The following is a 67096-nucleotide window of genomic DNA, read 5'->3' as shown; positions in this document are numbered from 1 at the left end:
TTCTTGCAATGTTCAAGTTATTACAACACAAATTTGATGTGAATTGCCTCCAGTCTTGCTTGTCTATTTATTCTTTCTGATGTATAGATGCAGTCTAATGCAATCTCATTACTTTTAACTCCTGGCAGTTAAAAACTACTCTTTACAAAAAGGTTGACATACTGTTGTGAATTATTGGATCTTATGTAGTGAAGAATAAATCTGTGTAACTGGTTATTAATGTACTTTGTTGTCATCTATCTTGTAATTAGCTAGATGAGCACCTTTTTGCCTAATATTGATATCAGTTGTATATGTAATGGGGCTATTATGTGAGTTTATATTATTTTTACTTGAATGAATTAATGCAATTGTTGCAAAATTGAAGCATTTGTGACTGCCTCAAATCGGGGATGCATGATAGAAAAAATTCTTCTATTTTGAAACTTCACTTTCATCATGTGTACATTACACGAATTTCCAACTTGAATCTTGATCTATATATGCTCTTTGTTCTCAAAATGCAGCGGAAAATGATGAACAAGATGAGAAGGATGGCCTGGTGGAGGTCAACTATGAGATTGATATCCATTCTAATCGCTTCCCTTGTTTACGGTCCATTATTTTTTTCTCAATAATCATACTCCGCACAGTCATTAGTATCTTCAACATTACATTGCTCTTTGTGTGTGTTCGAATCTATTTTGTCATCGTACAATTTGAAGAGGAGACCAACAATTTCTCGCAAACCCTCCAGCTATTAATATGTAAATTTGAGATGAAATGCCTCCATTTTTGGGATGTGTAGATGCAGTCCCTTGAAATCTAATAGCTTTAACTACTACCTTCAAAATCCTTTCTTGGCCAAAAGCTGAAATATCGTCGTGAGTTATTTGATCTTTATGTCGAAAAGTCAGGTCAACTATTTTGTTGTCACAAAGTGGATGAACTAACAAGTTATAACCTAATTTTTTTGTCCCTTATCTTATTTCTAAAAATTATTTAATATAAGTGAAAGAGGGTTTTCAATTTGACTATAGTGGTAGGGGAGCAACTTCTGCTTTCATCTTGACCTCACAGTTCACATCCCTCTCTCACTCAACTACATGCAACTAGTGATCTCTTCCTTCATTACCATGATCTCTCTCTGCCCCATAACCGGGGCTAGAGGCAGGGGAGTATCGTTGCCTCTTGTGCCAATTCTGAGATGAATTTCTTCTTCCTTCAAAAGTTGACACCAATCCTAAACGCCACCGGTTCTACAACAACTTTGGTCCTGTCTCTCCCTGGGTCTCCTCCATGGCCCCTAACAATTTAGGAGAGATTCAACATTTGTGAACGTGGAGCTCTCTTCCCTGAAGTTTCAGGTTACAGGTTCTGTGTCAAGACAAAGAAACAGAGGAAGAAGATAAAAAGTTTCATTCCATGGGTCTTTTCCTCTTTTAAGACCGTGGCTATAGGTTTGAGGCTTGTAAACTTTAAATTTTGGATCCCTCTCAGCCTCATCTTCATACAACCAGTCCCTTTATTCTGGTGATATCTCTTCCCTTGAAACCTTGAATTGAGTTCATGAATGGCTACGAAATAGATTGAAGGTGGGTATAAGGTTAGATTGTTTTACTATTATGCCCCTACATGCATGACTTGGGAGGGAATTTTACAATTTCACATGCTTTTAAAATTCATATTTGAATTTACAGAGTAAATCCTTAAAGATTCTTAACTGTACAATAACAGTATGGGCAAATAAAAGCGATTACAAAGTAATTGACTAACTCTTAAGGTGTCCAACTAGAATGATTTGATTCCCACTTAATTTCCACAACAAATGGCCTTTAGGCGGTCGACCGGCCTCATCTCGTGGCTGACCCTGGCTAGTCGAGGTCCAAAAAGGCAAAAACACACCCGAGAAGCTTGCTTCTGCGAGTTGTGGTCCACCACATGATCTTCCTCGTGGGCCTAAATGCCTTGATTCTTTTAAGGTTTTCGGCATTTCTTCAAGCTGTTGACTTGGCTTTCCTATACTGATATGTTAAATCATTTTTGACTTGTCCAATTATTAGGTTTAGTCATTTTATATGAATTGGCACGGTCCACGGAAGCCTGCTTTTGCGAGCTGTGGTCGACCATGTGATCTTCCTCGTGGGCCTAAATGGTTAAATGCCTTCATGTTTTTTTAATTATTGATTTAGGGGACTCTTGGACCGGCTTGACCAACTGGTGCATTACCTTGGATTAACTTAAACCCAATTGCATATCCAGATGGAAATGAATCAAATTTAAATATGGTTTTATTCTGGATTTTATTTTGGTAGATCTTTAGGATTTTATTATTTATTTTATTAGGATAATTATATAAGGAGATCTTTTAATTTGGGTTAGGTAAGATTCATAGGATGAGTTTTAGTAAGTTTTAAATTCTCTTTTTTTTTTTAGTTAAGAACCCTAGAATAGTTATCTCCTTGTTTAAGTCTTATATTTTCTTATTTATATGCTTGTAACCAATATATTGACCAGAGAATAGAATGAATTGAGTTTGTGGCTGTGTGCGTGTGTACTCTCCTTTCCCCCCCCTCTTTTTCTCACGGTTTCTTTTATTTCTCCCTTGCTAATCTGATTTCTTCCAAGATTCCCTCTCCTTCTTTTTTATTCGGATTGGGCTCCTCTCCTTGGAGGGTATCGCCTAATGAGTGCCCAATGAGGCATCCAATAGCTTGGCTGTGCCACATCCTAGCACATGCCCAATCAATCATTGGTATGTGTGCGGCACAAACCGGCCTTTAGATGCCTCATTGGGGGATGTCCTCCACGGAGAGGAGCCGAAACGTTTTGGTTCCCCATTAGCTTTTTTTTTTTTGGGGCATTTCTTCAAGTGGGTGACTTCTATACTAACATGTCAAGACATGTTAAACCATTTTTGACTTGTCCAACTATTAGGTCTAGCCAATTTTACATGAATTGGCAAGTCTTGTCAAGTACCAATCTTGAACAGACTACAACCTTTTGTCCCAATTGGACGGATTAATCACTAAGGCTCTGTATGATAATGCTTCTATTTTTTTATAGTGTTTTTGGGTCCGACACATTTTTCTGTGTTTCTGTGTTTTTTGAGCGTTTCTGGGTCCTAAAATGCTGTATGGTAACCCTGAAAAAAAAAAACGTTTCTAAAATTTAGAAGAAACAGAAATCTATATAGATTGTACTTAACAGAATCATTTCTGATGTTTACCAAAAATTACGTAATTACCACCTACACCATGACTTTTATACTTATGACCAATCATTGTAATTCCAACACCAGTTTTGCTTCTATGATATACTTCCACATACAAAGAAATCAGGATGATAGTAAGAGAGAGAGAGAGAGAGAGAGAGAAAGAGAGAAGAATTTATGAATTTTGATTAAAACAGAATTGTTTCATCAAACTCCATTTATAAACATTAAACCTACAAAATCTCATTCTTTTCCCTATACAAATTACAAGAGGAAAACAAAAACGGAAAACTCTACAAATGATGATGATTAACCATTGCAGGGCAGACAGAAATGGCCAATCAGCTATCACAAAAGGGCTATCTAAGCCCTCAAAGCCACCTGATGGGACCATGTAAGGTTCCTCTTCCCTGGTCAAGACCCTTTATCTTCACATTTCTGGTGGTTGGAGACAATTTTTATTAATTTTCACATTTCTTCTTGGCAGAGTACTGCCATAGTACACATGGTTGTGTGAGATGATTTCTGAGACTTTTCTGCCTACTACTTGCACTTTCAAATGTAAAAGTAAGAATCATTCTGCATAAAAAACTTAGAACAAATTGTTCTTAAAAACATGGATCTCATTAGAGAAAGATGAAATCTTCTGAGCATCATTATTTTCACATTTCTTCTTGCCAGAATACTGCCGTTGTTCACATGTTTGTGTGTGTGTGTGACCTGGACTGTACAAGTCCCTCCCTCATGAAAGAATTTCACTAATTCCACCCACATAGACTGGTCTTGATTAAAAAGATATAACTTCGAGTCTCTAATTTATGAGAAAACCGCAAGAAACCATTTGATTTCCTTACTATCGTCTCCTGACCAGTCCATGCGGGAAACTGCAAGGTCGAGGCAGTAGCGGCCTCCATGCTTTCAATACTGCAGAAAGCTAAAGTTGCTTCCTTTTATGAGAGAACAGTTACAGATTTCTCGCATATACCGAACAAAAAAAATCCGAACCGATCGAAAATCTTCCCCGTAATGGGGTGGTTAATCGAATGGCCCAACAAACAAAACGTCAAATGCTTTTAACAGCATCCTCATTATTTCCAAATTGTCACATCTCCACAAGCCAAGCCAATGCCTTTGCCTTTGCACAATCCTTCCCATGCTTACTTGGTTGATTGCAAATTCAGCCTTTGAACATCAACTAATTGGTACAGATCCCCTCGTTTCTGCTTTACTAGTGGAAGGCTTGTTCTTCTGGTCTCAATTAGCTAATAATCATCTCTGCAACGACAATTGCCTCATCATGCTCAGTAGAAGAAACTCAAACACGATAGCAGAGAAAGAGGGTGTGGGCGAGAGGTCAGAAGCCCAAAACCTGCGAGAGCGAGGGTAAGAGAGAAGATGGAGAGGGCGAGGGTGAGAGCAAGTTGAGAAGATGGAGAGGGCGAAGGAGAGAGAGAAGAAGGAGAGGGGGAGGGCGATGGTCGTCGTTCGTGCGCAGAAAATGTGTAGAATGAGAGTGTTTTCAAGATTAACTTATGTTTAGATGATAGTTTACAATTTTACCCTTGTTAACTTAAGTGAAACTCATGTTTCTCCGACTTTTTAAAGAAATGCTTCTCCCAAATGAAAAACACCAATTTGATGTTTCTCAAATGTGTGCTAAAAGTGTGTCAAGTATCCGGTTCGTTTCAAAAAACACATAAAAACAGTCCGGACATACCATTCAAATTTTAACGTATTTCTGTTTCAAAAAAATGAAAAAACATTAGAATCACTAAAAAAGAACGTTACCATATAGAGCCTTAGTGTCTAAGGCCTCATAGATTGTGGGAACCTTACAACTTAGGATCACAAAATTGCATCATGCGAGAAATAAATCCTATGTCTAAAACCTAAATGATTACTCTTCAAGTCTTGATTCCATTTAAGCTTAGTGAACAATGTTTGATACTTGGGTTTCACTTGTCACTTGAGCTCTTGTAGTTGATCTCCAAAATGTTGAATTTTCCATTTTTGATTGCTCTCGTATTTTTGCCAATGAAGCTCTTAGCTTAGTGATCTATTTGGTTTGCTTGGCTTGTGGATGCTTGATGACTTGATGCTTGAGGGAGGAATTAACTGGATTGATTGATGCTTACTCATCATCTTGACCCAACAATAGTACATATTAAAAGATAAAACAATTTTCATATTCATCACACATATGTTAATAATCACCAAAATAAAGTTTAGTATGCAACATGCAATATTCCAACACCCATTGCCATCCCTTAAATTAATGGCTCAGCAGTAGACCTGCTGCAGATGATAAAAATAACCCCCTCCTCCCCCAAAGACACAAGTTGCTCATTTTACAAAACCAATAGAATCTCTGCATTTGAAGCTTACCGATTTATCTTTACATTAGTACCCTATTGGAAATCGTCCTTTTACCTCTAGCATTATTCTCTAATTTGGCATTAATGATAATTTAGGATCAATTTGGATTGTGAGTCTACGTCCTTGCAGCCAGGAATTGGTTTGGTTCCACATTAAACCAGATGATTAGGACAAAGACCACCAGAACGATTAAATTCCTTTAAAGCAACTATTCCATCATTTTAATATGTTTTTTTGATTAAAATCTGGGTATGCTTATATGATATAACACAAGTAGAGCAAATCCCAGCTGTGTTTGGGACTCTAGTGATCCAAAAATAGTGTAGGACATTTGAAAAGTGGTTTTGCTTTCATACTAAAAAAAATAAGAAGGTGGGTCTCTTAATACATAAGTTCTGATAAATGATTTTTAATTCATAAATCAAGCACTAATCTTTTTGGGAGTAAAATAGGTGATAATTGATAATTGTAACAGTGTATAATTGCTAGATGGGATCAAAAGGTTAAACTGGCTGATTCAACCAGGTCAGCAGAGTAGTGAATCTATTCTAATCCCCTCCCCCCCCCGGCCCAACACACAAAAAAAGGTGGTAGAGTACTTGGGTTTAGGCTTGACCTGCTGAATCTTATGGTGAATGTACACAGTAAATTTATGCTACTTCTCATTAACTAGGGTAAATTTAACATGGAAGCTGTAAGACAAATGTTCTTGAACAATGGAGAAGGGTACACCCCCACCCCCCAAACACACACCAAAAAGGATGTAGAGTACCTGGGTTTATGCTTGACCTGGTGAATCTTATAGTGAATGTACACAGTGAATTTATGCTACTTTCTCATTAACTGGGGTAAATTTAACATGAAAGCTGTAAGACAAATGTTCTTGAACAACTTCCCCCCCCCCCCCCAAAACAACCCCAAACCAAAAAAAATGTTTCATTTAATGGTTAGAGTCAGGCACTCAGCACTGGAAAATTTTTAGGTAGGATATATCCCTTGCCAATCCATTCAATACAAGGTAACTCCTATGTCTGCTTATTGTTTTCTGTACACACCTATGGCAAGATATATAACTCACAAAGACTATGGGCATTCTAGCTCTCCCAATTGATAGGGATTAATGAGATAAGATCACTTGCTGGGGGCTAAGCAGCATAGGTTAAAATCTTGGAACTCTTGGGATTCTCAGCATGTGGTCGTAGGATTGTGATCAGTAGAAGAGCCAATTTGCATGATAGATTTCATTGAAAAATAAATAAATAATAATAATGAATAAAAAATTGCATGGTAGATGGATGGATGATTGGGTTGGAACCCTGGATTGTTTTCATTGCTCTGAAAGTTCATACTTTCATAATGTACCTTATTTTATATTTGGAATGAAGAGGAAAGAGTTGGAACGGAGAATCCACATGCTATGTATCTGTTCCAGGGGTCGCTTATTCTTAAGCAAACTGAAATGTTGGTATTTCACTCCACAATAGAATAAACTAGATAAAAAATAAGCAAAAATTTCAAAAAATCAGGATAACTTATATATTACATGGTAAATGAATGTATGTATATTCAGTTATTTACTATATAGCTTAAGAAATTAAAATTCCTAAACATATAATACAAATTTGTTCACATCATAATCATCATTTCAAATTTTGCTCTGCTGAAATGGACTGAATTTGATGAAATTTGGAGAAGTTGAATTAAATTATGACTATTGAGGAGAAAACGTAAACGATGAAACAGCTGTTTCTAGAACCCAAGAGTTTCTTCTTTTTTTTCCGCTTCATATCCACAGACTTGGGTTCACATAACTGCTTTGGTATCCAAAGGGGGAGGAAAAAGAAGGAATGCATTCAAGTTTCTTCTCTACCGTAAATGAAATATTATTTCGTTGAAAGAGAGTACAAAGACATAGCAAATTAAGTGCTTAATGTACAAAAGTGGAACATGGAAGAAGTGTTACCCCCCGCAGGATTTGATGATTATACTCATGTACCACAGTGAGTGGCATCAGATTTTGCTTCGAGCTTTACCGTACAATGAATGCCGACCTTCAGCAACAATTTCTCCAGTTGCTTTGTTTTTCAGTTGAACAATTGTTCCAAAATAGCCTCCCTTATGCCCCAAAGCCTTAGAGGTAACCTCCAATTCATCCTGCAAGAGTTGCCAACCAAAAATATTGGAGTTAAAATGAAGACTAAAGTAAAAAAATGTAAGGTTAGTCTAGTCATGAAAACACAATAAAGATCAAAAGTAGTTTAACTGTGTAGGGATTAATATCATGCCACTAAAAGAAAAAAAAGAAAAAAAGGGAAAAAATATAACTGAATACTTTTTGACCCTTCTCAAACCCCATATTTGATTTTGGATTCTCTCTCTTTTTTTTTTGAATGAATAGCAGAATTAATTAAGGCAAAGAATGAGCTGCTAATGCAGAGATATGTAAATCAAAAGTACAACGAAATCTTAGAGATAGAACAGCGAAAATCACATATTACAACAACAAATGGCAAATACAGAACTAAACTATGCTCACGATTTTTCGATAGTTAAACAAGTAGAACTAGTGCTGTAGCGATTTGCTAGTACAGTAGAACTGGCAACCCCTTTGTTGCTACAATTCTTAGACCCAAGCATATCATAACCTTTAAGCTCCGTCTGATCAGATGGAGAATATTGAATAGTAAAAGAAAAGAGAATTTTCTAACTAAATTCCTCAGATTTTGAGGAAAAAGTAGTAGATGGAAAAGTTGACTTCTCAACTACTATTTGAAGTGTAACCATTTTCCATTATTGTATGGGTCTTTCCTTCTTAAAATATTCGAATGAACTTCACAACATTTCCCACTAAATCAGGCAGAACCTTAGGTTGTTACTGGAAATGCATTCAATCAAGGGTATTTCTAAGTAAACCCCAAAACAAGCACTGCAGAACAGTCTATACCCTCTGCAACACAGCATATGATGATTACTCCAGCAGGTCTAAGCAGGAGGAAAAGAAAAAGACATTAGACAGCTTTTTTAGTGAACACAAGCCCAACCATAACTACAAGCTTCCCAGGAGCGAAGTAACATGAATGTTATGAAATATGCTTTTTCCCACATGCAGTTGGAACTTGGAAGGCCAGTTGTATCCTTGCACACTGTGCTGTAAAGGTATGCTCTCCCCAATGCAATGCTATACAGTGGATGGGCTATCACCTCCAAAAATACACTGTTGCTAACTTGAGAACTTTTGAATGATAGGATACATCATTCACATTGATAGAAGGAGCCAATGTACAAATAAGATTTTTAAGCCTCTTCTTTGTGCATTCTCTAATGAGGTCATTTTGAAACCATTAGATTTTCCTGTAAATCATACTATTCTTGTAAAGGAGGATGTGTATCATTGTACATACACATCTCAGTTGATTGATCTTGTATTAGGTTATAATAGATTATACACAGGATACCATTACACCCCCCCCTCCCACCCCCAAAAAAAAATAAAAAAAAATAAAAAAAAATCAGAGTTCAAATGGTTCACCAGACTACAGCTGTGGATTGCAAGTAACTGAATATGATAAATGCCAACAGAAACAAGGAGAGGCAATCTTACATCAGCCCTGGCAGCTGAGAGGTAAGCAATCGACATGTCCACTGATACTTCAATTGGAAGACCTTCAATATGAATCGCAGCTGCTCCAACCTCATCCACTAAACCCGCAATAGCACCTGAGGACAAATTTCCACTTGCATCCTGATTGATTGAAAGTAGTCAAAAGGCAAATTCAACAAAATTATAGTGCAAGATTACATTTTTCGATTACATCAATTTACTAATCTTTTCATTTTGACTGTAAGAAACTCTGATGGGAATCAAAGTAAGAGAAGGCGCTCTTTGGATCTTCCAAGAGATCTAGCGATCAGGACCAAATTGCATGAAGTGAAGAAGTGATCTTGGAGAGGGGTAAGCTTGAGGGTTTGCTTACAGTGAGGCGTGGGGGAACCTTGAAGGTACAAGCAACGAAACCAGGCTCCACTCGATCGACACGAATACCCCCGAGGGCGAAGGCCTCGTAGAAGCTCGGACCGGAATTTGCTTGTCGAGGGTGAATTGTGAGTTGCGATACAGCCTCCGATTCCTCTTTCGTCAACCCAAAAGCCTCCCTTGTCTTCTCCATCGAACTCTTCGTCAAGCTTTCGATTCCCATTTCACCAAACTCACCGTTTCTTCCTATTTTGGCTAATTCGATACTTAATTACCCACACCCACCCTCTGCTGGTTCTGTTGCTGTTTCGTACATGTACAGATGGAATGGAAACGGGAAAACTGCGTAGCACGTGTCAGTTAAAAATTACGGTGATCGGTATTCTTCATACGGCCAGTACGGTGCAGTACTGCATCGTGCGGCGCAGCAGAGGCCATGTGGCACAGCGGATCCCACATGGTGCATATGGCCTCTACAGCAGTTGCACGATGCAGTACTGCACCATACAATAACTGCATAGGATAAAAATTCTTCTTCATAAGGAAAGTTACATCCCTTTCCCTGTACTTTGCCCTAATTACAGATTCTTCCATGTAAATTTTCTTAATTAGACTCAAACCCCTTCTGGCTGACTATGTTAGCCTGATGTTAGTATTACGAGATATCTCCTCCACCTAAGCATATTTATTCTTTCCATGTATTTAGATTGCATTAGATGTTCTTTCTTTATACGTAAACTCCACAGTAGGAAACTTTCTTGTATTTATATCATTCCCATTCATATGCAATACAAGATCCAAGATTATTCTCTTGATTTTCCTATTAACATGTATCAGCCTTACCGTAACTTGCCCTGTGGTTATGGGCGAGCTTCTTTCTTCCACCGCCTTGGTGGTCATTCCGGTGACTTCTCCATTTTTTCTCCATTCATCCGACCAACCAAGCACTCCACTCGTTACTGTTCTTCTTGATGGGGATAACTTTCTCACCTGGCACCGTACAATAACTGCATAGGATAAAAATTCTTCTTCATAAGGAAAGTTACATCTCTTTCCCTGTACTTTGCCCTAATTATAGATTCTTCCATGTAAATTTTCTTAATTAGACTCAAACCCCTTCTGGCTGACTATGTTAGCCTGATGTTAGTATTACGAGATATCTCCTCCACCTAAGCATATTTATTCTTTCCATGTATTTAGATTGCATTAGATGTTCTTTCTTTATACGTAAACTCCACAGTAGTAAACTTTCTTGTATTTATATCATTCCCATTCATATGCAATACAAGATCCAAGATTATTCTCCTGATTTTCCTATTAACATGTATCAGCCTTACCGTAACTTGCCCTGTGGTTATGGGCGAGCTTCTTTCTTTCACCGCCTCGGTGGTCATTCCGGTGACTTCTCCATTTTTTCTCCATTCATCCGACCAACCAAGCACTCCACTCGTTACTGTTCTTCTTGATGGGGATAACTTTCTCACCTGGCACCGCTCCATGTTAACGGCGCTCGAAGCTAAAAACAAGCTCTCTTTTATCGATGGCTCTCTCACAAAGCCAGCCACTGATTCTACAAACCTTCCCCATTGGATTCGATGCAATAGCATGGTCCGGTCTTGGCTTGTACATTCCACCCTCTCCTCCATTGCTCACAGCATTCTCTGGCTTGATAATGCTCTTGTTGTATAGAATGATCTCCATGAATGCTTTTCCCCCAAGAATGCACCTAGAATATTTGAGATTCGCCGGGCTCTGTCGACTCATGTTCAAGGCATTGATTCCATCTCTACCTACTACACCATCATCAAAGGCTATCGAGACGAGCTCCTATCTTATCGTGATTTACCTGCTTGCACTTGTGGCATGTTGACTTCTCTTCGTACCTTGCTGGAAACCGATTCTCTAATGAATTTCTTGCAAGGCCTCAATGACTCATACGCCACTGTCTTATGGATCCTCTTCCTACTGTGACTAAGGACTATTCCTTGTTGCTTCAAGAGGAGCGTCAATGTTCCCTCCAGGCTGCTCGTCCTTCCTCTATGCTGGATCAGGCTACCATGGCTGTTGGTCGATTATCCATTGATGCTTCTCGTGTCGCCTCCTCGGATCGCTCATCTTCAAAGCCCCTATACCATTTCACTCATTGTAACAAGGATGACCACTCTGCCAGTCATTGCTTCAAAAAAATTGGATATCCAGATTGGTGGCCTTCTCATCGTAATGGTCCATCCGCGTCATCCTCGGGTTCCCCTGGCTCTGCTGCTTGTCCCATTGTTGCTGCGGTTGCAACCACCGGCGCCTCTTCTGCTGTGCCTTCTCTCATTGATGCACAACTTCAACATCTCCTTACTCTCGCCCCCTGGTAATCACCCCTTGGTGAACATGGCAGGTACAACTAACCCCTCCCCTTCCCCTGGATCTTGGATCGTTAATACTGGGGCCACAGACCATATTGCTTTTCACACCTCTTTTTAAATCTCTTACACTCCTCTCTTCTCCCCGACCGCTCACTTTACCCATTGGTTCTCATGCATATATAACTCATGTTGGCTTTATAAAATTATTTCCAAGTTTCACCTTTGATCGGGTTTTACTGGTTCCCACTTTTAATTATAAGTTATTATCTATTAGCCAATTAACCAATTCTTCTTCTCTTATTGTTCATTTTTCTGCCCTTTCTTGTTCTTTTCAAGACCCGTTCTTGAAGAAGATTATTGCGATAGGTAGGAAGATTGGTGGCCTGTATTTCCTTGATCTCCACATTCCCTTTGCATCTGCTGTCGCTTCTGGATCCCATTTTGACTTGTGGCATTGGAGGTTGGGTCACCCTAGTCGTTCTTCTGCACCTCAGTTTCGTCGTTTCAATTATGAAATTTCCTTTTCCAATAAATGTACTTGTATGGTTTGTCCATTGGCAAAACAAACTCGCCTCCCTTTTAATTCTAGTAATATTACTACTATTGCTTGTTTTGATTTAGTCCATTTTGATGTATGGGGACCTTTTAAAACACCCTCTTTATCGGGGGCACGATATTTTGTAACTGTGGTTGACGATTTTTCGCGCAGTACCTGGTTGTTCTTAATGTCATCTAAATCAGAGGTTGTAAGTTTAATTCCCCAATTTTCACCATGGTTCAAACTCAATTCACCAAAACTATAAAATGCAATTGTTCTGACAACGCACTTGAGTTTTTTAATCATCCCACCGCCAAATACTTTCTCAGTTTAGGGGTTCTCCAACAATCCAGTTGCGTTCACACTCCCCAACAAAATGGGGTTGTCAAACGCAAACATCGACATGTTCTCAATGTTGTCCGTACCATCCATTTCCAGTCTAGTTTACCCCTCACCTTTTGGGGCAATTGCGTCCTCACAACTACCTATTTAATCAACAGGCTCCCCTCCCCTCTCTTGCAGGGGTGTTCCCGTTATGAAATTTTGCATGGTATTCCACCTCCTCTTTCCTCCCTTCGTGTTTTTGGTTGTCTTTGTTTTGGGCGTAATCCAACCCCTACCCACAAATTCGATAAACGGGCTTCCCTTGGGGTCTTCATCGGTTACCCCCATGGTCAAAAGGGTATAGGGTGCTTGACCTCCAATCCTGGCGCGTTTATGTCACTCGCGATGTGGTCTTCCACGAACACATCTTTCCCTATGCCCTGCTTCCACAACCCCCACCCATTGGCTCACCCGTCTTACCCTTACCCCCATATGATGACCTTTCTCCCTCTCCCATTATTAATACCCCCTACCCTTTACCCACCGTCCCACCTAGCCCCATGGTCCCCCTAACCCCTTGCTGACAGTGTCCTCTAGCCCTTTAGCCCCTCCACTTGACTACCCTCAACGCACTCGGACAGCTCCTCATTACCTACAACATTATGAATGGTCTTCCCTACCGTCGCAAGGCTCTTCAACAACAATAGGTTCACCCCACCCTCATTCCCGTAGCACCTTCTTGACTTATGATCATTTTTTCCCCTCTCACAAAGCTTTTATGAGTTCTATTGATGTTGTAACTGAGCTCACAACCTTCACCAAGGCCATGGAATGTAAGGAGTGGAGAGACGCCATGCAGGCTGAAATCCGCGCTCTCTCTGAAAATCAGACTTGGTCCCTCGTTCCCCTGCCTCCCAGAAAGAAACCCATTGGTTCTAAATGGGTGTACAGGATCAAGCGTCGTTCTGATGGCACCATTGATAGGTACAAGGCGCGCCTTGTTGCTAAAGGATATACCCAAATTGAGGGCATTGACTATCATGACACCTTTGCCCCAGTAGCGAAGCTTGTCACTCTATGCGTCCTTCTTGCTTTGGCCAGTGTTTGTGATTGGCCTCTTTTACAAATGGATGTTAATAATGCTTTCTTGCATGGCGATCTTGACGAAGAAGTTTACATGACTCCTCCCCCAGGTTATCATCGTAAGGGGGAGTCACTTGTTTGCCGCCTACACAAATCCTTATATGGCCTTAAGCAGGCCTCTCGGCAATGGTACTCCAAGTTCTCTGCAACCCTCTGTGCCTATGGTTTTCATCATTCCAATGCAGATCATTCGCTCTTTATTCTTCGTCAGGAATCTGCTAGTGTGTTCATCTTATTATATGTTGACGATTTGCCAATCACTGGAACTGATCTTACACTCATTCAAGAGGTTCAAACCATGCTACATCAACAGTTTCATATCAAAGATCTGGGTCCTCTCAAATATTTTTTGGGCATTGAAATTGCCCATTCATCCACAGGTTTATATCTTTCTCAACGGAAGTATGTGCTTGATATTTTGGCTGACTCTGGATACATTGGGGCTCGACCTGCAAACACACCAATGGAACTTCACTTGAAGTTAACTGATGATTTGGGCGACCTCATTCCCAATCCTACTCCTTATCGGCGTCTCATTGGTTGCTTGATTTACCTTACAGTGACCAGGTTCGACATAGCTCATGTTGTTAGCATCTTGAGCCAATTTATGCATCAGCCTAGGCAACCTCACATAGAAGCTGTTCATCGCTTACTACGCTATCTTAAGCGCTCTCTGGGTCAGGGACTTTTTTACTCGGCTGCTTCATCTTTGGCCTTACGTGCTTATTGTGACTCCGACTGGGCTACTTGCCCTATGACTCGTTGCTCTACCAACGGTTACTGTATTCTGTTGGGCGACAGTTTGTGCTTGGAAAACAAAGAAGCAATCTACCATCTCCCGTTCTTTGGCTGAGGTTGAGTATCGTGCCATGGAAGTTACCACATGTGAATTAGTACGGTTGAAAACCATACTTCTTGAGATTGGCTTGTCTCCTACATCCCCCATTCCCCTACACTGTGACAACCAGGTAGCTTTACACATTGCCGCCAATCCTATCTTTCACGAACGCACGAAGCACATTGAGATTGATTGCCATCTTGTTCGTGAAAAACTCCAACAAGGGCTCATCCAGCCATGCAAGATTGCCTCCTCGCTTCAGCTCGTCGATGTGTTCACCAAGGCCCTTGGCTACAAGCAATTTGAGTTTCTAACGTCCAAGTTGGGCATCCAAAATTTGAACGCTCCAACTTGAGGGGGAGTCTTACGAGATATCTCCTCCACCTAAGCATATTTATTCTTTCCATGTATTTAAATTGCATTAGGCGTTTTTTCTTTATATGTAAACTCCACAGTAGGAAACTTTCTTGTATTTATATCATTCCCATTCATATGCAATACAAGATCCAAGATTATTCTCTTGATTTTCCTATTAACAGGAGTATTTGGGGAATAGAACTTATTTGGGGAATTGAACTTGTGTTAGTGAGACATAGGTCCTTTCTATTTATAATAAATTGAATGAAGTACGAGTTACGATAATACCCTTAGGGCAACACAGACTAAACTCTATTGGACCATTATACCCTTGTACCCCATATTACAACATTCCCCCTTAAGTTGGTGCATAAATATCAACCATGCCCATCTTGCTAACAACTGAAACAAAGTTTTTACTAGTAAGCCCTTGGTAAATACATCAGCCAACTAGTCACTCAAAGGGACAAACAAGTTCATGTTCGAGTTTTTCCTTGATGAACTGACAATCAATCTCCACATGCTGATCGCAGATTTACTATCAAGAGTAGAAACGCATGGGCAACTCAGATGGAACTCCAAGATCCTGAAGTAAGCCTTTCAACCAGAGTAACTCAACTCACAAATGCCATGGGCCATGGCACGAAATTTTGTTTTTGCACTAGAGCGAGCCACGATAGATTGCTTCTTGCTCCTCCAAGTGACAAGATTGCCACCAACATAGGTACAATAGCCAGAAGTAGATCTCCTATCATCAGGGCAGCCTGCCCAATCAACATCTGTGTATTACTCGATGCGAAGGTGATTGTGGGGTGAGATGAGAACATCTTTTCCAGGAACAACCTTTAAATAACACATGATTCGGTATACTGCATCCAAATGGGTTGAATAGGGATCGTGCATATACTGACTCACCATGCTCACAACAAATGCAATATCTGGGCGAGTATGAGACAAATAAATGAGTCTCCCAACTAGCCGCTGATAACTAGTTTTGTCAATAGGTTCTCTTTCCGTGCTTCGAAGATGAGAATTTGGTTCTACAGGGTGCCAACAGACTTGCAACCCAACATTCTTGTATCAGTGAATAGAACAATGGCACTTTTCCTTTGAGAGAGTGAAATACCCTTAGCCGAATATGCTACTTCAATACCCATGAAATATCTCAACTTCCCTAAATCTTTGATTTCAAATTCCTGACCCAAGAACTGCTTCAATGAGGAGATCTCTTCTATACTACTCCCAGTGATAACAATATCATCTACATAAACTATCAAAATAGTGGTATGTGTAGGAGTTCTCTTGATGAAGAGAGTGTGATCGACATTGCTTTACTTGAATCCAATTGACACCATTGCCTTATAAAATCTTCTAAACCATGCTCTAGGAGACTGCTTCAAACCATACAAGGCATGATTAAGTTTATATACCTTCCCTTGAGTCTTCTTAGAATAAAAACCTGGAGGGATGTTCATATATACTTCTTCTTCAAGTTCACCATGCAAGAATGCATTTTTTACATCTAATTGTTGAAGACCCCATTCTTGATTCACAACATATGATAAAATCACTCTCACAGTGTTCATCTTGGCCACCGGTGCAAACATCTCCTGGTAGTCAATCCCATAAGTCTGGGTAAATCCTCTAGCAACTAGTCGGACTTTGTATCTATCCACTGACCCATTAGTTTTGTGTTTCACAACAAACTCTCATTTGCACCCTACAACTTTCTTCCCTGAAGGAAGAGGAACCAGTGTCCATATATTATTTTTCCCAAGAGCTTGCATTTATTCATTCATGGCTTCTTTCCATTTAGAGTGTGTCAGTGCTTCTTGCCAAGTGTTACGAATAGAAACAAATGACAGAGAAGAAACAAAGGCATGCAAAGAAGGAGACAAAGAGTCATATGAAACAACATTAGAGAGAGGATGTTGGCCGGGTACATAACATTTTTGGTTTTCTGACAACAATAGATAAATCAAGGGATGGATCACTAGAAGAAATAGACTCACTAGGCACATTTGGAACACATGGTTGACCTGAATTTGGGAAGTTCAATCGACGAGGAGAGATGGTGGTGGTTTTAGTATTCTGCACTTTATTTTTCTTCTTTCGAAAACGAATAAACAACTTCAATGGAGAAATAATGGTGGACTGTATCTCCACAATGAGAATAATATACTTAAAAGTTTCTTAGTTTGTTGTTAAAATAAAGGGGGAAAATATCCTTGCTACGCTAAGTGCCGCCTACACCTAGATAGATTGCACAAGATGAGTGTCTCACCCCCTTGAAATAAAAAAAATCCCATCCCGTTGATGATCCTGCACAGGCTCTCATTGGCCCCCGTGCTTGTGCAGAGATCACGCAGTCTGACAACAATCTTTTACCTTAAAAAAAGGGAGGGGGATGGCTGCCAGGCTGCATAACCCCTGCACTAGTGCGGAGGCTAATGAGAGTGCATGAGAGCCTCCAATAGGGGTGAGATTTTTCATTTCACGGGAGGTGGGGCGGTCATTTCGCCCTTCATGTGTCTAAACACAGGTGCCACAAAGCCTGACAACCTTCTTCCCCCCTCACCACCCCCCCCCCCAAAAAAAAAAAAAAAAAAAAAAAAGACATCATGGCCTATGGAGCAATAAAGTAACAGATTAGCGCAAGCACTACTCCTAATCATTGCTTCCTAAATTGGAATCGGATCCGAATCAGCCGATTCCTAGTCACTTTCTTTATAATCCATCTTGAGTCGGACCAATTCATGGGTGATTGATTCAGATCGATTCGGAGTTTTAAAACCTTGTTTTTTTAAGCCTATGTATGCAGATTGCAGATTGCAGACTCCAGGGCATGGCCATTGGGATTATATCCAAAACAAAAAAGTGGGTCTCCACTCTCACTCCTGCATGGTGGAATCCTGAACTCTGAAGGGGTAAGAGCCACATATGTTTGGATGATGGAAATCAACCTTAGCCAGTGCTACTCTATCTATTCACCATGCCACGTGTCACAAGTCCAGTTCACTGCTTATCTGTTATCCTACGGCCCTTCTTTCTCTTCAAAGAACAAAAAGAAACACTTCTTACTTCTCAGTATAGTTTGAACTTTGAAGCAAGAAAGACTCTTGCATAGATTTAAATTATCGTTTTCTTAATTTTTAGATTCAAAGTCGAAAACTTGATTGAAGTTCTTGAATTTCACAACCATGGAGACCGGCATCTCCTTTTACACACATGGGACATTTCTACCCAATGTCTCATCTCAGCGTTCCAGTTCAATGGCGTCTCCAACTTCACTCTCTCGATCCTACACTTCTCGGGTATGTCAAATTTAACACTCTTTCTTCATCTTTGAATGAAAGAACTGAAACTGTGGAAATGTCTTGTACTCAGGGACTGAAATCAAGCACCCTCTTTGGAGAATCATTGAGAACTGTGTCGAATTCTTCACTTAAAGTTTCAAAGATGAAGAACCCTCCATCCCTTGTCACTAGATGTGAGATTGGTGACAGCTTGGTTAGTCAAAAATCATTTTCTTGAACTGTGAATCCAATAAAATTGAAGAAGATTAGAGAATGGTAATTCTAATGAAATTTAAATTTTAAATTGCAGGAAGAATTTCTTACAAAGGCAACTCCAGATAAAGGCTTAATCAGGGTAATGATGTGCATGGGAGAAGCACTCAGGACCATTGCCTTCAAAGTGAGGACAGCCTCTTGTGGAGGAACAGCTTGTGTGAACTCTTTTGGTGATGAACAACTTGCAGTAGACATGCTTGCAGATAAGCTTCTCTTTGAGGTTAGACATGCCAAACTCTTAATTTGTTCAGTTGTTCAGACCCTAAAAAACACAAATTTAATTCAGGGTCTGCTTATAGAATGAAATTTGTGTTTTGAGTTCAGTGGTATCAGAGATATGGTGTAGGCAAGTGGGTTAATGATTTTTTAGGTTCTCTTTGTTAGAAATCTGTATCTTTGATGCTTAGGCCTTGACCTACTCACACTACTGCAAATATGCTTGCTCTGAGGAAGTGCCAGAGTTGCAAGACATGGGAGGACCTGTTGAAGGTCTATAAACAACATCCAATCTCTGTAGATTTTCAACAATAACTATATTCAGTTGAGAAATATGATTCTTTTGGTTATTGAAAATATCAACAGGTGGATTCAGTGTTGCATTTGATCCACTGGATGGGTCAAGTATTGTTGATACAAATTTCACTGTGGGTACTATCTTTGGTGTGTGGCCTGGCGATAAATTGACGGGAGTAACTGGCAGAGATCAAGTCGCTGCGGCCATGGGGATCTATGGTCCTCGTACTACATATGTTCTTGCTCTCAAAGACTGTCCTGGCACCCATGAATTCCTTCTTCTGGATGAAGGTTATAAGCTATAAATACAATCTTATATTTGGTTGGTATAGAGAAACTTCATTTGATCATTCTTTGAAACATCTGTTTTTGATGCATTTGCTAGGCAAGTGGCAACATGTTAAAGATACCACAGAAATTGGTGAAGGAAAGATGTTCTCCCCTGGAAATTTAAGAGCAACATTTGACAACCCTGACTATGATAAGGTCTTTCCCCCGCCCCCCCCCCCCCACCCCCACCCCTACCCCCAAATTCTGAATTGGATTACTTCAGTACCCACCATCCTTTTTTTTTGTCATTTTAACCTGTAAAATTCTCTCAACAGCTAATCAACTACTATGTAAAAGAGAAATACACATTGCGGTACACCGGAGGAATGGTGCCGGATGTCAACCAGGTATTGAAATTAGTTCCTTCCTTGTTATTGTATCTGAAAACTTAAGAACCAATTACCCAGCTTTGGACAAGCCAAGTGACTTGACTGAGATGATGTGAACTAGTATGGTATATGTTAACTAAAGGGTTAATTGTTTGTACAATGCAGATCATTGTAAAAGAAAAAGGTGTCTTCACAAATGTTATATCTCCCACTACCAAAGCCAAGCTGAGGCTGTTATTTGAAGTAGCTCCTCTGGGATTCTTAATAGAGAAAGCTGGAGGCTACAGTAGTGATGGCATCCAGTCTGTGCTGGACAAGGTGATCGTTAATCTTGATGACAGAACACAAGTTGCTTATGGATCCAAGAACGAGATTATCCGATTTGAAGAAACTCTATATGGGTCCTCAAGGCTCAAGGCCGGTGTGCCTGTTGGAGCTGCTGCATAGAGCCTCAGAGTGCATTCCCGTGTTTTAGTGCCTTTTCCCAATCAAAACTCAAAAGCTATGTTGTAATACTGTATGATCCATCAGTGTGACTCTGATACAGAACCACAAGACTGAATGCCTAAAATGGATGGATGAAACAAGAAGGAGCCCTTATTCTTTAATCTCCAGATTCTGTACACTCTACAGTGTATTCTGAAATACATGTTCTATAAGACTGTCATTGGTTGGCACAAATTTTTTCAACCTGCATTTCTTAGAGCTGTTGAAGGTTTTGCAGGGAATACCAACTTAATCAGGAGAGATCCATGGGGAATATCAACCTATCAAGCTAGAAACTCAATGTTATAAAAATATAATGACAATGACTAAAAAGAGAACCAAAACTTATCTCTTATGCTATCCCAATAATCACTCCAAAGCCATGTTGTTCTTAGGAACTTGATGGTGTTGCATATGTTGCTATGCCAATGGTGGATGTGGGTTGAGTCACATTACTTGACGTTGTCCTACAGACCATACTCCCCTAATGGTGCAACCGGGAGATATGCAAATTGGTCTCCAAGACAAATCAGCTTTTTAGCTTCCAAGAGTAGTAGTGCACTCTCCTACTAAGTCCCTATCAGTTCCACAAAGTTGTGCTTAGACTCAAAGAAGACTTTTAAAAACCAGTCGGTAAAACAGAGGAAAATAGAGATTTGTCCTTTTGATGGACAAATACACCAGATGAGAGAGTGAGAGAGGTAGAATTTTAGAATAATACTCTGAAGTGTAATGGACGTTCTCTATTTATAGATGAGAGATTCTCCTTGGAAACTCCTTTCCAAAAGAGCCCAAAGGATGCGTCTCCCTAAGAGAGAAGACACAGAAAACTAGCTGTTGCCGGCATCCAAAACATTTTGGACAGAGAGCAATGCAAGATCGTTGATGTTGGCGAAGCATCAAACAATGCTCATCCAATGCTGGCAAATCCTCTTTTAAAAATGAGCAGAGAATAGTAAATGTTGGTATGGTCCTTGATAAATCCTGACTCCGAATGCATTCAGTCTGAAGTTCAACGAACAAAATCTAAGTCAGTAAAACAATAATAACAAATCTGGTCCGCCCCCCAACAAAAAGAATCCACACGTACATGACTTGGCTTGGTTCTGCTCATCACGTATGTGTGCGTGTGAAAATAAACCCCGAACCTCCCCGGAGGCAAGAGGATATAGTGAGATTTCCTTTCATGGAAACTCCTTTCCAGAAGAGCCCAAAGGATGTGTTTCTCTAAGGGAGAAGACACAGAAAACTAGCCGTTGCCGCTGTCCAAAACATTTTGGGCGGCGAGCAATGCAAGATCGTCTACGTTGGTGAAGCATCAAACAACAATAATCCAATGCTGGCAAATCCTTGTTTAACAATGAACAGAAAATAGTAAATGTTGGTATGGTCCCTGACAAATCCCAACTATGAATGCATTTTGTTCGACATTCAATGAACAAAATCTAAGTTAGTAAAACGATAACCGACATCCGAACACCTTATCCAACTTCGGCAAAAGAAAATCCAAAAACAAATATGGTTCAGTCCCTAGCAAAAAGAATCCACAAGCATAAAAGGCCTCGCCATGACCTGGCTTGGTTCGACTCATCATGTATGTGTGCATGTGAAAATAAACCCTGAACCCCCCGGAGATAAGAGGATATAGTGAGACTTCCTTTCATGGAACCCTACCCTTGTAGTTCCCATTTCAACATATAAATCCCACTTCTTCTCTTCCATTTCCAATATGGGTCTAAATTTCCCACACACAAATGCTTTGCTTAAAAGTAACTTTGAAGAGGTCATGGGTTCAAATGTTGTGGGAGACACAACAACCAAAATCTTTTTTCAAATAGAGAGAGAGAGAGAGAGAGAGAGAGAGAGAGAGAGAGAGAGAGAGAGAGGAATTTTGAAACAGATAATAGACACCCCCAATGGTGCAACCAGAAGATATGCAAATTGGTCTCCAAGATAAACTAACCATTGTCTTCTGTAAGTAGTAGTGCACTCTCCTACGGCACCCCTTTTGAGTTCTAAAAAGTAGTGCTCGGACTCAAAGAAGATTTTCAAAGAACAGTTGATAAAATAGAGGTGTATTCTGTGTGTGTACACATACACAAGAGGAGAGAGTGAGAGAGGGAGAATAACACTTAGAATCAGAATCTGAAGTTCCAGGGACATCTTCTATTTAATGAGGAGAGATGTCCCTCAGAAACACCTATTCAAGAGAGCCCAAAATATGTATCCCTCAAAGAAAGAATATACAGAAAACTAGCCATTGTCGGCATCCAAAACATTATGAACGGTGAGCAATGCAAGATTTTTTATACTGGCAACGTGTCGGATGACGCTCCTCCGATGTAAAAAAAATGCGTTTAATGTTAGACAAAAGTAGTGCATGTCAGTACCTTATGTCCGACATTCAACAAATAAAATTAGACATTGGGAAAATGATAAATGACTTCGAAAAACCTTTTTAGCCTCTGAAAAAGGAAATATGGAAACAAGTCCTATCCAACCATCAACAAAAAGAAACCACACATAAAAGGCCTCACCACATGATGCCATAAACCCCCGGAGACAAGAGAACATAATGAAACTTCCTTTCATGGAACCATAAACCTCACTTCATTCTCTTCCATTTCTAGTGTGGGATTAAAGTTTCCACACACAAATGCTTTGCTTAAAAGCAAATTCGAGAGCGAGAGAGAGAGAGAGAGAGAGAGAGAGAGAGAGAGAGAGAGAGAGAGAGAGAGAGAGAGAGAGAGAGGTATTTTGGAACTTCCTTTGTTTTATACAAAATTCTTATTGGAAGCGGCTTCATCCCTATAGTCACTTAGGTTAGCCAACTAATATGCACCATACTTAACATACCCTTATATAAAATAAACTATCGCTAATTTGTTGGGAAATTGGGATCCCACTCTCTTAAGTAAACCTTGGTATGGTTTTGATGATAAAAAACACATGAGAGTGTTTAACATACTTCTTAGATGATGTATTGTAACCTCAAGTCAAATGACAAGAATCAAGTGAAGGATGAACAATGAAAGTATAAAAAAATCACTTGAAGCCTAAGAGACATCATACATGAAGATCATGAAGATTGAAGATTCAAGAACATCGATTCAAGACAAACTCCATCAACAAAGGGAAGATGACATTATACTTAGCCTAGAATAAGTCGCATTTGCATATCATTCACATGCATATTATAGTCTAGATAAACCTTAGGTGGTGAGAATGACCTACTAAAGTGGCCCTTACTTAGTGGATATAAGCTGGTGAAAAGAGACCCAAATTCAGATGGCTGAAATCAAGCCAAATTGCCTAACGGTCGACCTAGAAAACAGACATGCAACCGTCAGAGAAAAAGAAAATGAACAGTTGATACCATCAGAGGTGACAGTCACATTATGGTCGATCAGACATCAATTGACAGACCCCCAACGACTCTTTACACCAAATAGTCATATCCTGTCGGTCAACTGTCAAAGATAAAATTATAGGCGTAAGAGCTTTCTCTTCAACAAATTTTTAAGACTAAAAGTGAGATTATAAGGCAATCTTTATTCTTCATTATAACAATCAACTACCATCCAAAATAGAGCTTTATTGTTGTGAGATCAAATCACATTTCAAGTACTGTATTTTGCTCTTGAGTTGGGTTAACTCTAGATTGAGTATTGGTGTATTGGATTAGTCTAGATTGCATTTAGACTTGTACAAGGATCCTCTTATTCTCAAAAGATTGGATTATCTTATCTTTAAAAGATTGCAAATGATCATCTTATCCTTGAAAAAGATTTGTAAAAGTGATATTTCTCCACCTATTGTATTGAAAGAGAAATACTAGTGGAATTCTCTCAAAGGTTGAGAGGAGTGGATTAGACTTGTAAAGTCAAACCACTATAAATCTTTGTGTCTCCTTCATTTGTGCAATCTATTATTCTTTAAATTGTGAATTGCTTTAACAAAATTTTGCATCATACATTATAATTCACAAGTAATCAAAAAGGAGACAAGATCTACTAGTAATAACCTATTCACCCTCTTTAGGTTATTTTACATAATTAAGTGTTTTATAACTCATCATCCTTTCACTGCAATGAGTACTATCTTCCCATCTAATTGGAATAGTGTTTAGTAATGGTTTATATATCTATTGTTTTTAGTGATTACTAACAATGTCCCTTTTAGAAAAAAAAAAGTATAATTATAGTTGTATATCCTAATTACCTTGTTAGTGTGTAGGTTGTTTGAGGCAATGGTCTCTTGGTTGGTCAAGTTTCTTAACGAGTTTGGCCTTCCAACATGTGGCAGCATCTGGAATTCAATTTAATTACCATAAGCCCTTATGTAAACCCACCCTAATGGCTTGAAGTGCTTATACGCTTCAATAAGTCCAATATTTGGCTTGTTGGTATCATTATAATTGGTCTACATCAAGAGTACCTCATCCAAGTCATTGAAGATTTCATAAATACCAAATTGGATCAAGTCCAATCATAACATTGGGTCATGAGGGAGTCAAGAGCAATCAATCATCAAGGATTCCATCAAGTATAGATGATTTTTCTTGTGTTAGGAATTTGTACTGTCATTTATATACTTTTACTTCCTTACACATGTAATGTGATTCTCAACTTAGGATATTTTAGATACCTTTGACAAAAAATTCCAAAATATAACCAATTTTCAAACTAACACTTAGAATTTTTGGTTGACCAATCTTAGGAAGCCATTTGACCAAATTGGGGTATTTTTTTTTAAACTTAGAACATATTTGTTACAAAAATAACTCTTAAAAAAAAAGGCATGATCGACAACCGGCTGATCTCTTCATGAGAGCTCCGAGGTCCATCTGGGACCCGAGAGGTCATTGGACCAACCGTCCGTTCATCGATCGATGTAGTGGCTAGCCAGTGAGTGACCGATTAATGTTCAAAGACTAGAATAGTAAATGGTTACTGGCAATCAGTTTGTTGGTTAGTAAAAAATATGTCTGTTAGAGTTGTCCTTCATCCTGGTTTTTGGGTTATATTTGAGCATTATAAATACACAAAGTTAAAGATATTTCAACAACCATTGTGTTTACAATTGAACATCATATTGTGTTTTAAGTGTCACTTAGTTGAGAATCATCAAGTGCTTTCATCTTGCATATCTCCTTTCTTAGAATCACTTTCAATTGTGCTTCATTTTGTATACTTTGCATATTGAGCCTTGTCTTCCATCTCAACTTGTTTGAAGTTGTAAAGGTTTGTTAATGGTGAACCTAGGGAAACCACTAAGTTTGAGTGTGAACCTAAACACTTGGGTTGTTATTGAACCCGTAAAAGCAATTGTGTTAATTGATCTTTGTTTGATCATAACTAGTGGAAAGTCCAAGGGGTGCTTCTTAGTAGTGGTTGTAGGTGATGAACCCAAATTCACACGGACCAATCAGGAGCCACCACGTGTCCTGGCCTGAAAAAGGTGGGCCGACTCAGGACCAGGGGAGAACCAGACAGACTCGAACCAAGGAGGGACTCGACGAAGACCACCCACAGGAGCGGATCAAAGACCACCCATAGGAGCGGATAGAAGACCACCCACAGGAGCAAATCGAAGACCACCTACAGGAGTGGATCAAAGACCACCCATAGGAGCGGATCGAAGACCACCCACCGGAGTGGATCGAAGGCTACCCATAGGAGCAGATCGAAGCCCCTGGAGTGGACTCTCCCTCGGGCGTGAACTCCCATATGGGTGTGGACTCCCCCCGAATGTGGACCTCAGGAACAGATCAGCCTCCACAGACCTTGATCTAAAGTAAGGTACCACCGCCGCCACCAACAAGGCATGCAACACGAGGACTCTAGGCCACCACCTACCAGCCCCGTAGTCTCGACAGACTCAAACACCGAGGACCTTGTCAGCCATGTAGATGAGTCTATCCATTAAGGACACCAACCCTACTGGGACACTACATCCCACGGGAAGACAACCAATCAAGGAGGAACCCTGCTACCCAGGGACTCTATCAACTACGAAGGCCACTCTACATCAACTGGGACTCTCCACACTGTCACATTCCACTATAAAAAGGAAGGTACTCTACCCCATCTAGGATCATCTTGAATACTATTATTCATCTGTTTGCTCAGGAGATCTAACTTCGGCATCGGAGAGTCCTAGGCCGGAACCACACCGGTTCTCCTTTGTCACCCTGGTCCTTTTGCAGGTTATGACACTCGAAGGGACCCTTGAATGATTTCTTGATGCAACAGATTGGCGCCGTCTATGGGAGCGACGCTAGCCATCATATCTACTAGCTTAATCCCATACTCATTCAATGACACCACGAAGGAAGATTGCCCTCACCACCAACAACGTTGCAAGGAACAGATCACCTCCTCCAGAGTGCTCTTGTCGCAGAGCCAATGACCAAGACCATGTCTCTTTGGAAAGAGAGGTCCTAGACAATGATCATGTTGGGGTCATCGAACCCAACAACGAAGTAGTGGTGGAGGTAGTACCCGACCCCAATACCCCAGCAACTGTGGGTTAGATCAACAACCTGCAGCAATAAATCCTGGACGACCAACGGCTCTTTCGAGACTACCTGAGGCAGCGTGTAACGTCCCACAATCGTAGGACGTTGCCATCACTAACGACAGAGCCCCTCCCTTGACAAGAGCCAAACCCTAGGAGGTCCTCTCCTAGGGGTGAACCACACCCTAGGAGATCCTCTCCTAGGGGTGAAAGATCGGGGAGAGTCACAAGACGTGCAAGTCCCATTCACCAACAAGGGGACCCTTCCCAGCATCCTAGGAGAACGGCGGACCTCCCAGTAAGGTCAGATCGTGGGAGGACACCAACGCACAGGTTCGGGGTACCTAGCCCGAAAAGATCCATTAGAAGGTCCATGTTCCAAAGCCGATCCAAGGTCGACTAGGAGGAAGTCACACATCAAGGCAGAGCCAGACTTATCGAGGGGAAAGCCCTTCACTATCACGCCAGGATTCGTCGTAACATAACCATTCACCATCCCGCCAACGCTCAAGGAGGAAGGGAACTTCAAGGAGAGGACGTGAACGAGGTCACAGTGAACATCCTGCTAACCGTAAGGGACAGACACAAGAAGAGGAGCTAGACAGAAGACTCCGAGATTTGGATGAGAAGCTGGAAGGGTTGAAGAAGCAGACCAAGGGTGAGACACACTCAATACCCAGGCAGCACCCCTTCTCGACAGAGATCATGTCAGCCACACTCCCCTCCAGGTTCAAGTTACCCACCTTCGAACTCTATAGTGGTACCACGGACCCTAATGACCACATTAACTACTTCAATGGGATGATGACCTTGTACGATGGATCGAACGTGGTCTCCTGTCGAGCATTCCTTAATTCCCTCAAAGGTGCAGCTACTTCATGGTTCTCCAGACTACGACCGAGGTTGATAGGTTCGTTCACAGAGCTGTGCGAGCAATTTATCACCCGCTTCCAAAGCAGCGTCAAGCAGAAGAAGACCACGGTCAATTTACTGAACGTGGTACAAAATCCTGGGGAGTCCCTCAGGGAGTATGTCACCAGGTTCACCAAGGAGTCCTTGGAGGTTCGAGACCTAGATGACCAGACCCAGCATGCAACCCTAGGTGGGGGTATCAGGGACCTGGACTTGATCAAAGACTTGGCACGTCATGAGACCAAGACCATGAAGGAGCTTTTGAAGCGGTGTAACGAGTTAGCCAACATGGTCGAGGTACTGCAGGCTAGGAAGAAGGTGATCAAGGCCAAGCCACAAGACAACAAGAGGTCAGCGCCAGATGACCATAAAGAAAGTAAGAGGTCGATGACTGAACATCGACAAGAGAAGGGTGATAGCCCATCAAGAAGGGCTAATCGCTGTCCAGAGAGGAGTGAGAGAGCAAGCAACCCTGAGTTCACACCACTGAACACCACCAGGTCTCAGATCCTTATGCAGATTCAAGATCGTGACCTACTCCGTTGGTCATGATCCATGCTAGCAGGACCTGAGAAGTGTAACCCTAACAAGTACTGTCTCTTCCACAAAGAGAACATGCATGATACAGAAGACTGCTATCAACTGAAGAGGGAGATAGAGTAACTTGTAAGGGCAGGGAGCTTGAACAAGTATATAAAAGGAAGACGTGATGGCCATTCGGGTCAAGGAGATAGAGGCCGTGATCGAGAGAGAGAAGATCCAAGGAGAGAAGAAAGAAGGACGGATCGAGAGAGAGACCGCCCAAAAGAAAGGAGAGATGTAGCTGAGCTTAGGGGCACCAAGGAACCTCCCATCCTCACCATACTTGGAGGACCGGGCCAAGAGTCCACCAGGAAGGTCAAGGCCCATGCCAAGTTCGTGGGAGTAGTGGAGAAGCCAAGCAAGGTAGCCAAGTCCGAGACAATGATCTCCTTCTCGGATGAAGACTTGGAAGGACTAAGCTTTCCACATGAGGATGCCCTAGTAGTACAGGTGGAGGTAGCCAACTGACCTATACACAGGGTGTTGATAGGTACAGGGGCGTATATAGATGTACTCTCCCTAGAAGCCTACCGACAGTTTGGGTTCGAAGACGATCAACTCAGGCCAGAGCCTACCTACCTCCATGGATTCTCGGGCGCTACCGCCTCCATCAGAGGTACATAAAGCTACCCATCACCTTCGGAGAGCACCCTCGGCAAGTGACCATCATGGTGAACTTCATGGTCATCAAATCTGTGGTCTCCTTCAATGGCCTCTTAGGGCGACCATCTCTGATAGCCCTTAGAGGAGTCGTATCACCGCTCCATCTGAAGATGAAGTTCTCCACCGAGAATGGGGTAGGCAAGGTCCGAGGAGATCAGAAGAAAGCCTGGGAGTGCTACGCGACCTTCATCAAGAAGAACAATGGTAACACCCGCTGGATGACACTTTGCATAAAGAACCTGGTCAGTGACCAGAGAGATGAACTGGCAGAGAGAAGAGGAAGGCTAGTGGAAGACCTCATCCCATGGCCGCTCAGCAAGGACGACCCGTCTAAGATCGTATAGGTTGGCTTACTGTTGAGCAAGGAGCAAAAGGATGAGCTTGGACACCTCCTCCAAGCTAACATGGATGTCTTTGCATGGTCGACCTCTGACATGCCAAGCATACCACGGTTCATAGCAGAGCATCGACTACATATAGACCCAACTAGGAAGCCTATCCAACAGAAGGGGCGTAACTTCACCCTTGACCTACAAGCAGCTATCAAGGAAGAGGTCGAGAAATTGAGCCAGTCTGGGTTCATTAGAGAAGAAAAGTTCCCAACCTGGCTCGTGGACGTGGTCATGGTGCCGAAGCCCAATGGGAAGTGGAGGATGTGCGTCAATTATATAGACCTAAATAAGGCATGCCCAAAGGATGAGTACCCATTGCCCAGGATAGACCTGTTGATCGATGCTACTGCTGGCCATGAGATGCTGAGTTTCATGGACGCCTACTCAGGGTACAATAAGATCCTTATGCATGAGGAAGATGAGTCCTACATCACGTTTTGGACGGACAAGGAGAACTATTACTACCGCGTCATGCCGTTTGGGCTAAAGAACGTAAGAGCCACCTACCAGAGGATGGTCAACAAGATGTTCGAGGAACAGGTCGGACATAACATGGAGGTGTACGTAGATGACATGCTTGTAAAAAGTGTCCAAGCCCACCAACATCTGACCGACTAAGAGGAAGCATTCACGGTACTGAGAAGGAACCAAATGAGGCTAAACCCCGCAAAGTGCGCCTTCGGTGTAACGTCAGGGAAGTTCCTAGGGTTCATGGTCTCAGTACGTGGAATAGAAGCCAACCCATCCAAGATCAAGGCCATCCAAGAAATGGCACCACCTCGGACGGTCAGGGAAGTGCAGAGGTTAAATGGAAGGGTCGCAACCCTTTCAAGGTTTGTGTCACGATCGGGAGATAAATGCCTACTGTTCTTCAAGACGTTAAAGAACCTCTGAAGTCCTAAAGACTTCACATGGACAGAGGCGTGCCAAAGCGTGTTCGAGGCATTGAAGGAGTACATGGAGAGTCCACCACTGCTTGGGCGACCAGAGCCCAATGAAGAACTGCAGCTCTACCTAGCCACCACCCCTGTCGTAGTAAGCACTGTACTACTGAAGGAAGAAGGCAAGGTCCAGAGGCCCATCTACTATGTTAGCCATGTTCTGATTGATGCAGAGACCAGGTACACAAAGATTAAAAGGTAGCCTACACGCTGGTAATCGCAACTAGGAAGCTATGACCATACTTCCAAGCCCATACTGTCACAGTACTCATTGACTTACCACTGAAGAAAGTGCTCCACAAACCAGATGTCCTCGGACAATTGATAACTTGGACGGTAGAGTTGAGTGAGCATGACATCAGGTTTAAACCTTGAAGAGCCATCAAGGGTCAAGCCTTGGCGGACTTCATCGCCGAATGCACCCTATCTGAGATCGAACTAGAAGCAGAAGAACCAGAGGAGCATGATCGAGGATCGTGGGAGATGTTCGTGGATGGTTCGAGTAATGCAACAGGAAGTGGGGCTGGCTTCATACTCACTAGCCCTAAGGGATTTCGAATCCAGCATACTCTTGCTGGACTCCGGGTACCCAAGGCCATTCAAGTAATGCACCTATCCATCCGGAGTGACTCCCAGCTTGTAGTGAATCAGGTGAATGGAGAGTATGAGGCGAAGGACAAGCGAATGGCATCATATCTAGCACGTGCTCAAGCGTTGATCAGGGAATTCATGAAGTTCGAGATGGTTCGGGTTCCTAGGATCGAGAATGCCACCGCCGATGCCCTATCCAAGTTAGCCAATGATGAGCTCTGAAACTTGGCCAGTGCAGTCTACATCGAGATCTTACATGAGCCAACGTACCAGGAGAAGCAGGTCAATGAGATTGAAGAGGGGCCTAACTAGATGGACCTTATACTCAACTACCTACAGAATGACGTCTCACTAGAAGATAAGGTCGAAGCAAAGAAGATCAAGATGAGAGCTGCAAAGTACACCGTCCTGGATGATGTATTATACAAGAGGGGGGTCACAGCACCACTACTCCGGTGTCTTGGACCCAAGGGAGCCAAGTACATTCTGGCAAAGGTCCATGAAGGGATATGTGGAAGCCACATGGGAGGCCAAGCCTTAGCTTAGAAAATCCTCCGCCGGGGGCTTTATTGACCAAGGATGCAAGAAGAGGCAATACAGTATGCCAAGACTTGCGAGCAATGCCAATTGTTCGCCCTAGTACCCCATCTACCCGCCACCAAAGTGACATCGATCCTCAAACCCATTCCCTTTGCCATGTGGGGGGTGGACATCCTAGGCAATTTCATAGCTGCATCAGGGAACCGCAAATACTTGGTGGTCGCCATAGACTACTTCACCAAATGGGTCGAGGCAAAGCCATTGGCTAAAATCACAGAGAATGAAATGGAGAAGTTCGTCCGCGATGATGTCATATACAGGTTCGAGGTACCAAGGATACTAGTCTCAGACAATGGGAAGCAGCTCAACAACCCCAAGTTCAGAGTCTTCTGTCAAAGTTACAACATTGACTATCGGCCTGTTTCGGTAGCCTACCCACAGGCCAATGGTCAGTTGAAGGTGACAAATAGAACATTGCTAGATGGAATTAAGAAGAGGATAGAAGGAGTCAAACGGAAGTGGGTCAAGGAACTACCAAGTGTCCTGTGGGCGTACCAAATCACAGTAAGGACACCCACAGGAGAAAGCCCATTCCGCTTAGCATAGGGTATAGAGGCACTGACACAGTAGAAGTCCTCACCATGTCCCATAGGGTATTGCACTTCAACGAGCGCACCTATGACGACAGACTACGAGCAAACCTAGACTTCATAGATGAGGTCCGTGAGAAGACACTCCTAAGGAACGTAGCATATCAGCAGCGAACAGCCAAATACTACAATGCCAGAGTAAGAGAAAGGCTATTCCACCAAGGAGACCTAGTCCTAAGAAGGGCAAGTGCATCACAGCCATGGAAGGAAGGGAAGTTGTCTGCCAACTGGGAAGGACAGTACATAGTTTCCAAGCAGATACGTCCAGGGACCTACCGCTTGAAAACTCTAGGGGGGCAAGAAGGTAGACCGTACCTGAAACTCAGAGCACCTGAAGAAGTACTACCAGTAAGAGTAGTAACAGTAGTACCCCAGTAGTAGCAGCAAAGTCACCAATAGTAACAGCAGTAGCAGTAGCAGTAGCATAGTCAAATGTCAGCCATGGTACATAGTAGACGGTGTTTGAGTTAAAATAAAACCGCAAGCGTACGGGTCAATCGTAGCTACGGGTCGAACACGAGGAGATACACGCCACTCTATTTAATTAACTTAAAAGTAATGCAAAGTGAACCAAATTAAAGTGTTAAATTAAACTAATTAAACTAACAAAAATCAATGCATCCTAACTCATAAGCATCTAACAAAATTAAGGGATTAAATCGGCGTCCTAACACATGAGCATCTAACCTATCAAACCAAAGCGAATTGAAAGGAATAAAAATGCAGCCACACATACTAACCACATAAAAAGAAATAAGGGAATAAAAATGCATCCATAAATCACAACCATATAAAATTAAAATAAAAGAAATAGAGGGGGAAGAAGAAGAAGATAGAGAGAGATAGAGGAGATGGAGAATGAGATTGAGAGTTTAGATAGTAAAACCTGGATGTGCTTGCATGAATGTAATTGAAAAGCTTGAATACTTGCATAAACTTACCATGGCCTCCTCTTCTAAATCTTCAAGTCTTGTCATCAACTTAAGAACTTAGACTAGAAGGCTTAAAGCCTAAACTAGAATTAAGAAATTACAGCCCAATTGAAGACTTAAATTGAAATTAAAGCATAAACTAAATCTATTATAACCATTAACTAAAAATCATAAAAGCAAACTAGAACTTAGAAAATCCAAAAATCATAAATTAGAAGGAGAAGAAGAGAAGAAATTTCACTAAGTGAATGAGCAATTTTTACAAGAGAGGTAGGGGGTATTTATAGGTGGAAGAGAGGAGAAGAGAGAAGATGGAAGTGTAGGAGAAATATTCCCTAAGCAAAGAGAATATTCTCTTCTCTTTCCTCTTTTACAATGCCTTGAATCCTAAGAAAAAAAGAAAAAAAAATAGAAAGAAGAAGAAGAGAAGATTGTTTACATAGACCTTCTATTTCGAGAAAAATAAACTTTCAATTCTAACAAGTGCTTCCTTTTCTTTGTAGATATCTTCTCCAAGCAATAAAATCAAAGCATCTTTGATTTTTCAACCTTCTATAGATGAGAAAATATAAATCTATCTCAAGTAGAATTTCAGAAGTGCCCTTGAGAAGTTGGAGGAGAGAGAGAGTAAGGGTGATGACTAGGATTCCTTCAAGAATAAATAAAATACCCATTCTGTACTTCAGAAAACGTAGAGCATGGAGTGCTTATATAGGCCTCACCATTGTGTACCTTGCGAAAAATCACCCAAAATAGACCCAAATTTCGTCTAATTCGGAGTTGGGGAGCCCAAGATATCTCAAGTTGAAGTTGGATTGTCCAGAGCCTTCCAAATGGAATCTTTCGGGTACAATAAAGTAACTTTTGATAATTGCGTTAAGGCCTCTGGAATCCGAACTTCCGCTTCACTTTGTCCCCGTCCGACTGTCAATAATTATAAATAAACCCCTGCAGACCATTTTCGCGCGTCGTTACGGAAACGGCCATAACTTCTTCATTTCAACTCGGAATCAAGTGCCGTTTGAACCATTACGAAGCTGACTCGATGGGCTATGCATCCATACTATTAACACCTCTAAAAAGCTTAAAAATATCTCCTTAGCATCATCTCCTCCATTTTCACAATAATTCACCTAAACCCTGAAAAGCACAAGAAAGCACCGAGTAACTCTGTCCAATGGTAAAATATATGCTTTATGCCCTAAGATTTCACACATAAATGTGCTCATCAGACGGCATTGCAATTTTCAAGGATAATTTAAAATTTTATTTGAAGTAAATAGTTGACTTTGGATCTACTCGTCGTCTACTCCTACTGCTCATCAATTGAATCACTTTCACCACACCAAGGTCCGTAGACCACTAAGGCGTAATGCCACTAAGGTCCGTTGACCACCAAGGTCTGTAGACCACCAAGGTTCGTAGACCACCAAGGCGTAATGCCACTAAGGTCCGTAGACCACCAGGGTCTGTAGACTGCCGAGGTCCGAGAACCATTAAAGTATTAGGCCACCAAGATCAAATGACTACTGAAGACGATATACCACACACATCAATCACAAGGAATAATACGCGAAGAAGATAAGAAGTTAACTACCCATAACAAGAGAAGAAGATCGTAATAGTTACAAAGTTCAGAATCCACAAGTCCAACATGCCATATGCGCAAAAAGTTAAGAAACCTCCCCTGAGGGAGTCACATCCTCCTCTGGAGGAGAAGCCATCCCAGCCTCAGGGGGGTATGCCACAACCTCCTCTGTAGGAACAATGCCCTCATCAGGCTGGGTAACTCCCTCTTCAGGCACCACAGTACTCTCCCCCGCAGGGACATCAATAGTCACCGCAACAACCGAGGTCAACGCCGCCACACCTGCGAACCGAGAGAAGTCATAACCAGGGGTCTCCTCAAGAATGTAGGCGGCCAAATCCTGAATCTCTGCATCATATGTCCCCTGGTTCTCCTTGTAGAATAGATCCATGAGCTCTGAGGACTTCTGGTACTCTGCCACGGCTCGCCCTCCAGCCTTGAGTAACTCAGCTTCATGACTCTGCCTCAAATCTAGGAGCTCCTCCTCCAATGCGTGGATCCTAGTTGAACTCTCAGCCTCCATAGCTACGCTCTGGTAAGACGTAATCCTAAGCTCATCAGCCATCCTCCTCTCCCGAATGGCAGCCTCCTCTTGGGTGACCCGATGCTCCTGGAGCTCCCTCTCCATGCTACGTAACCTGCAAGCTTGCTAGATCTCCTGGAATGCTTTCTGCTCGAGACGGAGTACCGCCTCGGTAGCGCGATGCTGGACCTGCGAACAACAAGAGCATCAGAAGTCCATCACACAATGACATTGAAAACAAAACATGGAAAAGTATGACGTACCGAAGCCATGTCCTGATAAAGAGAGTGCACCAGAATTGAGTCACTCATCTCCTGCAGGGCCGAACACTCAGCTGGAAGCCTCCCCAGAAGACCCAACCACAACGGTGGCAAGATCAAAATCACAGGACGAAGACATGAATATGAGGTAAGCTACTTACTCAGGATAGTAGTCTCCTAAAGTCAAGCGGAAGACAAAGGAGGAAGGATGTCAATTTGCAACCATTAACGAGTAAACTCATCAGGAAGAGTACCCAAAAAAAAAAAAAAGAAAAAAAAAAGAGGAATATACACACCAAGTACGAACGAGCATGGATCGACGACGGGAGAGGATCAAAGGACGCCTGAACGGGAGCGGATTGAAGGACGCCCAAGCAGGAGCAGATCGAAGGATGCCCAAACGGGAGCGGATTGAAGGACGCCTAAGCAGAAGTAGATCAAAGGATGCCCCGAACAGGAGCAGATTGACGATGAGAGCGGATCGAGCCAGAACAGGAGCGGATCGAAGGACTCCTAAGCGGGAGCAGATCGAGCCTGAACAGGAGCCGATTGAAAGATGCCCAAGGAGGAACGGATCGAGCCCAAACAGGAGTGGATCGAGTAGGAGCGTATAGAACAGACGTGGATCGAAATAGGTGCGAACACAGGGTGTAGCCCCGGCCACAGTCTTGGGCATGAAATCAAAGCATAAGTAAAGAACCAAAGATCAAGACACGAGCACAACACAAGGATGTGACCAAGTGAGCACGAGGCCAGCTAGCAAAACAACCAAAGGTATAAGCAAGCCAACAAAGGGCCAAGGCCAATGATGGATCACACTATTCTGGGCCACCTAAAGACAAACACATGGGGGGCACCAAAAAGCAAATGCCAAGTGCAAGGAAGGGAGAAGATTCCAAGAAAGACAAATGAAAAGCAAAAAAGCAAGAGAGAGAAATGAAAAAGTGAAAAAGGAAGAGAAAGGCAAAGAGTTATATCTACAAAAAGAGAGAAAAAAAAAAGACAAAAGGTGTGAGAGGGGAGGTTTGAACCCACAACCTCTCCCACTCCACCAAATGATTTATAGGTACATCCTTCGACAAGAAGGAATTCATAGTAAACCCCCTAGGAGGGCAAAAATGCAAAATCTACTCTCTTGGGCATTCTGACCCAAGAGAGTGGAGGGCAAATGATGAACCCAAATTCATATGGACCAATCAGGAGCCGCCACGTATCCTAGCCCGAAAAAGGTGGGCCGACTCGGGACCAGGGGAGAACTAGACAAGCATGAACTAAGGAGGGACTTGACGAAGACCACCCACAGGAGCGGATCGAAGCCCCAGGAGTGGACTCTCCCTCAGGCGTGAACTCCCCCATGGGTGCGGACTTCCCCCGAATGCGGACCTCGGGAACAGATCAGCCTCCACAGACCTTGATCTAAAAGCTGTTGGGAGTGACCCAAAATACCTAGCTCAAATCCCGGCTCGGGCGAGGGAGCGATCCGCGCTAGCTGGTGTGCAATAAAGAATTAAAGTTGCACCTTCCCTCACAAGGCCTTTTTTGGGAGATTGGCAAGCGCTTGGTTCTACAATTGGTATCAGAGCAAGTGGTCGCGAGTTCGAGTCTCCCCGGTGCCATGGGTGCTCTGTTATTGGGGGTGCATTAGTGCCATGGGTGCTCTGTTAGTGGGCGTGCATTTGGGGGGGGATTGTTGGGAGTGACCCAAAATGCCCTGCCCAGATCTTGGTTCGTGGAGCGATGCGCGCTGGCTGGTGTGCAATAAGGAATTAAAGTTGCAGCTTCCCTCACAAGGCGTCTTTTGGGGGATTGGCAAGCGCTTGGTTCTACAAAAGCAAGGAACCACCGCCGCCACCAACAAGACATGCACTAACACGAGGACTCTAGGCCACAGCTTACCAATCCTGTAGTCTCGACGGACTCAAACACCGAGGACCTTGTCAACCATGTAGATGAGTCTATCCATTAAGGACACCAACCCTACTGGGACACTACATCCCACGGGAAGACAATCAATCAAGGAGGAACCCTACTACCCAGGGACTCTATCAACTACGAAAGTCACTCTACATCAATTGGGACTCTCCACACCGCCACATTCCATTATAAAAGGGAAGGTACTCTACCCCATCTAGGATCATCTTGAATACTATTATTCATCTGTTTGCTCAGGAGATCTAACTTTGGCATCGGAGAGTCCTAGGCCGGAACCACACCGGTTCTCCTTTGTCACCTAGGTCATTTTGTAGGTTACGGCACTCGAAGGGACCCTTGAACGATTTCTTGATGCAATAGTAGGCGACAACCGAACCAATCTAAATTGATTGTGTCAATTATTATCTCCTCCTCCTCCCCCATTACAATTTATTTTTGCACTCTCTTTACTTACAACTTCTTTCTTTTGGGTTATCATTTACTAAGTTAGTAGTTTGGTGGGAGTCTACATATCTGAACCGGTTCGGTCCGTCACATATAGAGATAGGCCAATCCTATTCATTGTGGATGTGAAATTAGGATTGAGACAATATTATAAATACTGGGGTCTTAGGTCCCCACAACCCATGTTCAGTACTCCTCTCTTCCTCCCACAAAGAAGAGCAACCAGGATAGGTAGAAGGCTGTGGAAAACTTAAATCAAAGTTGTGATTGACAAATATAAGAAAATGATTCTTAAATAATCACTATCAACATATGCACAGTGTAAGAAGCACCCAAATCTCTTCTTTGTGTATTGTTACGTTGTGTACTAGGTTTTACTTTGGGATTTCCATCCCAAACCGAGAAGCAATATCTAACATCGGTCTCTCAATAATCAAAGTCTATGGAGTTTAGAATTGTTGTAAAAAATAATGATAATAATCTAAGAGAGAACCAAACCTTATTTGTTATGCTATCCCAATAATCACTCCAAAGCCATGTTGTTATTAGGAACTTGATGGTGTTGCATATGTTGCTCTGTCAATGGTGGATGTGCACCCAGTCACGTCAATTGACATTGTTGTCTTAAAGACCATAGACGCCCTCAATGGCGCAATCGAGAAACATGTGAAGTAGTCTCTAAGATAAAATAGCCCTTGGCTTTTGCGTGTAGTAGTGCATTCTCCTATTGTGCTTCTTTAAATTTTACAAAGTTGTGCAGACTCAAAGAACAATTAGTAAAATAGAGGAAAACAAAGGTTTGATCTTTAGATAAACAAACACACAAGAAGAGAAGAAAAGTGTGAGAGGGAGAATAGCACTTAGAACAATACTCTAAAGTTCCAGGGATGTCCTTTATTTATAGAAGAAAGATGCCCTTTGGAAACACCTTTCCAAAGGACTGGCAAAAAAAAATCCAGAAACAAGTCCAATACGGCCGCTAACAAAAGGAAACCACACATACAAAGCTTTCCCTTCGCCCGGCTCAACCTGCGCATGTGTGTGTGTGTGAAAATAAACTCCCAAATTCCAAAGATGTGCATATAGTGAGACTTCCTTTCATGGAACCCTACTATTGTTAGTTTTTATTTCAATATGGGCTGTGCTTGTTTGATGGAGAAAAGTGGAAAAGGTGGAAAACTTGTACTTGTTTTCCACAAACTAACAAGTCCAATACGGCCGCTAACAAAAAGAAACCACACATACAAAGCCTTCCCTTCACCCGGCTCAACGTGCGCATGTGTGTGAAAATAAACTCCCAACTTCCAAAGATGAGTATATAGTGAGACTTCCTTTCATGGAACCCTACTATTGTTAGTTTTTATTTCAATATAGGCCATGTTTTTTTAACGGAGAAAAGTGGAAAAGGTGGAAAACTTGTACTTGTTTCCCACAAACTACCACAAATGTGACTCTTTGGTTAAATTGGTTGTGAAACTTCCAGATGTCCGTCCATTTCCTCTGTCTCCCACTAAATCCCACCCCACTACAAAATGCATATTCTATATATATTTTTTTATCAACCCAACCCACAACATGTGGAACCCATTCTCACAAGTTTCCCACCCTTTTTTATTTGTCAAACAAATGGGGACATATAAACCTCACTTCATTCTCTTCCATTTTCAATATGGGATTAAAGTTCTTACACACAAAAGCTTTATTTAAAAACAACTTCGGAGAGGCCATGAGTTCAAATCTTGCAAGAAAAACAACAACCAAAACCTATTTTCAAAGAGAGATATTTTGAAACTTCTTCAGTTTTAAATATATTTAAATTAACACTCAATGAAGGATTAATGAAGTATAATTAATCACTTCGTTCACACTAAAGGTCCTCACAATGGTTAAGTGAGAACAAAAAAAACTGAAGTTATGCTTTATTATTTATCAGTTACATTATAAACATCTTTAAAAATAAACAACAAATATACTGCTTCCTCATCCCCCCACCCTAGCCCCACAAACAGAAGGGAATATAATTTTGTTCATCTTTTAAAGACTGCAACTGGTTTCTCTCTCTCCCTAAAATGAAAAAGTGGGTTGCAATTTTTTTGAAATCAAATAAATGCTGCATAGGAAATAGAACTCTGAAAAAACTTTGAAGAAACAGAGCAACCTTTGTTTGTTGTTCATGAAAGATTGTACCGTTTATCGACAAAACAAGGCTCTGCATCTGCAATGGAGTTTCTCTTTTTCATCCTTCAGGGTCCACCCATTCTTTCTTTCCCTCACGCTTGTATTCCTTTTCTTCTCTCCTTTTTCCTCCCTGATATCTGATAACTGCAAATTCTCAAAACAGGGGCTCCACCTTTTACCCCTTTCTCATCCAGCTACAGTGACATGGAATGTTGAAAGGAACGTGTAAGAGACGGCTTAGTGACGATGGATCACTAGATTCCTTCAATCCTTTCTCAATCAATCTTATAGACTTCTACCAGGTTAACAAAAATCAAAATTTTAAAAACACAAGAAATAAAGGACAAAATTTTATTAGACAATACAAATATTACAAAACAGCAAGAAAAGAATAGAATTCATTGGCAGAAACTTCCAGCAATAACACCAAAAGATGGACAAGACAAGGGGAAATTGTTTGATATAACAGTTTGCTTTTATTCTCTCTCTTTGGTCTACAGATGGGTATAGTGTACATTAAGGGAGTGAAAAGGACACAGGCAAGGAGCAACCTGGATTGTCACTATCAGCACAGTTGCCATGCAACTACGCATGCATGGGGGTAGTGAAGATTTTTGCCCAGGCAGCAGTGGGTAGTCTCTGTGGCTGCAGGTTTCTTCATAGTTGACAACCCAACACTGCTACCAGAACTGTGTTTTGCCAATAAGAACAGGTAACAGAAAAATAAAGCACAGGATCTTGATCATCAACAGATCAAAAATACATTAGACCCAGACCCCGATGTCCACCAAAATAAAAGAAAAATACAAGAAGACCAATTTTCTTCTCCAACCACAGATTCACCAAATTCTTAACCCCAAAGACAGAAAATGCACCATATTCATGATGCACAAGAAGCCATCTGAAACAGATCTGAGGGAGAGGAGTGCCACATACCCTAGTGTTGGAATATAGCCTAGGATGAATGAACCACCACGGTTCACCACCCTTTCTGAACTGATGGCCCTTGAAATTTAGAGAAAAACTTCCAGGTTTCATCCACTCCACTGGAGTGATGCTTCAAGGCTGTATATCTGGCGACTATCGAGGAATCGAACTCGTTCAGCCCATCATTGCTGTCCAACCAGAACATGGTCAGGTCTTCTGCGGTACTCTGGAAAAATGGGATAGAATATAATTCTTTCAAGAACATAAGTGTTAACCCTATCCAACCTCACATTTTGAGAGAATATCAGTTCCATCTCCTCCTCAGAAACAGCAAATCATCCAGGTCATTAAACATATCCCAATATGAAGGGAACGAGTGAGTTGTTCAATGCTTTTTTCACATCGAGAAGTTGCAATCATGCAATAGTAGGTAATGGTAGCTCAATGCCTAGATATGAAATGCCAGACATTGTAGACTCAAATACTTACTCCTCCGATTATGACATCATCAAATCTCAGTTTTAGACCTGTGGATATTTTCCAATTCATGGGGGCAGATGCATTCTTCTACTGGACATGCTCCATTGTGCAGCCATGAGGTTGTGGGATAGATCGCAACTAAGCAAGTGATGGATTAGTTCCAGTGTTTTTCAGGATATAGCAATTGAAGGAGCATCTTGATGACCATCACAAAAGAAACAGAATCCCCACATCACATCAACCCAAAAGATGGAACTGCATCTAAGTGAACTTTGGTAGCAACGCAAACAAGAGGAATTCATGATACCACTGGTGGGCAGACAAAAATCTTTAAATGGATTGTGGTGATACAAGTCAAAAGAGCTGAGAGGATCTCAGATCCAACTCCGTTACCAGAGCTGCAAATGAGGCATAGCATCTTCCTGAAAAGCACATGTAGGGAAATTGAGTCCCAACAACATACAAAAAAAGACAAGTAACTTCGAAGCAGAACTGACTTATTTTCAAGTAGACTTCCAAATACTGTACTCACCAAACTTGCAATGGAGCAAGAGTCTATTTGCAGTTTGTGATTCTCTATTACAGTAGTAATCCAAAAGATCATGTGGTAGAAAACAATTACTAGAAATGTTTCTTTGCTATCCACTGTTGAAATAAAGTGAATGCTGTCAAACCTAACAACCTCCTGAAAATCCAAATTAATTACCCAATCTCCAAAAGTGACTGTTTCTGGCTGTTATGCTATTCTCAATACACACAGCAGTTTAGCTTTTTATTATTATTATGTTGTGGCGAGAGAGGTAAATAACTAACCATGGCAATTACAGTCAGAACACACCTGGTTTAGAAGTATATGAAAAAGGCTACGCATTCAGTGAAGACAGGGATCAATTAAAGAGCCCGTAAAAGTGAAATGGTTGTGTTAGATCCTAAAGTAGCACATCAGTTGGAAAATATGCATAGGGTGCTACAAAGAACTTGTAAGCTAGCATTTGTTAAGAAAGTGTCCTGACTCTTGCAAAAGCACTGCTGAGAAACTTCACAAGAAAGTAGGGTAACACTGGAGAGTCACATGGATCTGACAAAACCTCAGATTCATATGATCATCTTAGCTCACCATCATTATCAGGAGGTGAAAGGATAACTCATATTTGAAAACCATTATCGACTTAAACTTGGAGCACTCAACTTAAACAAGTACTTGTAGCTTTAAGTCAACCAAGGGCCCAGGATGAGGTCCCTACATGTTGGAGTTAAGACCTGAAGTTTTGAAGTTAATTCTCATATTTAACCATCTAGTTTCAAAGCTTGAACTGTGTAATTCACCTCAATTTTCACTCTATTCTTTTCTTGTCACAAAATGACCACTGCTGCATTACCAGATACCATCTGCATTTGTATTCTATGACACAAAGCCAGAAGCTCCCCACACCCCCCCCCCCTTTTTTTCCCCCTATGAATAAGCTCTTAAATATTCTAAGTGAACCTTCTGCAACAATCGGTGTTACAAGTTCCACCATTTCTCACAACCATGTTGATAACATCTTCAAAAAGCAATTATTAGTCACTGAGATCTACATGTTGAAACAATTCTGCATTCTTGAAATCTACCTGACCAAGAATGATGGAATACGTGCAAACAACATTGTCAAGCAAACTTAAAGACTTGAAAGTGCTATGAAGAATAAGAGTAGAGATGAAGAAATATGGAAATTCTCATTATTTACGAGATTGACAAAAGCATGCTAAGCATGGGGAAGGCAACATCAACATGTGCTTTTTATCAACCCAATAACAAGAAGAAATAGATAGATATATGCGTTTACACATCAAAAATGGTAAAATTAACACTTGATTGAAGAACACCTGATACACCTTTGAATCAGTACAATCGCAATACACTCCTGGCAATAGAATGTGAATTCTTGGATCTACTATTCCCAGAGCCATTCCTTCGACTACCGCTCAGTGGCGCCAAGTAGAATCGCAGGAGACCATTATCGAGATTGTTGGGACTAAACCTTGCACTCCGATTACGTTCCAACACAAAATCATCTCTCTTCTTACCATTCCCATTGGATTCTCTGCCACTTCTCCTTAAACTGCCGCCAAGTGAACCCCCAACCCCGTTGCTAAAGGAACTCCTTGAGCTGACACTGCTATTGCAGCGGAAGACCTTTCCATTCAAAGCCCCTCTTGCATCTCCATTGGCATCCCTACCAAGCTCTCGCCAGGACTCTGATAAGGAGCGTTCCACCACATTTCCCCTGCAATACCTCTCATCGTCGTCATCCTTGCTGCCATTGCGTCTCTGAATAAAAGCCCAAATATTCCACGCCTTACTCCATCTCCGGGACTTCTTAGAACCCTTTCGTTCAAGACGACCCACGACAGAAGTAGCATCTCTGAAGGCAGACTCAAAGCTCTCCGAGCAATCGTCTCTGAGAGAGTTGGTGTTCGAATTCGAGTTCAAATCCTTCAGATCTCTATCTGTAACATGCAACTTCGTTCCATGCAAGTAATCAATGGTCGCAGGAGACACCTTAGAATTGGAAACTGACTTAGTCTCATCAACCTCTGCCACCACGGCGGCCGCCATCTTCCGAATGGAGTTGGAACGGTCAAGACTTTTCCGCTTCTGCGAAGACGATGAATCGGAGTAATAGTCCCGAGTCTGAGCCGATCCACCGGGAGTGGTGTCATCCTCATTGGCCGTGGAATACCTAGGTTGCTCTTCCACAGGGATCAGATTATCAGCCCTTCGAACAGGGGCAGGAACATCTTCAACTACCGACAGCATCGGAGGAAGCCGTGGAAGAGTCCGACTGATGAGATAACCATCCCAAGAAGCACGAGGTTCGTCCCACGAATGGCGAGGATCGTCGAAGGACATCCGACCGGCATCGAGAGAGAACCTCGGATCAGTATCACAAGATCTCCGTCCAAAACCATAATCCGCGATCTCCGACTGCGTCTCCCTGTAATGCCTCCCAGAGGGCTTCTCAGCCCGCATTGCTGTTGAACTACCGCAATCGCCGCCACGCTTCTTCATCTTCTGCTTCCTCCTCCATTTCTGCAACTTCTTACTGAACACCGAAGCCGCCAACCAGAAGCTTCCAGCAATCTCCTTCAAGTCCCTGCCGGGAGGCTTTTTGCTCTGGGCATCGAGATCTATGTGGTCCTTCATGGTCTTCACATCCTCTTCTACCACTGGCTCATCCTGTTGGTCCTCCTCTTCCTCCACCTCTTCCTCCTCCTCCTCCTCCTCCTCGATCTCTGGGACTCTCTCTTCAGCAACAACAAAATTGTTCACATTAGGGGCCGCGGGCTCCTCAGAAACCCTAATCTCCTCGTCAGTCTCTTCCTCTTCCCCTTCCCTAGACTCGAAGACTGGTCCTCCAACCCCAGAAAAACCCAAGTTCCTGGTTTCGACCTCAACCTCTCCACCCCAGACCAAGCCCTCTTTGTTTCTGTTATTGTTATTGTCCGTCTTCCTTTCGTCGTCGAGGTTGAAGAGGGTCGAGAGAGTGCTCCGACCCCGAACGTCGCAGGACTTACGCTGGGGCTCGAAAACACCAGAGAATCCCTCTCCTTTACCACCAGAGAAAGACTTGCAGCGACGAAGCTCGGGGAAGAAGGAGGAGGAAGGTTTGTTACGGTGATTACCGACACCATTGTCACCGGCAGCAGCAGCGGAAGACCCCTTGAAAATGGCTTTGAGGGCGGAGACGGCGGTGGAGTTGGAGGAAGAAGCGGATGGATTGTTCTTCCCTCGGCGGGTCGCCGGTTCCAAACCTTCGAGGCGTTCGCACAAGCATGATGGGCAGAAGCCAGTGAAGTTCTCTTCTGGGTGACGATCACAGGTGGTGAAGCGCTGAAGTTGAGGCTCCAGATTCATAACAGAAGGCGTACAATGCACACCCTACAGGTGGTTCTTCTGTTCATGTTACTTACAGAACACAGATGGGCGTAGAGAAAAGAACCCACACCATTACACACACACAGAGAGAGAGAGAGAGAGAGAGAGAGAGAGAGAGAGTGACGAGCTTCGGTTGCAACGAAGCTTAAGCTCACACTCAGAGAGAGAGAGAGAGTAAGCGACAACAGAGAGAGAACTAAGGAAGAAGAGAACTGAAGACAGAAAACCAAAACAAAACCCCTGAAAAACCCTTTATCTTTCTTTCTCCTTTTCTCTCTCTACAATCCGAATTCCGAAGGGTGTAGTCATTTTCTTGAGGTTGTTTGTCTCTCTCTCTCTAAACTCTTTTTTTTTTTTTTTAAATTTCTAAAACATAAATAAATAAAGAAAAAGAAAATTAAAAAAAAAGGTCGAGACGAGACTCGCGGAGTCGCGAGTCGCGTCACCGAGTTTGAAAGATTCCTGTAAAGTTATTACAAAAAAAAAAAAAAAGCAAAAGCCATATCGTGCCCCACCATTAATCTTTAACTTTTTTTTGCTTTCGTTTTTTCTCTTTCTTTCTTTTAAATTTTACTTTTCTCTTCTTTTATTAATGCTCTTTTTGTTTTTATGGTTCTCCTTTTCCCATCTTTTTGTTTTTACGGGGTCACAGATTTGGTTGTGGGTCTGGTTAGCGCAGGTGCTCAGCTCATCTATAGCTCGGCTTGGCTAATTTTGCAATAGTAATCTCTCAGGCAAGGTTTGTAATCTCGGATCGGATTGGCTAAATTTGGCTGGATCGGATTAGTATCGATCGAGGTCATTTCCGAGATTAGATCGATACGATAAGGTTTGATTGGATCGTTCTCTGGATTGATTAACTCGATTGGATCAATCGATCCGATTGAATATTTTTGGATTTAGGGGGTTTTTTGACCAATTCTGATCGATTTGTATCGGTCCGATATCGATTCGAAAAGGTTTCGATCATAACCGATACCTAGGGCTGTAAACGGATCGGATTCGGCTCGGATAGTGCTATATCCGCATCCGCATCCGATTAGCTATCAGATGGATTCAGATAGTGCTAAACGGATACGGACACGGATACGGATCAGATATTTTATCCGTTTACATGTAAATATAGCTTTTCGGATAGCTATAGCCTATCCGTATCCGCATCCATTTGGCTTTTGGACGGATTAGGATAGTGCTAAATGAATACGGACACGGATACGTAAACGGATTTCGGCTATTCATTTACACCCCTAACTGGATTTCAAACCTTGTTCTAAGGCCGTGTGTGTTAGTTTTTCACTCTCCAAAAGTAATTATTTTCTTTTTATTTTTAAAGAAAGTAATTATTTTCAGAAACACTTCTTTTTTAACCAGGGATTTAGTAATTGATACCGTATATATATGGTATCGGTCTTGGCTGATACTAATCCAAATTCGTCCATATCGGACAGATTTATCCTTAGTTAATTTCATTTAAAGATTGGTTTGTTACCATTTTATCTTTGGTCTATACTGATCCATCGATATTGGATTGGCCAGGAAATGATATTAACCCCAACTAATGCGTATATGAATCGATCAATCCGACCGATCCCATACTGATTCCTCAAACCATGCACGAAAATGGAGTGATTGATTTGTCAGATTAAAAAAACAAACTTTTGATTTTTAAAATAAAAATAAAATAAAATGTTCAAAAGTTCGGAATTGAATCGGGGTGATTCTGCCGTGGTTGATCCCAATTCAGGCCAAGTTTACATTTGGATCCAAACCCTTACAAGTGTAGAGCTTTCAGATCTAATAACTGATTCTAGGGTTTTGGAATTGATTCCAACTAATCTGATTCTGATCCGATACAGATCACAATCAATACTAGGACCGATCCGATATCCGATTCCGTATTTTGAATCCTTGCCAACAAAGAGTAAAAGGAACCTCGTGAAAATGATGAGGACAGCTTGATCTGCAAATGGAAGCTTTCCACGAGGAAAGAAAAAGGAGGGAGACCACTTAAAGCTTAAGTAATGGCTTCATGTTTAATTGTTTTTATAAAAAAATTTAGGGACAAAAAAAGCTGCCTAATTTCGTGGATCTTGTACCTAAACATAATGGGAGTGTACAAAATTATCATCTCACCCTGTGAAATAAAAAATCGCATCTATGTTGATGTCTCTATGAATTTTCATTGGCCTTTGCACTGGTGTAGAGGCTATGCGACTAGGCAGCGATCTCTTGCCTAATTTTTAAATACCAAAAATTGTTTTAATTCTAAATGTACAATAGAGTGATTTGGATTCAAATGGATAAGATCACTCATACTAAAACCGTGTGTTGAAGGTTTTCTTCCCCCTTCTTAACGGGTAAAGTAGATAGTAATATTGAATGGCCAATGACTAAGTTGAAGGACCGTCAAGTTTTGTGTTGGCAATATATATATTTTTTCACACCAAATGTATTTAAGATAGGTGAAGGGATTCCACAACGATTTGGGAAATCTTCCTCGCCAAACCAATGGCAATACGGGGAATGGTATAATCTACCTGGGACCAATATTGTTAGCATAGGGAAGAGAAAATAATAAAAGTCATATGAGAGGGTGATAGTACATTGCCACCGTGGGAAACTTTTTATCACATTATATTAATCTAATCAATGTGCAAAAAATGATATTCCAAAGAATTCCTTATTTGATAAACATAATTCTAAGCATTATAAGTTTCCTGTGTTTTTGTTGTAGTTCCTCTGTATTTTATTTGGTCGTGGAAGAGGTAGGAACTTTGTTCTAGCGTTAATAAATTTTATTTATCAAAAAAAAAAAAAAAGTAGAAGAGATGGAAGAGGTAGGAACTTTGTTCTAGCGTTAATAAATTTTATTTACCAAAAAAAAAAAAAAAGTGGAAGAGATAGGACCATGCTTTTTAACTTCAATTGAATCATAATGGTGGGTAAACATTTCACTAGAAAAAGAATGGACAACATCCATCTATAAACATATCTAATCATGGTATTCTGTTATTTTAGGAAATTGTTTTTCCTTCCTATAAGTGTGGTTTTGCGTAATGTTGGTCTTTCATTTATGAATATGTTATTGATTGGGGTGACTTCAAAGACTCTACCCATTTTCTATCCTTTTTCAACAGAACCTCCTGCTCCACCCCACCTCAGAACCTAGCTATTTCGCCTTCTAAGGTTGAAGATGTAGTTTTCTTCTCTATTGATAGGTTTTCTAATTGGGACATCTTACATCAATGGATGTGATTTGACTCATTGTGTAGTGGTCAATCAAGAGGGTGCTCGTGATTCTGCACCACCTAGAAGGTATGTAGCGGAGATACGAGGGATAAGGTCAGACGTTCATGTGGTTGAGAATGCTTTATCTCATGTTTATGGATTTTCAAATTTCTATTATTTTCTGTCCATGACATGTTGGATTCTACCGCTACTAGTGAGTCCTTTGTTGAAGTTCAAATGCCCACCCCACAACCGACTACCTCCAACCATTTCTCACCAGTGAAGAAAAAGAAGAAATGTCATGGGTAAGATTTAAGTCCGCTGGTGAGACAGCAAGGATGATCAATGGAAATTACCTTGATCAGAGAAGATGAACCACAACCGATTCAGCAGTTTGGAGAGATACATAGCAGGATAGGGGCAAAGAACATTTCATTTCAATCAACCCAACCGATTATTTAGAATAATAGTCCATCAATTCAATACCTATTAATTCCATTTACTTGCCAAACAGTTACATAATTCAACGCCCATCAATTCTTACATGTAGCAACCGATTTTCTCCTCATTTCATGCAACTCAACTCGAGAATGAAGGAGTTATGGCTTTTAAAGCTATTAAATATTCTCTTTATCTTTTGTCAGTTATGGCTTCTAAAGCTACTCAAACGTCTATTAATAATGCTCATTACTTTCCCATACTGGCCAATGGTTACAACTCTACTTCTGTAACTCTATATGATAATGAAGAGTTTACGTTGGAAGCACAATGAACCGTTATTATTCCCTTTCTATTGGAGAATCTTTCCTATATCATTGGATCTTCTACTTTCAACTCCCCCATCTTTATGAGCCAGAGGATGGACCGAACACAGGCTATGTTCCCAGTGTTGAAAGTGGAGTCGGATTGGAGGGCCAGAGAATCTCTAGGCCTTACTTACTTGTTGGTCTGGTAGAAGTGACACGTTTACAGTTGGAAACTTTAGGACCAGACATGATGTCAGACATGTATAGGCTTTGTTTGCCAAACCTCCACAGATGGTTTCTTCTCCACTTAAGGATATATTTAATATATCATTTTGTCTTGTAAGTTGTAGCTTTATTTTTAGGGAATCCATTGGTTTTAACCATCTCTTAGCCAAGAAGACACTGTCATTGGCATGTAAGATAGTATGATCATACTCCATTCTTTGGTTTCTGATACGTACTTTGTATCCAAACCTTGTGTATCTCATATCGTTATCTGAATGAATTTCTATTTATCAAAAAAAAAAAAAAAAAAATACTCAACCCTATTGGTTACACCATTAACTCTCAGATAAATCCTTGAATACTTAATACTTTGAGTTAAATTTTATGTGATTAAAAAATCTAGTAATTTTAATTTGATTATAACTACTTATTTGACTTGGAAATTGTTTATATATAAAAAAAGATAGAATACTTCTTCCCACTCCTTGATTAATTGGCTATTTACCTCCTAAAGAAATAATTTTTTTTGGTAAAAATTAATTGAGTTTTTAACTAATCTTTATAATCCTTTGATGGATGAATATTAATTAGTCCTTAATTGATATACATGCATATTTTAAATTAGTAGAGTATAACTTTAGCATTTACATAAAATAAAAAAAATTTCAATCTCCCTTGTGTGAAATTAAATTCATATTTAATTAGAAATAATTAAAATGATATATCATTATCTTACCCTAACACAAAAGAGAAATTGTTCTGAATTGACTTCCATAAATAAAATAAGAAAGCATGAGAAGGTTTTTGTTGTTAGATAATATAACTTTACCCAATAACCAAAGTGAATAATCTTATGCTTAGGCTTTGAAGATTGATTTCAAGATATGTATTTTTTATAATTCACTATGAGGAAAGAGGAAAAATTAATTTATGATAGAATACATTAGGTAGATATGAGTTTTCTATGAACTTGTTTGATTGATAAAGAGTTATTTAAAATGGAAAACCTCCATATGAAAATAAAAATGTTTAAAAAAAAATAGAGATCTATTATATGGTTAATTGAGTGGCAAAATTATTATATAAATAATTGATAGAAACTACTTTTTGCACATTTAGTTATCTAAAAAAAACCAAATGAAAAATCAAGTGGGACATCTAATCTTTCGTATTTGATGGTGGGTAGAAATCCAATAAAATTATTCAAAATCCATAATTTTGAAAAATAAAACAATGTCTGTAGAACCACGAAAAATTCTTCATAGCCCGGGGATGTGCTATGAAATACACATATATGCTATGGTCTCCCTTATTTGGTATGACACGTTTTAAAACTTTAAGGTCCACTTGCCAAAACGAACAATATCGTGCTATCAATGGGCTAAGTTTGCTATATTTCATTGGTATCAGAGCCAGAGATGAGTTTGACTGTCGAAAATATAGCTGCAATAAAAGTGTAGATGTAGAACCCTGAAAAATCTCACATCGCCTAGGGATGTGTCATGGAATGCACATATATACTATGGCCTCCCTTATTTAGTATGACGTGTTTCAAAGATGTGAGGTCACCTATCAAAGCAGACAATATTGTATCAGTAGTGGAGTCGGGTACTTGACGCTTTATTGGTATCAGAACCATGGATAAATTTGCCTGTCAGGAGTATATCCGCAGTAGAAGCGCGGATATAAAATCACAAAAAATCTCAAATCACTTGGAAATGTACCATGGAATATGCATATATGTTATAGCCTCCCTTACTTGGTATGATGCACTTTAAAGTTATGAGGCCCACCTGCCAAAACATATAATATTATGTCATTATCGATGTGGCTAGGTTCATGACACTTCAAGACCTACCTCTAATTTTTATTGAGCTCATATAACAACGGTATATTAAAAATCATGTGCTTGTAGAGAGTTAACAAAACCTAAATGCATCTTGTATTTTTTATTCACTTCAATATGTTATAAGGAAAAAGAACGCTACTAAGTTGTGTGGTCCTACATCAACGCAGGCCAATGAGGGGATGCCCAGGGGCATCAACATGGGTGGGATTTTTATATTTCACAAGGGACATGGCCGTCATTTCACCCCCTCTCCCAGTTCCAAAGGAAGAAGGTAGCAGGGGAGGGGATATAAGGGTGTCTAACATCCAATAGTGGAGAGTCGAACCAACAACATCTCACTTAGACTTAGACCAACACCTTACTGTGTTGGCAACCACCACCATGCCAAAAAGTGCTTCCCAATTCCTTATTTCCTTTATATTATAAGTTATTGAGTTTCAAAATTTTAATTAAACAATATTAACAAGAATTGAAAATAAAATTTTTTTCCACATCAATAGAAATCATCAAAAATAAAATTTTCATATTAATGGAGGATCAGGAGACAAACATGTTCAACTAACCCATCCTTTTTTTTTTTATATTTTTTATTATTTTTTGGAAAATTAGTTTTTCATGGTATTGTGAAATTATTTTTTCTTAAAATTAATCAATTCATTTTTCACCATTTAAAATTTCCTAATATTTAGATTTTAGTTATGATTTTATTTAACACTTTGGATTCTAAACTTCTGTACAATCACTCATCACCCCAACTTGATATTATCTATTTGTTTTTGTTGATTTGACATTTTAATACTATGATTTTAAACTCTTTAAAAACACATAATTTATTTTTCAATTGAATTCCCCAACACAACTAATTGGAGAAAACCAAGTTTTTTTAAAAGGACTAATTTTCTCTCCATGCATAGAGGACGATTCACCCCCCATCCTAGGGTTCACAAATCCCTCCTAGGTTTTAGTATGTTCCAAAATACCCTCCCGATATCCTTTCTTGCCTTCTCTTACCCCCGCGGTGAATGAGATCCTATTCACCGTGGGTGGAGTGAAACTCGATTCTTTTTAAAATGTCTTAGACTGGTAAAATGTAAAAAAATGACAATTTGACAATAGTACTTGGCAGCCAATTTTAGTGGATGAGATAAATGTTTATGAAGGAAGTTAAGGATGTGAGGTGTCATATGAGATTGTAAAGATCGAAAAGCAAAGGAATCTAAAATAGTCAAAGAATCATTGAACCTACATGTATAAGGAAACATAAAATATGATTAAATATTAATATATATATTTTTTAATTGTGATTAAAATTTTATTGTTCTGCATAAAAATAATAAGATCTTAGGCCGCTTTGGTAATGCTTCTGTTTCCCAAATAGTTGTTTTTTATCTTTATCATTTTTTTTTTTGTTTCTATGCTTAAAACACTGTTTGGGGCTTTAAAATGGTGTTTGGTAAACTTGTTCGAGAAACATTTTTAGACAAAAAACAACAGCACAATTTCGTTTGGTAAAACCTGTTTTGAAACACCTTTTACCAAATTAATGGATTATTATAGAAATGCCATTACTTGATTAAACTTACTTAAAATCAAGATGAAAACATATACCATGATCATGTCCATCCAAAATTAATGATAATATCCGGAAAACCATTACGCACTAAAAAATTCTTCAATGAGAATAGCACAATCAAACACATAAAAGTAAAACTACAATTCTTCAATGTTCTTATTTGAACTTCCCTCTTCATCTACAGCCTCTTTGGCCAACACTTTCCATCTAAAAACATTTCTCTTAATTTGTTCTCTCTATCTCCCTAATCCATAACTTCCTTTGCACATTTCTCTATCTCTTCCCTCCTAACAATCCCTTTCTCATCCAATTTAACTCTTACTCCTATTTCCCATACATCCACCACAAACTTTGCATTTATGGTTTGACCTGTCCATTGTGGCATCGCGATCATCGGCATCCCCAAGCTCACAATCTCTATTGTCGAGTTCCATCCACAATGATTCAATTGGGAACACCATGCTACCACCAACCATTTCTTTGAGTATTTATCCTCATCAACTAAACTCTTAGGGATCTTGCTCTCCTCAGATTTCCTCACTACCCACAAGAATTATAGTTTTTGCAACTCCCCAAACACCATGCTAGTTCCTCCATCTGCTCCTCTCCAAACTCAGCAACACTCCCAAAGAATACATAGATGATAGATGCAGCTTCTCTCTTGTTTAGCAAATCCATGCAGGCCTCCTTGCGTAAGGTATTTATCCATATTCCATTTTCTAGTTCCCAAATCAAGTTGAATTTTTTTTTTCTTCCAAACAACACCTTGTGACTCAATATTTTTATCCACATCGATATAAAAGATTCAAAACTCAATGAGTATGGGTGCTAGATTGGGCCAACCTAGTATAAGATAGGTTAAATGACTTGATTTTACGAGTTCTATTAGCTCTGAAGATTTTGATGTATCGATCAAGTGCCTAGCTTTTTCCCTTTCATTTCTTGTCTTTAACTATCTATGTGTATTGTAACTCTTGTCTTTTTCATCAATTAAACAATAAAAACTGGACTGAGTTTCCCTCCACCCACGGTGAATGGGATCTCATTCACCATGGGGAGGGGGAAGGTGGGAATGGGTATCGAGAGGCTTTTTTGGAATATACTAAAACCTTAGGAGGGATTTGTGAACCCTAGGATGGTGGATGAACCGTCCTCTATGGGTGGAGAGAAATTTAGTCCATAAAAATTTATAATTTTTGTATCTTTTATTTATTATTTTTTAATAATTTTTTTATATTCATACCAAAAAAAATATTTTTTTTACATTTATTATATTAAAAAAACATTTTTTCCATAACTAGGTTTGACTCACCTCAGTCCTTTACCCAAAAAAAAATATAAAAAATAAAAAATTGGAGTAACCAAGTTTTGTTGAGAGGGAATGGAGTAAGAAAACTTTTAAGTTTCTAATAATGATTTTTATTTTTAGAAAAAAGAATGCTACTTGGTCGGACGTTCTTCACTGGATATAGGGTTGATGAAATGACCACTCTGCCCCCATGTTGGATGCCTAGGCACGTGCTCCCATTGAACCCCTCGTTCAGGTAGGGGCCATGTGATCAAGTATCCTTCTCTCTCCCTGTATTTTTTATGGTCAATCATTTGTCTTTATATTTTTATTCTTGTTTTTTATTTTTGATATTTTTAAGGAGGAGGTGAAGTGGAGGTTGGTAAAAATCAATAGTCAGATCATCTGCCAAACGGAACCCATTATTGAGAACAACGTTAGAATTGGATGTACCGGATGGATAAACAGTTATGACCAAATATGGTGCGACCAAACGGACTCCAATGCTTTCAAAACTAACGTAAATGTACTTCCAATTTTTTCTCCCCACTTTGGTAAATGAAAGCAAAGAAAACAAAAAAGAGAAAAGAAACGCTATGTATGGAGCCATGTACATAAATTATAACTATGCATGAACTATTCTCTGGGAATCTGATCGGGTTAACCCCAACCGTCGGATCTATGTCAACGTGACAGAAAATTGATAACCTCTTGTCCCATGTCCATCAAACCAACTTCCCTAAACCGATATCATCAAAAAAAAAATTTCCCTAAACCGAAACTGAATAGGCCAATGACCACTCCCTCACTCACGAAAAGAAATTGTGGCTCCCCAGCTATATAAATTGGTTATTATTATTTTTGGTAACATAAATTGCTTATTATATATATATATATATATATATATATATATATATATATATATATATATATGGGAGAATGTTGTTTCGGGGGACGCCCAGAGTGGGGGCAAAATGATCACCCCACCCTTGGAGATGCTAGCGTGTGCGCTCCCATTGCCTGCCACATGTGTGGCCCCTGCACTCCCCCCACAGAGAATGCTCCCCCCCCTATATATATATATATATATATATATATATATCCTACTATATATCTATTAATGGAGTTGACCTAGAAAAGCTACAACCTACAAGAGGAGTGAGTAGGGGTGTAAGTTTGGCCTTGTGAGCCCAAGCCTATCTTAACAGGTTAGGGTTGGGAGTTTTAGGCTTGAGGCTAATCCGAGTCGGGCCTGGACTAAAGCCTCGGGCTGAGCCCGGCCTACTCTGACTTTGATTTTATATAACTATATATTAATTATGGGAGAGGGTTGGGTATGTCGTCAACTTTCAAAAAGCTAGTAGCATACAACAATCACAGGACTGGACACACGAAGGTAAGGGATTTTTTTCAAAGAGGGAGGAGAGAGGAAGGCACATTTTGGGCACCGTTGTGACGTGCCCAGGTTTTTTCCATTAATTATCATATATTATGTTTAAGGCTTTAAATCTTGATTTACCAAAAAAAAAAGGTTTTAAATCTTTAAAATTATTTTAAAGAATGATTGGTATATATATATTTTTTGATAAGAAGGATGATTGATATTGATGATGCCTAATTGTTTTTTTTAATTCCATATAATGACACAAAATAGCTGAAAAACAAGACCAATAAGGGTAAATCGGGGCTAGCCCCTGACAAAAACCAGGGTCAATCAAGGCCAATCCAGCCCAGCCCGATATGATCAAAGTTAATCTAGGTCGGATTGGATCCAACAGAGTTGGGTTTGGATTGAGATATCTCAGCTCGACCTTAGGGATGGATTGAGGTTGAATTGAGCTAAAAGGAATAGGGTTAGACTGAGGTTTTAAAAAACCCCATACAACCCGACCTTGTTTCACTTCACCTCTAAGAGTGATCGAGTGTGGCTTTCTCATCTTTGGGTTTCATAAGAAACAAAGAAAACATGATTTTACTGATGACTCGACTAGGCTACAATTTGGATCCTTTGCTGTTGCCTGCCCGTGCAGTTGGCGTGTGGCCTCACACAGGCAGGGTATGGACTCCACGTGGACCCCACCCAAGCAGGGTGCTTGGGCAGTGGGTAGGGCGGTCATTTTGCCCCTGCCAGTGTGAGGCCACATGGGCAGGCGGCAGCAGAGGATCCGAATCCGGCTATATATGTGTTGAGCAGTGCTAAAGTAGTGAATCCACTGGATTGAGAATGAAAGGGGAAAATGATTTACCGGGAAAGGAAAAGTGGGGAACATGAGAAAGAGTGAAATTAGAAAGGGAACAAGGGTAGAAAAGGAAATGTGGGACTGGCCGAAAACGTCCATCCGTTATGTCGCTTGGGGAAACCTTTACGGGATACGGGTGAGTGGAAAAAATTTTGCAGGAACATGGAATAATTCACTTCCCCTTTGGATTCATAAATACCCTCCTATGTTTTAGTATTTTCTAAAATACCTTTTAAGATCCCATTTCCTTGGCTGTCAGACTTGTAGCAGGAACATCCCTGCTACAAGTGTAGCAGATCAATGTTGTGCACCCGCCCCTCATTGATCTTCGGACTCCGAAGTTACGTTGCATGCATGTACGTATGTTTTTGTACACGTCATTCCCACATCAATAATACCCATTTTGACTTTCATCCAACTCATAATTTCCCCCCAAAAAAGTAAAGGGTTTTACCCTTACATTTCATTAAAAATCAGATTTTTTTTACTATTTAACCCTTGATCCAGTACCGATACTTGATTCTGGATCGATCAAGAATTGGTATTGGTCTCGGCTGATACCGATATGATCCAGTCGATTCCATTGATCTGATACCGATACCTGATTATTTAGTTGTGACTCTTGTGAGTAAATGGCTGGTTTTTTCACGATTTAAAATAAATTCGGACTAGAATTAGCAACAATTGATGAGTTCAGTTCCTTTGCCCGTTCGTGCAGGTGAACATACATGTAAGAGGCAACCACTTGTCCTATTTTTGCAATTTACAAGGGGAGAAAGGGTATTTATGGAAACAAAATAAACATATGGTTGACTCTAAGATGTCCATTCACCTACACGTACGTGCAGATTATCCATGTTCACAATCAATGTCACCAATCCTGTTTGCTTTAAACCATGGTAGTGGTTTAACAAAAAAAAATACCATGGTAGTGTCTACCAAACCAATGGATAGATACAATCAAGGTTTTTGTTTTTTTAAGGGTCCTTCTATTCTTGTGGAATATAATGTTTCACAAATTTCCATTTGACAATAGATTATTGGTTAGTCCATGTGATAAAAGACCTCACATATTAGTAGATCAGGATTGTCTCCAGGGAACCCAGCACCCAGGGTGCTACCAGGGGGTATCCAACGGTTGAGCTGTGCCGTACACATCTCGGTACATGCCTAAAGATGTGTGCGGCATAGCCCAATGGGTAGTAGCACCCTGGCCGTGCTGAGCTCCTTGGAGACGAGCTAATTGCCATATTAGTCTAAACTCTAAAGTAACCAAGGAAAGTTGTTCAAGCTCTGGGGATGTTCAAACAGCCAAAAGACAAAAAAAAAAAAGTGTTAATAGAGAGAGAGAGAGAGAGAGAGAGAGAGAGAGAGAGAGAGAGAGAGAGAGAGAGAGATGCGGGATTGCGGGGTCTATTCTTTGCTATTTATTGCTGCTATTATCTGCTAATTACTATTTCAATACATAATTATAGAATACATACTGTTGTAGATCTTTTTTTGTTATTTGCCTCTGATTGGGTTGAAAAGGATGATCTCTAGAGAAGATATCAAATGGTCGGATAGTCACGAGATTAACTGGTGATCGCTCGGGTGATGTCGTTAGGAGTGAGGGGCGGACCGTATTCAATGGGGTAGGTTTGAGTCATAAAGTCTCTTACCTGCTTCTGCCAGGTACTGTTCTTTATCTAGTCCGGGTCAATTCGTGCCTACGATCCATTTTGGGTGGATTGTGAGCTGTAACAGACCGACGCTGTTGCTAAGTCGGTCTTCTTTATTGTAGATATTATGAGGATGTATTTATGATAAGGGACCCACAGTATGTATGATGTTAGTGATATTTTGTAAATGGTATTGACACCTGTATGAGTAGATATTTATGTGTATCAGAGGTCCCCCACTCCCTAGACTTATTGTAATAAGGGTAAGGGAGTAATGATAGAATAATGTATACCAAGATATATGTAAATGTTTAAATATTTAAAAGTATAATATTTGAGATTGAGATGGAAATGGCATAATATTTAGAGAAATAAATGCAATGTAACAAATAGATGGAACGTTTGGTTTACCGAACATTTGGCTTCTCGGCACGTAATGCTCGGTGTATCCGAGCACTAAAATAAATGCAATGTTATGCCCGGTTTTATTGTGTACTAATGGCCAAGCATTTTGGTAGGCCGAGCGTATGTATGCCCGACGTGAAATGCTCGGCTGTGATGCCAGAGCATGTGAAAAAGGGGCGCCGAGCATTTGTATGCCCAGCATGAAATGCTCGACTGTGATGCTAGAGCATGTGAAAAAGGGGCGTCGAGCGTTTGTATGCCTGGCGTGAAATGCTCGGCTGAGCGTTTGTATGCTCGGCGTGAAAGGCTCAACTGTGATGCCAGAGCATATGAAAAAGGGGCACCGAGCATTTGTATGCCCAGCGTGAAATGCTCGGCTGTGATGCCAGAGCATGTGAAAAGGGGCGCCGAGCGTTTGTATGCCCGACGTGAAATGCTCGGCTGTGATGCCAGAGCATATGAAAAAGGTGCGCCGACGTTTATATGCCCAGCGTGAAATGCTCGGCTGTGACACCAGACCATTGGGAAGAATATGCGGTGGGGAAGGGAGAGGAAAGAGAATGTGTGGCATTGGGAATCGGCGAAAAGAGAAGATGGTTATGGCAGAAAAAAGGTGGCAGTGTCAAAAAAAGAGGTGGGGGGATGAACCTCGGGAAGGGGAAGAAAAATAAATGCAATGGGGAGTCTTAGGATGTTATAAGAGAGGGGGGGTCAGTTGGGCGTCACAGAAGGGAGGCCAAGTTAGAAGAAGTGCTCGGAGAGAAAAGAAGCGTGAAGGGAAATATCGGTTAAGCGAGGAGGAAAAAGCTTGCGAGAAAAAAAAGCGAGAGGGAGAATCAGTAAGTGTTCTGATCTATTCCACTTTGTTTGTGTATTAGTTTTGATTAAAAAAAAAGTGATGGAAGGGAAAATGAGGGGGGGGGGACGGGGTCGTCCTCAGAAGAATCCTCTGAAGAGTGGTCGACTGGGTCTCAAACTCAGTCCGATCAGGAGCCCAGGTAGATCCCGAGAGGGAGGATGTAGGGGCGGGATTCTTTGAGGATTTGGCGGAAGTGGCAACAAGGGCCGACTTTCAGCCGCAAGTAGATGCGATAGGAGAATTACCCAAATTAAGGGAGTTTGACCTGAAAAGGATTAGGGTGATATATGGGATTCTGGAAACGTATCGGCTGAGGTTGTCGTTGGTTTTGGAACGAGCGTGTTTCAGATTAGATGGGGAAGTGTGTTTTTACGAGGATCAATTTGCGAGTAGTTTTCACCTGCCCGCTCACGAACTATATGTGAGGCTTTTTGCACACTATGGTATGGTACCGGCCCAGTTAGCGCCCAACTCGTATAGAAGTGTAGGAGCCTTTGTGGCCTGTGTGAAGCACTTAAGGGGGGAGACGACGCTCGTACTATTCAACAATTATTTTTTACTGCACCCGACGCTACAAGTGGAGGGATGGTTTTATTTCTGGGCCAGAAAGGGGATAAAGGTGGTTGACCGACATAGGTCCAAGGTTCCAGAATGGAAAAATAAAATTTTCTTTGTTCGGTCGGAGACAGGGTTTCCCTTTAACATTCGATGGGGGGAAATGGTGCCCAAGGTGGTAAAAGAGTTGTTGCAGTTAAGTATTGAAGACTCGATTATCTTGGGAAAACTGGCGGGGAATGAGAGTACTGTAGTACGCTGTGGCAGTCTAGAGAAGGAGTCATTTTTGATTAAGTATAGGCTAAGCAGTGGTGAGCCAAACAAAAATGTAAACCTATAGTGCAGATGTATATAGTTAGGAGGAAACTAATTTATCTGATTTGTGGTGATTTGCAGTGGTGAACGCAGCATAGTTCAACAGTCGAGCAACCGAGAAAAAGGAAGAAGAGAAGAAAAGAAGGGAGGCTGAGAGGTTAGAAAGACGAAAGAAGAAGAGGGGCGAGGTGGAATCAAGCAAAGGAAGGAAAAAAAAAAAAGGAGAAAAGGCGAGGAGAGCGAGAGACAAACGGGGGAGAAGACAGGGATGGAGGTTGAGAGAGGGTTAGAAGAGCGAGGGGGAGGAGACGGACAAGAAGCATTGGTGGGGTTCCAAGAGATGCCGTGGCCCAAGGGGGGAGGGGATGTGGCGTATGTGCCAGCATGGAATCTGCGAGTCACTGATAGTAGTGTGGCTGGACGGAGCGCGGCGAAAGAATTTCTGTATGCGGGGAGGCTACCGGTGGATCAGCGGAGAATGGAGGGGATGTCGAATTTGCAATTAGTGGCATCGACCTTTGTGGCGATAGCAGCGGTAAGTGATAGGGTCATTTGCGTGGTAACTATAGTAGTAAGAAGTGCAAGGAAAAATTTGATAATGTAAATTTTTTGTGGTGTAAGCGTCGCTACAAGCAATGGAAGCAGTGGCTCGGTTGGAGCGGACGACGAAGGCATTGAATAGCTCCAACACAGAGTTGGAGGTGACCAAGAAAGAGGCTACACGGGTGTCTAAAGAAAACAAAAAATTGAAGAAGGAAGTTGCACAAGAAAAGAAAAGAGCCGACAAGGCATACGAGCAAAAATGGAGTGTGGAGAAGGAGAGGAATGAACTACAAAAAACGTTGGATGAAGTGGAAGTGAGAATAATCTAGGAGTTTAAAAAATCGAAGGCATTTACAGATATCCTGGTCGATGAAGGGTTGCCCAATTTTGTGGAGGGAACCTGCGGAGTACAGGACTAGATTGTGAGAGAATATCCAGAGCAAAGTGAGAAGAGCAATTGGGAGAAATGTCCTCACACCTTCAGTGTGACAGTTCCGGGCGATGAGGTCGATGAGAGCGAAGGGGTTGAGGAAGAAGATGAAGATAAGGAAGCAGATGGTGAAGTGATCAGGGAGGAGGAATATAATCGTGTACTACCCAAGTCGGGAAAAGACATGGGGTGAGAGCAGAGATGAGGAACAAGAGGAGGATCCCAAAGTGTAGGGATCAATCGATTAAGGGAGTTAGGAAATTGGAGATTTGACTGGATTTGCGTTTTATTTCCCTTTTTTTTTTTTGTTGTTTTTTGCTATGTTAGCCTTTTGTACGAGGAATGTGAAGATAAAAATAGGAAGGAAATTGTAAGTAGTTTAGGTGTGTTTGTGAACATGCTGAAACATTAATGAATAGAAGGAAGTTTTTTGAAAAATAAATCTTGCATTGTGGAGTGTGTAAATATGTGATATGTAACAAAATTGTAGGTATAGCAATGGTATATAGCAAAGCAAGAGGTGGGACCCAGCGTTTGTGTACTCGACAAATAGTTTGCGGCTTTTTGAGCCGAGTAGTAAACGTAAAAATGTAAATAATGAGTCTAAGTTGTAATGCTCAGCTTTAAGTGTCGGAGCTGTATGAAGAGAGCTATGTATTGATCTATGTCGAGTTAAACAGCTTCAAAAGTTGATATGGATGACAAAAAGAGAAGTACAGTGGAAATATAAAACCAAAAGAGAGCAACAAAAAGTAACATGAAAATAGTAAGATGAAAACATATAAGTTGAACTCATTAGTGGTAGTATTGTCGGAGGTTCTCAGAGTTCCATGTACGGGGGACCGGGGTAGCATCCAGATTAGCAAGTCGATAAGCACTGGGCTGGACCATCTCTAGGACTTTGTAAGGGCCTTCCCAATTGGCAGATAACTTCCCCTGATGATGAGGGTCTGAAACTTCCGTCTTTCGGAGAACTCAATCGCCCGGTTGGAAGGTCCGCAGCTTGACAAGGGAGTTATAGTATTTAGCTGCGCGGCGCTGATAAGTTTGCAATTGGATCTGAGACTGGTCGTGGATGTCATCAAGAAGGTCGAGATTGGTACGTAGATTGTGAGCATTTGTCTTCTCATCATATTGTTGGATGCGAAATGAGGGCATTCCAATTTCGACCGGGATCACAGCTTCGGTGCCGTAAGCTAGGAGGAAGGGTGTTTCACCGGTAGCGGTGCGAGTAGTTGTATGGTATGCCCAGAGGATACCGGGGAGTTCCTTAGCCCAAAGACCCTTCGAATCATCCAGCTTTTTCTTGATGCCGTCGAGGAGGGTCCGATTAGTGACTTCAGTTTGGCCGTTTGCCTGTGGGTAGCCGACCGAAGTAGTACGATGAAGAATGTCGTAAGTGGTGCAAAATGCATTGAACTTGGGATTGGCAAATTGTTTTCCATTGTTTGTGATCAGAATACGAGGAATACCGAACCGATATTTGATAGAATCACGAAAGAAATCTTCCATTTATTTTTCAGTGATCGTGGCCATGGGTTCAGCTTCTACCCACTTGGTAAAGTAATCGATTGCGACGACAACAAATTTGCGCTGTCTTGAAGCCATAGAGAAAGGGCCGAGGATGTCCATGCCCCACATTGCAAATGGTAACGGGCTAGAGAGGTTGATCAAAGGAGTGGCCGACTGATGAGAGACTGGTGCATAAATTTGACACTGCGAACACTTGCGCACGAAGGTAAGGGCCGCCTGTTGCATTTGGGGCCAATACTAACCATGATGAAGAATCTTTTGTGCAAGTGCGTAGCCACCTAAATGTTGGCCACATATGCTTTCGTGGATCTCCCAAAGGACGTAATCAGCCTCAGATGGGCGGAGGCAACATAAGCAGGGTAGAGTTCCCCCTTTCTTGTAGAGCACTCCATTGATGAGGGTGAAATTGGCAGAGTGGATTCGAAGCTTTCTAGCCTCCAGCTTAGACTCTGGGAGAGTGTCGTTGGTTAAATAAGCTAGGATGGGGTCCATCCATGAGGGCTCTTCTTGTATAGAAAAGATCAGATGGGAAGTGGGAACACTGGCATAAGCTAGAACTTTCGTATAAATGGCACGGCCAAGTTCTACGGACGTAGAACTGGAAATTCTACAGAGTAGATCAGCGTTGGAATTGTCTGACCGAGAGATTTGATGAAGGACGAAGGCCTCGAAAGATGTGATTTGAGCTTGAACCTTGGAGAGGTAAGCGGCCATGCGAGATTCTTTTGCTTCATATTCGTCGTTAACTTGTTGGGCTACAAGTTGAGAGTCACTATAGGCAGACAAATGGGTAGCCATGACAGCTTTGGCAAGATGAATATCGGCCAAGAGCGCTTCATACTGAACTTCATTATTGGTTGCCGAGAAGGAAAAACGCAAGGCGTACTCAATTTGGAAACCCTCTGGACTGGTGAGGATTAGGCCAGCGCCACAGCCGGAGTGGCTAGATGAGCCATCTATGTGGAGAATCCAGGTAGGTGAAGGAGCATTTTGGGGGGGGGGGGGGGCTTTCCGGTGGGGGCGTGGATTCAACCACAAAATCAGCCAAGGTCTGAGCCTTAATGGTCATTCTCGGTTTGTATTGAATGTCGAATTCACCGAGTTCTATTACCCAGTTTTTGAGACAACCAAAAACGTGAGGATTTTGAAGTATGTGCTTCAAAGGCAGGGAGGTCTGTACCATAATTGTGTATGTTTGGAAATATGGTCTTAATTTTTGAGCTGCCATGACTAAAGCATAAGCTACCTTTTCGATCTTCTTGTAGCGGGTTTTCGCGTCAAGGAGGAGATGACTGACATAAGATATGGGCTTCTGAACTTTTTCGTCTTCTCTGAGTAGGACTGTACTGATAGCTGCATCCGAGACTGCAAGATACAGCTGTAACACATCACCGTGCTTAGGTTTGGAGAGCAGGGGTGGAGATGAGAGGTAATTCTTGAGGTGAAGGAAAGTCGATTCGTACTCAGGCGTCCCGACGAACTCTTTGGTGTATTTGAGGGTTCTAAAGAATGGGAGGCATTTATCAGCAGAACGGGACGTGAATCGTCCAAGAGTAGCCATACGACCGGTAAGGGTTTGGACCTCTTTGATCGTACGCGGGGAGACCATATTTTGGATGGCCGCGATTTTTAAAGGATTGACCTCGATGCCTCTCTTGGAAACTATGAAACTGAGAAACTTTCCAAAGGTAACTTCGAAAGTGTATTTTGCGGGATTCAGCTTCATGTTGTATTGGCACAGGATCTAAAAAGAGGCATCCAAATCATTGAGGTGATCAGCTGAGTGGATGCTTTTGACGAGCATATCGTCAACATAGGCCTCCATTGTATTCCTGGTGAGTTTTTTGAAAATCCTATTGACGAGTCGCTGATATGTAGCCCCTGCATTTTTCAACCCAAAAGGCATAACCAGGTAGCAGAACTGAATATCATTAGTTAAAAAGGATGTCTTTGGAACCTCAAGCTCATACATTTTGATTTGGTTGTACTCGGAATACGCATCCATAAAACTAAGGATTTCGTATCCCGCGGTCGCATCGATTAATTGATCAATCTTTGGCAGTGGATAAGTATCCTTTGGACAAGCCTTGTTAAGATCTGTATAATCGATGCAAATTCGCCACTTGCCACCTGGTTTTGGGACCATCACGACATTGGATAGCCACTCAGGATAAGATATCTCTTGGATGAACCCTGCGGATAAAAGTTTCTGGACTTCGTCTTGAATATGGCCTTGTCGATCGACTCCAAAATTTTGGGCTTTTTGCCTCACTGGTTTGCGTGTGGGATCGACGCTCAGCTTATGCTCGATGACACTACGAGCGATGCCGGGCATGTCAGCAGCGCACCATGCAAAGACGTCCGCATTATCATGGAGAAAGTCGATCATGAGCAGACGTTGGGGACCCTGTAGGTGCGATCCTATCTGGAGTTGCCAAGATGAATCCCCTTCAACAAGGTCAATAAGAGATAAATCTTCAGCTGACTTAGCACGACCTAGAGTGGTATCGTCGCGTAGGTCTTCAACGAAAATGGGTAGGGCCTCAGCGTGAACGAATTTCCCCCGTAAAGAGGTGGCACAGCATTTCCTAGAGGCTAGTTGGTTGCCTTTGCATTCACTGATTCCATCCTTTACGAGGAACTTCATCTTGAGATGTGGCATAGAGATAATGGCATGTAGAGCATTCAACCCGATGCGCCCTAAGATGGCATTGTAAGAGGATGGAACATCTACGACCAAGAAGGTGATCATGACTGTGGATTGTAAATCCTCGGATCCAGCCGTCAGGGGGAGATCAATAGAGCCAGATACCTTTACTTGGGATCCGGAGAAACCTTGCAAAGGGTATTCAACAGGTTTGAGGCAGTTGTGACTGAGGTCCATGAGGTCATAAGTTGCGCCGAACAGGATATCAGCTGAACTGCCATTATCCACCAAGATACGCTTCACGTCAAAGTTTGCTATGCCCATCGTGACTACCAAAGCATCGTCATGAGGGGTTTGGATATCGCCAAAATCTTGGTCGGAGAAAGATATCGAAGGGAGGGACTTCGCTTTCTTGTTGGTACCTTCAGTGATGCATATGTTCCGAGCGAAAGCTTTGGCTTTGTTGGAGGATGAGGAGCTAGCCCCCGCTGCAGGTCCACCGATAATCGTGGAGGTGACTCCAGCGGATCCACGAGAAGGGGGCTTGGCGAATGGGCCAGCATCAAATGGGGCGACGGGGCGGTGAACATCCTCTTGATCGCATTTCTCAGGTTTTACGTGATCATGAGCACGGTCGGGCACCTGAGTTCCTTGTTGGTTTGGAAGTGCTCGGCGTTAAGCACGATCAGGAAAATATCTCTCGGTGGAACGTCGATTGTCAACATACCGATTCAAGTATCCCCATTGGATCAGACTTTTGATCTCGCTTTTGAGGTTCCGACATTCATCTGTATCATGCCCATTGCCATTGTGGAACCTACATAATTTTTCTGGATTGCGGCGCCCGGGGTGATTACCCATCTTTGGGGGCCATTTCACAAATTTCTCATTCTGGATCTGCATCAAAATCTGAGAGCGGTTGTGGGTGAGCGGAGTGTAACGATCAAAGAGCTTTATGGGGCTGATAGCACGGTGTTTTTTCGGACGGACCTTTTTTCAATCGGTACCACGATCTTCTCGGTCATCTTGATCGGCCCTTCGCTTCTCAGCTCTAGTTTGTGAGGAGTCCTTTCGAGCATCCATTATCTCAGTGGCATTCATGAATTTTTTGCACCGAGCTAGGAGATCGTTCAGGTCCTTGGGTTCCTTCTTGCATAAGGAGAAGCTGAGGTTGACATCTGAGATTCTGACGATGAGTGTAGCTTTAACTACTGCAGGGTCGAGGTCAACGATCTCTAGTTTCAAGGAATTGAAACGAGAGAAGAATTCTCGAAGCATCTCATTGGGTTTCTGAACCAGTGTGGTCAAACTTGCTGAAGTTCGCTTATGAGTGCGACTGCCAGTAAAGGTGGTAGCAAACGCCGTGCTGAGCTCCCAAAAAACATGTATGGATTTGGGCGGAAGCTTGTTAAACCATGTGCGGGCGGCTCCGCGGAGTGTAGTTGGGAATGCTCGGCACATTATGGGGTTTGAAGGTCCGCAGTACGCCATGAGGGCGTTGAACCCTTCAAGATGTTGAACTGGGTCCGTAGTGCCATTGTAGTACTCAAGCACCGGCATCTTGAACCCTTTGGGGAAAGGGAAGGCAGAAATATCATCGGATAGTGCTGTTGTTCCTGAGAAAACAACTTTATCGGCTTCGGTCTAAACCTGCACCATTTGTTGCATTTGATCCTGTAGCTGCTTGATCTGTTGGT

The 67096-nt window shown here is 41.4% G+C and overlaps 4 protein-coding genes across 4 annotated transcripts; 1 reads left to right on the top strand and 3 right to left on the bottom strand.

Moving 5' to 3' along the window:
- Positions 1 to 7436: 7436 nt before the first annotated feature.
- LOC122650261 (acyl-coenzyme A thioesterase 13) lies at positions 7437 to 9782 on the bottom strand. The gene is made up of 3 exons (XM_043843620.1): positions 9544 to 9782; positions 9171 to 9311; positions 7437 to 7723 (listed from the first exon to the last, which is right to left on the bottom strand). The coding sequence occupies exons 1-3, from the start codon at positions 9763 to 9765 to the stop codon at positions 7580 to 7582; spliced, it is 507 nt and encodes a 168-aa protein (XP_043699555.1). The 5' UTR covers positions 9766 to 9782; the 3' UTR covers positions 7437 to 7579.
- Positions 9783 to 18185: 8403 nt separating this feature from the next.
- On the top strand, positions 18186 to 20536 carry LOC122650260 (sedoheptulose-1,7-bisphosphatase, chloroplastic). Its single transcript, XM_043843619.1, has 8 exons — positions 18186 to 18413; positions 18487 to 18609; positions 18706 to 18891; positions 19079 to 19160; positions 19254 to 19475; positions 19570 to 19670; positions 19790 to 19861; positions 20009 to 20536. The coding sequence occupies exons 1-8, from the start codon at positions 18300 to 18302 to the stop codon at positions 20288 to 20290; spliced, it is 1182 nt and encodes a 393-aa protein (XP_043699554.1). The 5' UTR covers positions 18186 to 18299; the 3' UTR covers positions 20291 to 20536.
- A 22538-nt stretch (positions 20537 to 43074) lies between these two features.
- LOC122652587 (protein OCTOPUS-like) lies at positions 43075 to 45477 on the bottom strand. The gene has a single exon (XM_043846375.1). It carries the CDS (start codon positions 45279 to 45281, stop codon positions 43266 to 43268), a length of 2016 nt encoding a protein of 671 aa, XP_043702310.1. The 5' UTR covers positions 45282 to 45477; the 3' UTR covers positions 43075 to 43265.
- Positions 45478 to 64496: 19019 nt separating this feature from the next.
- Positions 64497 to 66183, bottom strand: LOC122650512. The gene is made up of 2 exons (XM_043843920.1): positions 66127 to 66183; positions 64497 to 66041 (listed from the first exon to the last, which is right to left on the bottom strand). The coding sequence occupies exons 1-2, from the start codon at positions 66181 to 66183 to the stop codon at positions 64497 to 64499; spliced, it is 1602 nt and encodes a 533-aa protein (XP_043699855.1).
- Between the last annotated feature and the right edge of the window lie 913 nt (positions 66184 to 67096).

Source organism: Telopea speciosissima, chromosome 2 (genome assembly GCF_018873765.1).
Source record: "Telopea speciosissima isolate NSW1024214 ecotype Mountain lineage chromosome 2, Tspe_v1, whole genome shotgun sequence".
Taxonomy (NCBI): Eukaryota; Viridiplantae; Streptophyta; class Magnoliopsida; order Proteales; family Proteaceae; genus Telopea; species Telopea speciosissima.
This window is presented reverse-complemented; position numbering and strand designations above follow the sequence as displayed.

Coding starts and splice junctions, on each gene's coding strand:
- LOC122650261 (XM_043843620.1), bottom strand. CDS start 9,765: ATGGGAATCGAAAGCTTGACGAAGAGTTCGATGGAGAAGACAAGGGAG. Junction 9,312..9,543: donor AGGTTCCCCCACGCCTCACT/GTAAGCAAACCC, acceptor TCAATCAATCAG/GATGCAAGTGGAAATTTGTC. Junction 7,724..9,170: donor TCTCAGCTGCCAGGGCTGAT/GTAAGATTGCCT, acceptor CAACTCTTGCAG/GATGAATTGGAGGTTACCTC.
- LOC122650260 (XM_043843619.1), top strand. CDS start 18,300: ATGGAGACCGGCATCTCCTTTTACACACATGGGACATTTCTACCCAAT. Junction 18,414..18,486: donor CTCGATCCTACACTTCTCGG/GTATGTCAAATT, acceptor TCTTGTACTCAG/GGACTGAAATCAAGCACCCT. Junction 18,892..19,078: donor CAGATAAGCTTCTCTTTGAG/GTTAGACATGCC, acceptor TTTGATGCTTAG/GCCTTGACCTACTCACACTA.
- LOC122652587 (XM_043846375.1), bottom strand. CDS start 45,281: ATGAATCTGGAGCCTCAACTTCAGCGCTTCACCACCTGTGATCGTCAC.
- LOC122650512 (XM_043843920.1), bottom strand. CDS start 66,183: ATGTCGGAACCTCAAAAGCGAGATCAAAAGTCTGATCCAATGGGGATA. Junction 66,042..66,126: donor CAATGGGGATACTTGAATCG/GTATGTTGACAA, acceptor CAAGGAACTCAG/GTGCCCGACCGTGCTCATGA.